The 72,089-nt window shown below is 39.5% G+C and overlaps 1 protein-coding gene across 4 annotated transcripts; it reads right to left on the reverse strand.

Annotated features, from left to right (window-relative positions):
• Positions 1-958: 958 nt before the first annotated feature.
• bcl11ba (BCL11 transcription factor B a) lies at positions 959-53,854 on the reverse strand. 4 transcript variants are annotated; one of them, XM_067368375.1, is made up of 5 exons: positions 53,763-53,804; positions 53,449-53,478; positions 40,478-40,530; positions 39,352-39,739; positions 959-7,725 (listed from the first exon to the last, which is right to left on the reverse strand). In XM_067368375.1, exons 4-5 carry the CDS (start codon positions 39,666-39,668, stop codon positions 5,733-5,735), a joined length of 2,310 nt encoding a protein of 769 aa, XP_067224476.1. In that variant the 5' UTR covers positions 39,669-39,739; positions 40,478-40,530; positions 53,449-53,478; positions 53,763-53,804; the 3' UTR covers positions 959-5,732. The 4 variants fall into 4 exon arrangements, with proteins under 4 accessions (XP_067224476.1, XP_067224475.1, XP_067224474.1 ...); XM_067368374.1 differs by lacking the exon at positions 40,478-40,530 and having other exon boundaries at positions 53,763-53,854; XM_067368373.1 differs by lacking the exons at positions 40,478-40,530; positions 53,449-53,478; positions 53,763-53,804 and adding an exon at positions 51,956-52,090 and having other exon boundaries at positions 959-3,847; positions 5,870-7,725.
• Positions 53,855-72,089: the final 18,235 nt, after the last annotated feature.

A 72,089-nucleotide genomic window follows, 5' to 3' on the forward strand; every position in this document is an offset into this window, starting at 1 on the left:
GAGTTTTGAAAAAGTCACAATTAAATCAAAACAAGAAGTATGTGGGCAGCACATCACACATCACCATGTAGGCTGCTTTATATAGTTCTGGAGGTCTTTGCCTGATTTATGTGAATTTTTGAGCTATTTCAGGGTATTGTTAGACTTTTAACATTAGTCATACGATAGTATTTGCAGTAAGCTAAATATCACCTAAGTACTAAGGGTCTGTGCATGCTATACAATCGCAAGTGTTTTATTTGGCCAGTCCAGAAAGTACTTCTATACTTTTTCCATGTTTTTAATCGTACATAGGCATAATCCAACCCTCAACCCGAGTGAAGTTTTAAACCCCTCCGGGATGTGCCAGGGAGGATTCGATGGCTGGCCGAGGGAGAGCATTACGTCGGGGTATTTAACACCGCGGAGAGTTGGATACGAGGGGGCTTAATGATGCCGTAGCAGTCGGGATGAGCGCTAATTCACCGCCCAGGGCCCGTGACGGATGGGGCACCTGCAGAGCCAGCCATCAGTCAGCTTACCCACCCTCGACACGTCCCAGGAGGGGCTCCGTATCCCTCCGACTCATGGAGCTCCGCCACTCTCCACAAAATGGCCTCATAATGACAGACGAGTGCGTGAGGTAATCAGCATCTTTGTTTTTTCGTTTCAATCTGACTAAATATATCTCGCTTGTTAGCTTCTGAAAATTGTTTGCAACTCAAAAACATAAGAATTTTATACAAATATGTTTATGCGCTCTAAAAAGTGCGTTCTTTTAAGAATTCCCACAGTATAAGAACAAGCCATGGAGCCATTTATGTTGAGAGTGCAGTAGTGTCTTGCTTCATTCGTTTATACGACATATGTTTATATGTTATGTAGCCGAATGTACTGTGACATCACAAAGCACCCTTCCCCCGTGGCCCCGCCCACTTGTGTTTTCCTTTTTCTTTTTTGCATATAAAAGGTTTAAAATCTTATCTCAATAACAAATATAAACATTATGATGAATCGTGAAGTGTGAAATAAAGAGTAAACAGTGGTAAAAAATCTTGTTTTTTTATTCAAGACCTGCATACCAAAGTTGCCTCAGTCCAAACAAGGGGCATCAGCTTCTAATGCTTGGAAGAAATACGGGAGGAAAAAAAAAAAAAAAGACTAAATTATACACAGAAGGGCAGCTTTCAAAAACAACTAGTATAACACAAGTGAACATAATTGTCAGTTTGAGATGAATGTACTGTATAAATGAGTGGACAAACAGTCATACAGAGCTCTCTGACCTCCACAAAGTGCCACATCTTTTTTTTTTTTTTTTTTTTTTTTAAGATGCAGATACCAGAGGTTTATACATTCAGGGAAAGGGTTCGAAAGTATACATGGTGGGTCAGGCTGATTGATTCGTGTCTGTATGAGTGTGGTCAGTTTTAGTAGCTCTTGATGAGTTTAATTGTAGCCTTTGGTTGGAGGCGAAAAGCTTTGATGTGAATTGCACACAATTGAAGAGAAGATCATATACAGCAAGGTTTGGCTCGGCTATCCTGTTACCTACATGTTTGAAAGTCCTGTGTCAATTATTTTAGACATATTATGAGCGAGCCTGTTTCCTGTGTGTGTGTGTGTGTGTGTGTGTGTGTGTGTGTGTGTGTGTGTGTGTGTGTGTGTGTGTGTGTGTGTGTGTGTGTGTATGTGTGTGTGCAGAGGGAGGGACACTGAGAGAGAGAGAGAGAAAGACCTTCCAAACTTTCCAGACCTTTTTCTTTACTTCCCGATCAGAAAATGATGACACAATAATGATTTGGACAAGTAAAACATTTTGTATTTGTGCTCTATTCTTCTCATGCTAAAAGACCTGAACTTTGCAGGTCCCAAAAATCAGGTATTACGCCCCTAAATCAGAGGACAGAAGGGGCTTTGTTTGAATAAAGACAGACTGCTGCCAGTGCTAGTCAGAACACACAAATTAAAATTGTTTTTTTTTTTTTTTTAAATCAAGAAAAGGGGGGAGGGGGGAGGGGAGGGAGATCAAGAAAGAGAGAGAAACCTAAACAAAGTCTGGGCAAGCATATAAAATTATTTACAACCAAGATAAGAGTGAACAAAACATTTACTGTTGTATATGTAGCTACAGTAAAAGGTCAGACAACCTCTTAAACTCATCTGTACATTTTTAATTTCAATTTTCACAATTGTATCCTGCCAAATGTGTGTACATATACAGTATATATATATATATACACACACACACATAAACACATCATAGTGCCTACACATGTATTTCATTCCAGCCATTAAGAAAATTCATTACTGAAGAAGAAACCAGAAAGATACACATGACAGGAACCTCAGTATCTTTCCATACGTAAATGTCGCTGGCCCTGTTGCAGTTTTCTTTCAATCAATTTAATCTTTGTTTTCTTACACCCAAGGCAGAAAAGTTACTAAAACTCAAGACTTTTACAGTTACAGTGACAAAACATTTTAAAGACCCACAATTTAAATTGGACTGTAAAATGAATCTTAAAAAAAAAAAAAAAAAAAAAAAAAAAAATGAAAAAGACGGAAAGAAATGATAATTTGGAAAAAAATATTTTTTTTCTTTTCTTTCCTTTTTTTTTTTTCTTTTTTTTTTTCTTCTTTTTTGTAAATTGCCCAGGCATTCTCCAATATTACAAATACTGGTATACTTTTACAGTAAACAAGAGAAATGTCATATATATTTTTTATATATATATATATTTTTATATATATATATATACTTAAAATCCCATCACCAAAAACCAATATACACACGCCACTATGGCATTCAGAGAAACTTTATAAGCAAACTTGGAAAAAAAAGGGAAAAAAAAGTTTGTTTAAAACACACATACACAGAAATATCATTTTACCCTTGTACTTGTTTCAATACTGTAAACGTATTTTAAGACAGAGTGCACTAAACGTTTTACTTTTTTCTTTTTTTTCTTTTTTCTTTTTTTTTTTTTTTTAAAGTTTCTGTAGTTCCTGATTTTTGTCCAGTCTCTTCTTTGACTATTCGTAGCAAAAGAATCATCCATTATTTTCAAGGGACGCAGTCCTGTCCTGAAGTGAAAAATTTTACATATATATATATTTGTCTATTGTGTGTGTTTTTGTGCAGTTATATGTACATATACATACATATATACACACATAGACACACATTAGTATTGTGCTGGCTACTTCTCATTTTAGTTCAACTTCTTTAAATGACCTATCTATCTGTTTTTATCATTATTCTTTTAGAAGCAGATTAAAACCACATGAACTTAATTTTTTTTTTCTTTTTCAATTCTTTGCATCACAAAAGTGTAGCATTTGTCTTATAAGACAATAAATAGGAAGATCAGTATTCAAGGCACACTCATGTCAAATTGAATGGCAGTACAAAAACTGTCCAAATAAATTAATTTCATTTTTATAGTGCCAGCATTGTGAAAGCCAAGCCTATCAACACTGGCACTTCAATCTCAGATGCTCCCTCTAGCAAGGCCTAATAAATCCGTTTTTTAACATAATTTCTTGCTCAGAAGCCGTTTTCGCCATTGTTTTCAAATATGCAAATCAAAATAATAAAGTGCGGGTCAACTGCGAAGAGCTGTGTATGTTTACTTTTCTTTCTCTCTCTCTTTCTATTTCATTAGTTTGCTTTGCTCTTTTTAAACCACAATATTCCCTCGCTTCAATCGTTTGCGCTGGTTAGGGCATCTTGTCGAAAGAAGGCTGTTTAACTGGCAATAAATCAGTTGGATAGAAGAGAAAAGAAAAGGGAAAATTCAGCTGTGCATTCTGTAAGCGTGTTGCTACTTCTGAGAATGCGTTCAACTACACATCACAGGAAGTCCTGAATGAGAGGAAAGAAAGAAAAAAATTGTCTTACTGTTTTAGCACACGCTCAACAGGTCATGACATACACTCTTTACTGTGCAATTGACTAATCTGCATACCTGCTGATGGCTTTGACACACGGGATACGACCAGATTAACCAGATAAGTCAATGTCATATACGTTTTTAACTATAATCAGATTTACTGTGCAGTATAAATTTGTTTCTCAAAATGATTGATAAATATATATATGTACAAAAATGCATAGGGCTGTTTCAAGTGATTTAAGAAACATTGTAATAGAATGGCAACATTGCTGAACGTATAATTGAATTAATTCTAATCTAATCTGGTTAAAGTGGTGACTCCCTCTAGGACCGCAGCCCCTAATATACCCAAAAATGAAACAACAGAACTGAACACAAAATAACAATGTTTAGATTTAAATGTCAGTCAATGGAAACAGAACAGTGGTGCTGCCTTGCATTTGACTAAATGTGCTTTTAGGTTTACTAACCCGAATTGGACTGTAAAGACCCTTCTCTCTCTTTCTCTTCCTGCGTATATATATATGTGTGTGTGTGTGTGTGTGTGTGTGTGTGTGTAAGTCACCCTCCTAGTGTATGAAAACTGCTTCATCCTCTGGCCTAAATGTCTGTCCCTTTAACTTAACAACAATGTAGTATGACAAGCCACTTTTATGTGAAAGATGGAGTTGATTCATGACATTAGGGGTGATCGGCAGTGTACTATGAAGTGTGGAGACGTAACGAGATGAGACGAGGGTTGTGAATGAGCTGAACCAGAGGACTGGACTGCTTTATCAGAGAAGACGGCTGAGATCAGATGGCAGACTTGGCAGAAGTAGCTATGCAGCTCACCCTGAGTTGTTTTAAAGCCGTCTTCCTTCTATCACTATTGTGCTGTTCAGCAAAATCAAACGGGTTTCATTAAGTGCAGTGTCTATGGAAAGGGTGCTGGCAATTAAAATTCACTATTGAGACCTATAACACAATCCATCCTATGACTAGCGTTGTCTGGGTCGGTACTAGGTACCGATAAGCAGCTGCCTTCGCTTTTGTCTGTTTTTATAGTCTTCTCTTCTTGATTTCGAGTAGACAGAGGTTTTCAGCCCCACAGTCCTCTTTAGATTTACTGTTAAAACTGATATTCAGTGCTACATTCCCAATTAGATTGACATGCTTAATCAGTTCGTGCTACAAGGTCTAAGGATTGTTGTCCGCTCATTTAGTATGAATAATAAACAAAGGAAAACAAAAAGAAAGACATAGCTTTCTCATTTCAGCTTTTGAAATTTGAAGATTGAATGCGGCTTCTCTTCAAGAAATTACAAGTGTAGCTTAAATAATCTACATCGTAAGCAGCGGCCTATGGATTTCTCAAACGATACTCTGTTTTGCTAAAAACAAACAAAAATCTCAGGATGTCTCTAGGTTTAAAAAAACAACAAAATCTCAGCATTTGAAATAAATCATAAGATAATGGAATAAAAAAAAATAAAAAAAAGATAAAATAAAAATGAACCTGCACATGCCAAAACATTTTTAAAAATCCAATAAATACAGAAATTATTGCACAGTTAAAGGCTCCATTAAAATATTGTCTAATGTATCCACTCATAGATAGGCGGCTTATACCGACTCCAAATTAAATTTCCCTCTTCTTTTTTTTTTTTTTTTTTTCATTTTCCTCTTCTTTAATGTCTTTATCATTCTCAGATGGCAGTTTATTAGGACAAACTAACTCAAACCATTAACTTGAAAAAAAAAATAAAAATAAAGCAAAAAAATAAAAAAAATAAACCCAGACTAAAAAAAAACAGAGTATCCAGCTACCCCTTTTATAATCAAGGAATTGTGAGGCAAAATAGGAAATCTGGCTTAGCTTCTCTCTGCTTGTTCAATTTTGACCTCATTTGTCATCAAATGTTCCCCATGCCACTTTTTCATGTGTTTCTCGAGCGTGCTGTAGACGCTGAAGGGCATTTGGCAAATGTCACAGCGGTACACTTCCTTACCGAGCTGGCCGTGTGTCTTCATGTGGCGGGTGAGCTTGCTGCTCTGGGCACAGGCGTAGTTGCAAAGCTCACACTTGTAGGGCCTCTCGCCTGTGTGGCTGCGTCTGTGCACTGTCAGATTGCTACAGTTCTTGAACACCTTCCCACAGAACTCACAGGTGTCACTCCTCCGGCTCTCTTTCGAGCTGGGCCGGCCCGGTCCCGGCCCCCCGCCCAAGTGCGGGGTGCTGCCTCCACTAGCGGTACCACTGCGGCCAGAGAGGCCCCCGTCCAGCAGGTCCCCTGGCGGCGTGGAGAATCGCAAGCTGCCGTTCTCGGAGGAGTGCTCCGAGGAGGTGGCGAATGGAGATTGTCTGGAATCGGTGAAGCCAAGAAAGGGATCTTTGATGAAGTGGCGGGATGCTGCATAGCCCACTAGCCACTGGGAGTAGACGTTTTCAGACGGGATTAGGGGGGCTGGGGGTATGTCCAAATCCTTTTCGATTTTGATCCTCTTGTTAGAGGAGTTGGAAAGGCTAGGACTGGTGATGGGAGTGGGCTTGCGGGGAAACAGGCCTGAGAAAGAGTCGCCTGAGCCACAGTTCCTTCCGTTCACAGTAGCCCGTTCCACTTGGTCCATTTCCCCCACTACTGAATCATCGTCACCCATGTCCCTCTGCCCCTCTGAGACTCTTTTGGAGAATGGAAGCCTTTTCCGATTGTCGACTATTAAGTTATTGTACTGCTGGATGGAGCTGAGCCCTACGTTTTCCACCATCTTCCCCAAGGAGAGGTTCTTCTCATCCGAGGGTGGCTTTGTGCCATTTTCCCTATTTCGACTGAACTCAGAGTCCATACTGAAGTTTGACTCAGGCCTGCTCTCATTTTCCAACTCCTCCTCTTCTTCCTCCTCCTCCTCCTCTTCATTGTCAGGGCCCATGCCCTCACCTCTGAAATCGCCATCCCTGTTCTTCATACCCTCCCCGGTGACGTCACTAGTGCCTGGCTCGGGTGAGCTGGTGGTGGACAGGCCATCGTCAGAGCGCCCCGTCATGGAGCCAGACTTGTGCATGTGGGTCTTCATGTGGCGTTTCAGTTTGCTAGCCTGAGAACAGGCATGGTCACACAATTGGCACTTGTAGGGTTTCTCGCCCGTGTGGCTTCGCCGGTGAACAACCAGATTACTCTGAAACTTGAAGGTCTTGCCGCAGAACTCACAGGATTTTGTCTTGCCCTGTGTCTGTGGTGGGGTGGTGCTGTTAGGAGGCATGGGAGGCAGTGGAGGGGTGCTCAGAAAGGGCGACTTCGGACTGGGCTGGAAGGGGTTGGGATTAAGAAGGCGATGCATAGGGTTGGCACGGCTCGGTGACAGCGGTGGAGTGGAGTTGTTGTTTCCAGCAAGCTCTCGAAGTCGGCGGGAGAAATCCATGGACTGGGACTCCATGGCCATGGGTGTCATGCGCATCACTCTCTCAAAGGCACTGGGATGCTGGGAGATTAAACCCATTTCCTCTGCGCTAAGGCGTTCCAGGCGATGGGGATCTAAGTGATGGCGTGGAGGGGGGCTGACAAAGGGAGGTGTATTGGGGAGGCGGTTTTCCACAAAGCCTGGTGGGGGCTCTCGGAGTAGGGGCCCAGTCATCCGTAGGATATGGAAGGGGTTGTTGTCCCCCAAAAAGTTGGTTAATGGAGACTGTGGTATGGATTCAGCACCAATAGGGGGAGGAATAGTGATCCGTGGAGTCAGGGAGGTATTCGAGGGATTTGTCTCCAAGTAAATGCGGATCCCATGCGTGTTCTGAGCGTGCTGCAGAAGGAACCAGGCGTTGGTAAAGGGCTGTTTGCACGTCGTGCATATGTAACTCGAAGGTTCATCTCTACCTGCAACCAAACAGAAAAGAACAAAGATCTTTATTTATGTCTCAGTTTAAAGACATAAATACATTGGTCACTTCCACAACACTTGTGTCATAGTGGTAGAAATTTAGTCCTGTTAAATAACCCACTAAAAGCACATTTGACTTGATGAAACATAAGACATAGGGTCAAGAGCGATTACATGTTATAAAGAACAAACTTGGAGGTATCTGACACCTCTCTAAATTTGCCTTCCACTTTGGGCAATGGCCATTGTTGTGTGCCCATCATGCTGTCACATGAACAGGGTAACTCATACTTAAAAGAGCTTTGACAAGTGCATTTTCATACTGTTCCATGAAGGGCTGGTGCTTTGGGAACATTGCATTCTGCATTTCAGCTTGTCTATAATCTTCGCTTTTACAAATGGCTGACTCATTTTTGAAGCATAATGCAAGGCAAGAACACTCTAAACTGGGAAACCCTCCAAGCACCAAGACTGTCCTAGGATGCCGGAGTAATATGCCACCAAATTGGAAAAGTACAATTTAAACTGTGATTTAGGGCACTCTCATCACTATAAAACAAATAAACTTAAGTTGTCTCCTCAAAGAAACGAAAAAAATGAGAGAGGATGGTCTGGGTTGGGGGAGGGGAAGCACACATCAAGATAAATGGTTTCAAATAAAGAGTGAAAACACTGCCTGTGATTTAAGAGGCTGTGGGGGAAAAAAGTGCACCGGTGTGAGCGTTAAAGTCTGTGGCATTTAAAACAGCTCAAGGGTATTATTTACTGTTCCATTAAGAATTTCTCAAGATTGTTTTTCTTACTTCCTCTCACGTTTTTATCTTATTCTATAGTTACACTTCCTGGAAAGCCCCCACCCCCTTAATGACATCATAGTGAATCACTGCTTCTCTGAGAGCAAGTTTGATTGCAAAGAAAAAAAAAAAAGGCTCACCAGTGAATTAATTGCACAATTTCTCTGATAACAATTTTATTCTGCATTCTACAATTATAATCATATAATAATTAAATACCAGCAAGTTAATGTGTGAAGTTTGCTTACACTCTGGGTTCAGGTAAAGTGTGAACAGTATCAGTTCTCGGATCAGAGGATGTGTTAAAAAGTGGCTCCTGTGCTTGGTGCGGCTCTGGAGCTTTAACTATACATGACTAATTGATGCTACAACTTCACTGTTACATCGGTTCTGCCATGCAAAGGGGACTCATTACCATGGCAGCACAAACAAGCCAAGTGTACTGAGTATACAGTGAAAAAGGATGCTAAACCATCTCTGCTGTACTCCTGGGGCACTGGTGTAAGAAAAAAAAAAAGTATCTACAAAGTCGAAATGGTAATTGTGCACTAGGAAATGAGTTTCATTTATTTATTAAATGAAAGCTTGCTGTTCTGACCTAATGCAGCAATTTAGAATACGCAGGAAAACATATGCTGCTGTAATTGTTCGGGTATTTGATTTCTGGCTGTGCTTTGTGTACCTTTATGAGTGTTTTCATGTATATGTATGTGTGAGAGAGTGAGCGACTGCGGAGAGAACAATGGGGCGGCAGTCACACACAGGGCTCGGAGAAGCTGGGACTAGGAAGCCCTCATGGGTGTCTATTTCAATCATGGCCATTGTGAAGGATCAAAAAGAGCAGAGAGAATGAATGGTTAGTATCTGTTCTAGCATTCCTTTACATGCTGCCGAAAAGCAATGCTAAACAGGGGAGTGTGTTTTCATCTGAAAGAGACAGAAACAAGGGATTATATACAGCAATAGCCTGAAGCTTCATCGTATTGGTATACTGAAATGCAGTATTTCATCAAGGAATTTGAATAGTAAGCACACAAAAATGTAAATTAGTAAAAGAGTAGTGCTGTGCTCATTTTAAAAATTTCAAAACTGCCACATTAACACAAAAAGAAAAAAAAAACACCTGTAAACCCTGAAATGTGATGTTTTCTTCTGCAGGTACTATAGCATCCTTCTGCACTTAGAGAAATGCCATCATCATTAGTTTAACCTTCATGTTCTGTTTGGGGTCCGAGACCCCAATGCCCTTTAATAATAATAATAATAATAATAAAAAAACATATTTAGCATTTAAATATCATATTGATTCTTAATGACGTTCCTAATCTCATTAAATCTCTGATTTTATTATAAAGAAGGTAATGATAATTACATGAAAAATCTAAAATTCTCAGTCTCTGATACCACAGGTATAAAACATGTTTAAATGAAATACATTTTCACATTCTAACATCAGTTTCAGATATAACAATACAAATACAATTTTGGTCAAATTAACAAACAAATTTACTATATTCTATATCATTCACAGTTCTGAAAAAATAGATAAGTTAAATCTGCAATAATATTTGCCTACTGGATTTAACTTACAATAACAGTAATAATTTAAAGATGGAAAAAGCTAAATTTCAAAACTATTAAGGTTCTTAAAATAACCATTTGAGACCTCAAACATAAATCATGAACAGTCACTCTCAGAACATGAGGGTTAAAACAAAAAGCTTCTGTCAGAATATATGCGTTAGCTGATATATATGACGCGTAAGAAAAAATGTTCAATCAATGCCCTTTATCAAAAACCTTTAATAAGCACTTAAATGCATTCCCCACTGGATGTTATCATGTGGCTGATGTGCATTCATAAGAACATCTGTTTACCTCTACCCTTGTCCTATAAAGCCTTTGACTTAATTACAGTGGACAGAGCGTTAGCTCCAGCACAATGGCCATCTTCCCCCAGCCTCTCAAAGGCCTACATGCATACACACATAACACACACACAAAAAATCCTCCAACCTCCTCTTGTTGTTTTATGGCAGATGCTTTCAAAGACTAATGCTCCATGTAAAGGAGGCCTAGAAAACAAGTAGCGTCTGTGTTTACCAGGCACTGTCCTTTTCCTCTGTGTGTGTGTGTATGCGTGTGAGAGAGAGAGAGAGAGAGAGAGAGAGAGAGAGAGAGCCTTTCTCTATGCTAACAACCGGGGCGTAAAACCTAGCCTACTGTACTAGCTGATCCTTTCGCAGACAAACAGAAGTCATCAGGGGGCCGAATGTTCATTTCTGCCCCACAATTAAGACGAATCAATGGCCGCTGCCTGAAATGGTATTTGTGGCCGTGCTGAAGGGACTCGGGCGTGAGTTTATTGAGAAGTGTTCAGCGCCTGCACTCCCGAGGGGATTGGAGTCCGACGCAGATGGCAAATAAAGTATGCAGCCCGAGGCGAGAGCACATTATGCTAATTCTAATGTCAGCTGTACTTTAATATACAGCTCTATTTAATCACCCTATTATTTCACATTTCCATATGAAAAAAGGAAGAGAGAGGCAGAGAGGGGGAGAGAAAACCTGCAGCACTTCTCTTGCTACTAACACTATGAGTGTGCTCAGGTTTAGGTGGATGTATCCTCGGATTTTGTGTCAGCATGGGGCGCTGTAGCTGTTTGCTATCGGGATCTTGTTTCAACAAACATTTGCACACACTTATACCTAAAATAAACCATAATGAATCATATACACTTAATGATCACAAAACACACATTTATACAGGTAATATTTTATAAAATGATACATAATTAATGTATCTAATACTAGCTAATGTAATAGTAATGCGTTATCTTTATACATATACATGCACATAAAAACACTCATGAATGCATAAAATGCATGAATATATTAATATATAACATAATGGTTATGTGCTTTCCAATGACACTGGAAAAATATGTGATTTGATTGGTTTCTAAGTCTAAGGCTTTGTTTGGCTATTATTTTGAATTAGATTAACTTAATTTTTAAAATATTTTTATTTTTAACATGGCCTCAATTAAATAAACGGAAAAGGTATCATATATATATATATATATATATATATATATATATATATATATATATATATATATATATATATATATATATATATATATATATATAAAACTTCTGAATAGCATGCACTACTAAATCTAAGATCATACTAATCATAGGAAAAAATGTATAAAAAAAAAAAAAAATGCAATCTGGATGTCTTTATTTAGTTATTTACATGCACCGATGTATACACATTAACCTTTACAAATACCAAACACAGAAAAAAGCACCACAAGTACACTAGACATGACTTATAATATAGACTTAGACTTTTAACAGAGACATTTACTGTTTTTTTTTTTTTTTTTGCATCGTTGCAATGAATTCTGACATCTCAGATTTCTCTGATTTTGAAATTAAAGGACTGGATAGCAGCCTGCCCATTCTCCTGATAAGTTTGGAGTGATTAGTTTCTCATGCTGAGCACTGGCTGATTCTATTTTCAATTAGATATTCCCAACGAGGCCCAGCTGCCGGGCGGGAGAGGAGAACGAGGACAGTATTGTGTGAAAGTGTGTGTCATCTGCAGTATCAGTCGTGCATGCAGACCCCAATTCAATTAAAGAGAAATTATCACTAATAACAATCGTGGCTCTCCGCACATATTGACTTAAACGGCATGCAAATGCCGGGCTTTAAGACACATTAACCGAAAAATAAAAAGATGACAGTTAATAGGTTTCAGCGTTGCACTGAGAGGTACAATGAGCCACTTTAGCTTTCATCCTGAAAATGAGGAAGAAAAAAATACAAGATGAATAAAAATTATTCTACATGCATTCTCTGCGATTCTCCCATTTTATTTTACAGTTAACAGTCAGTGTCACAAATTTACCATGACGATTATTTTGTGGTAGACGTTCAAAGCAACAAGGCCATCGTTTGATTGTAAATTACACCTGAAGACGTGGTTGGTGAACGGATTGTCCTTTGTTGTTTGCATCATTAACGAGATTAAAAATAAACCCTGAATCATTATCATTTAAAATGGATAAAAATAAAAAAGATATTTGCTTCATTTGCCATATATTGTCACATACATCCACCCTGCGGTTTCAAAGCAAAAAACATAAACTATATGTGTGTGTGTGTGTTAGTGAGCGAGACAACCAGATTGTCTTGTGAGGACAAAGGAGCAAAAATCTCCAGGAATTTGAGATTTTTGACACAATAAAGGCGGGTTATAAATTGATGGGGAGGGGGGAGAAAAGGGATATAGCATCTTTTAATGAGGTGCTCATTTGCTGACAGTGGTTTTCACTATAGGGACTTCATTTAGGCTGTCATTAAGTTATTATCTAGCGTAAAGAATTTTGCCGTCCTGTAAGTAGCGTGTTGGGTCTGGAAGCTTTTCTCTCTCTATTAGTGGAAGCGTGCCGCGCTGGCCTGGACCGCTGCCTGTGTTTTGTTTGGCTGTGGTTCACACACAGCTTTGGCAGGGGGCTTCTTGGATGGCTTACAGAGGAAAGAGGGAAAAGCGCGCGCAAGAAAGAAAGGGAGAGCGAGAAACTAGCTCACTCGTGCACGGTAGCTTTTCTGGGCCCACGAGGGAGTCCGGTGTCCCATTTTCGGCATTTACAGTTACGCCATCCAAATTTCCAACAGAAACTACTGTCATAGTACAGTAAAGACAGATCCAGAGAGAATCACACCGCTGACCGAGACGCCTTTGAGACATAAGTGCTTCATCATGGCGGTCTGGAAACGTTTTTCAGCTTGAAACAAAAATAAAATGAAGCTGCTGAAAAGTGAAAAATTACTGTAATTGTTAATATGAACAGGTTAAGGGTACATGTGTAGAAAAAGCATTTAAGAGCACCATGATGCACTAAATTTGGCAGCTTGGAATTATGGGTTATTTTTGTAGGAGTGTAACACTGAAATCACATCCAAGACTAAACATAACTGCTCCTTCATATTCCATACATTTCAAAAAAAAAAAAACTTCAGTATATCAGATGCACGCAATTCTGTGGATGCTCCAAAGCGAGACACCCTGGTCTTATTACGGTTGTTTAGAGTAAGGCGCCAGGCTTGCGAGGAGGCCCAGCCTCATGCGAATATCTTCTAAGACCTCTCAAATAAGCTCCACCTTCATCTCTATCTCGGCATGTTCTCCTAGATTTTTTTTTTTTTTTTTTTAATATTGATTAAGTGTAGTCTGGTCCTTAATGATAATTTAGAGGGACTAAACTCCACAGGCCCCGGGATGACTATTCCGTTGAACGATTATTAGTGTGGACACCCTGCTTGAAAATTAAGTTAGATTCTCCTCGGATAGATATGCAGAGCGACGCATGTCCCATTAATTAGGACTCAAGCTGCTGTTTTGCGGAGCAGAGACGGGTCTCGTGAAACATGGCGGCAACCTCATTCAACCGCGGTGTCTGGCTGCAAAGCACCGTGCAGCTGAGTGTAAAGAATCGCCACAGGTCTCTATTCAAGCAGATGAACGCATCAAACAGAGATGCAATTGTGAGGCAAAATAGTTGTCTATCTGAATCTAGAGAGGGAGAGCGAGGGGGGAAAAAAGAAGCAAATTGGAGTCCCTTGCGACAACAGGGAAATAATACATGGATACGTAAACGACACAGCACGTCACCTCACGCTAACTGCTATATGGTAACAAAGCAAGAGTCTAAAGAGTCTTAGAGATAAAAGAGCAAAATGAGACTGTAAACATTGGTAGAACTAAGATGATGTTATGGCTGCAGGATTTCGAAACTACGGCCAGCCTCCCTTTGAGGAAAGGCAGGGTGCGGGATAAGCCTGTAAATGAGGGCCGCGTGCATACAGTAACGCCAGTCTCTTGTATGATGAATGCCATTGTACTGTAAGGAAGAGGTGGGTGGTGCAGACAGAGAGGGGGGAGAGAGAGAAAGAGGGAATGAGAGAGCCGCACGGCATTGTGGGTCTCCCCTGCTGTTCCTCCCTGGAGTACTGTGATGTGTGCTCTTCAAAAGGGCTCCTGTCACTGTCACTGCTTCATTTAAAGTCAGACTCCCCTGAATTTGCATCTTGCAACGTCTTACAGGACGTGCCATATGCCGTCCAAAAAAGACAATGCTCACAAATAAATTGGCATCCACCCCCCCCCCCCCCTCCCTTCTCACCCCAGCTCAGAAAAACAACATCTGAGGATGCGAGAGGATGTTGTTTTAAAGATGGCACACAACAAAATCCAGCCACCGTCTGTAACAAACCAAACAACAAAACATCACCTCAGGTTCAGGGAGAAAATCATCTGTTTTTAAAAAAAATGTGGTTTTTATAATGACTGTCTTTATATCCGTATGTGGTGTGAGCGAGAGAAGCTGGTTAACACCGTTTCGCGGCTCAGATCTGAGAAGAAATATTCGGCAGTGTTAATTTAGCCGGGTTTCCGTGTACCGGAATCCTCTCAGGAGTGTGCGCCGGCCCCGAGCGGAGGCTTCATACCTCACAGCCCAGTCGGAAAGTGCAATAACGAATAAAAATGCTCATTACCGAATGATTTCAGTTTTCTCTATGATTCAATTTGCAGTAATTACTGTGGCCCGTGCTAATAAAAACTGCTACAAAACGCGAAGGTCAACTACCAGTTAGGCGTGTTCATTTTCATCTCAATGTATTCATCCTCGGCGCCTAATGGCCCAATTTTCTCCCCTCGCTCTTCAATAAATATTGCTGGAATTACAGGTTAAATAGCTAAATTAAATCATGGCTATTATGGAAGGCTGCACCATTCGGTGAGGGAAACCGGTTTACCTCTAGATCTACAATTGCTGGGGAAGTGCCAATCACTAGACAGTTTACGATTAATGTCAAATGTGTCAAGGCCATCAAATTACAGCGTTCATTCCCTGCTCGGCTCCCTGTGTGCTATGAAATAAGAGAAACGTATGCAAATTCCTTATTACGGCAAATGCAAAAGGTTATTTGTTATGCGCTGGAACAGATTAGGCTTTTAAACAAACTAGATGCAAGGTAACTTAGGCGAAAAGGGCCTAAGCAACTGATCTGGTTTTTGAGGAGGATTTGTGTTGAGGTCAAGCTTTTAAATACTTCACTCAAAGTTATTAGATTACTGGAAAAAAGACCAAGACGATGATGGTCGAGATGCGCAGTGAAAGGTTTAATTGCCAGCCACTGGGTCTTGGAGGTGTTTTTTAATTGCTTGGGATGAATTTTGTTCCATCTGATTACCCAGCATACTCTAATGACCAGGGCTACTTATGACAACTGCAAGAGGTGCAGGCGGATATTGAGGCTGGGAGGTAATTTGTGTAATGACTGCAGAGACCGAGAGTGAAGTGCAACTGATTTGGTACCTTCATTCATTCCGGGCTTCCTGACTAGAGCACTAGGCAGTCTGTTTGTGAAGAGTCCCCTCATTATCCGTCCTCTCGCCCCTTAACGTTTAATTAATATCTTAACCTTTGGAGTTATTTTTGGGAGACTCTGTCTTTTCATGCTGGAGATGAGCAAAGGGAAGAAGGAAAAAAAATTGGTCACATGGGACTGCAAATCCCACTTCAAAACTGGACATCCTGTTAACCAGGACTTACTCAGATAACCTTGGAATTTCCAGAGCGTTAGAAGTCTCCCTTTCTGAGCCAGAGTCATCTCTCTTTGAACTGCCTGGAGTTTTTCACACACTGGAGTTCTTAAATTATTAAGGTCAAGATTATATTCCTTGTATTTCATGGTACCTGCAGACTAGGCGGATTGAGTTCCTGCTAACAGACTAACTCTCTCCAGCGCTTTGCTGCATTAACATCTTCCTGCGAGAGGACTGAAAAAGAAGAAACAGAGACGGAAAACACGAAAACAAGTACTCTGTGCTGCAGATCGATAACTCAAAATGCCATGAAGTAGGCGGCGCAGGACGAGAGAGTCCGCCGCGTGAGCTAGAGTGGACCTGGGAGACTACGCCAGACCTGACAGCCCGCTTCTGGGCCTGGGGTGTCGGAGCGCTCCACATTTGATAGAGTCAATGTCACGACAAACTGATTTGCATTTAGAACAAAGATGACATGGGCCCTAGGCACGGGGTGCCTCCCTCCTGTCCGCCCAGCTTGTGGAAAGTTTCCTGACATTTCTTGCATTATTAAGCCAGGGGCTTCATTACCATGTGTGTGATCTGGGAGTCTCCCAGGCCTCTAATTCCTCACCTTGAATTGCTAATGTCTTGTTTATGACTATCATGGCAAATCGGAGGCAACAATTACATGCAAATCAGTCCCGGCACATTGTGCTGCTGCGAACAAAGCTGCGAAGAGCCAGTACTGCGCCTGCCCCCAGTTCCCCCTCGTTCAGAGGAACTCTTCACGCTTTTACACACGTGACGTACGCTTGCAGGAAAAGCTACACCTGCTCCAAAAGCCTCAGAAAGGAGAGATAACCGTAAACTAGTGCTGTAAAGAGCAGCAGCGCCCTTATCCGCAAAGTTACGCATCTCGGAGAGTGCTCAGAAGGGACAGTGCCGTCTGCCACAAAGACAGTGGGCAGATCTGAGGGGAAGAGATAGCATTCAGCAGGGGAGCAGGGAATCATGGGTGATTTACTAAGTGTAAATGAGGCGAAGGAATCTAGAAGCAGCTGTTTTTTACAGCCTGCTTGACATACTAGTGCAGACCTGGACTGGACAGCGCACTGCCATTTCCCACAGCTAACATCTGCTTTACATTCTCTGCCTCCGATCTGCCAAATCCCCAACTGGACAGGTTGAGTTCAAGAGGATAAACACACTTCAGCAGTTTGGACAACACTACTTCACTACTTTTCACCCACTTTTTCTCCCTATTTTTCCTTCTTTCTGTCGATTATATGTCACATCTTGTCTTTATTTTATTTTGCCATTATCGGCAATTTTATTTATAAGCAGATTTGAGAGACAGGACTGGAAATGATAGGGAGAAAGGGGGGCACACTGCAATAAATAAATAAATAATTATTTTATTCAGTAGTCATTGACTTGTTTTTAGATATTTTAACTGGAAAATATGTTAAGAATAGAATTTTGGCATCAATCTGGCATCTGCCTCATGAGCAACATGGCTAGTTTGTGCGCTATCTGCAAGGCTAGTAGACTTTTTTTTCTTTTTTTTTCCTCTTTAAACAAGCACCAGATCATCTGCCTCATGAGCAACATGGCTAGTTTGTGCGCTATCTGCAAGGCTAGTAGACTTTTTTTTTTTTTTTTTTTCCTCTTTAAACAAGCACCAGATCTACTTATCAGCAAAAGTTTGAGTTTGTAACTAAGAGAGTTCTCGAACACGTTCACCACAAGTGATTTGCTATTTCGCTTAAGGTGGAGCGTGGAGTCCTTACAAAATGCCAAAACCTCTACTCCCATAAACCAACACAAACGTCCATTATCCTGTCATAATTTCACGCAAAGGATGTTATTTATATTCATCTCTGACAGGAAAAGTGTGTGACCGTGAGAACTGACATTTATATGACTGTCTGTGTTAAAGCTTTTACCCTGACTGACAAAGACGTGCTCTCCTCTCCTTCTGCTGCGTGGAGCGAAATCCGGGTGCATGTGGCAGCGCCGTGGCCCATCTCCTCACGTGAGATTAGGGGAGGCAGGGATTAGGCAGGTTGGGAGGGGGTACGGAGCTGAAGGGTTACTGGCATTATTTCTTATGAATTTAAACGAACGCTGAGCAGCTTAGTAAAATCAGAATGAATTAAATTCATTAACTCACTCAGTGACAGCAAAGTGGCAAGGCGGAGAGAAGAATTAACAATTTCTCTCCAATGAGGTCATGTCATTCTAAAACAGGCCAGCGGTAGATAGGCGGGGAGCGCGCACGGGTGTGGGTCAGAACTTTGAACATCGTGTCAGGAAACCGTGGCTCTCTGGGTCACTGTCAAGCAGAGGGAGCTAGAGGAGAACAGAAGGTCTCATCTCCCTTCATCCTCTCTGCGGACGGGGGAAAGGTGGATGTCAAACTGTCATTACCAGTCCACTGGATTTACTCCCTCTGGAGAACATCAGCTTTTAAATAAGGCTTTAAAATTACCATAAGTGTGCCCGTGTGGAAGTGCGGCCGTGTGTGTGCGACAGTGTGGAAAAAAGGTAGATGCTTTCAGTAGTTTCTGGATGAGGAACCAAGCTAATGCGGAAGGCCTATGTCAGCAGCTCTGTGTATGAAAGCCTGTGTCATGTTAACAAATTAAAAGGATTAAAGGTGAATGGGACAGACATGGCTTAACACCGGCATCAGGCTGGTCAGCACTGGGAAGAAGGGGGGAGGGAGGAAGTGGGCAGCTTTTAGATGAGATTGGGGGATGGGGGGGGGGGGGCAATCTAAACCCCCCTAATCCTGCTACACAGGTCTTAAGTAGCACCAGCCTCACCTGCTTGTACCTGCCTCAAAAAGCAAGAGAGAACTTCTCAGAATTCCAAATGTTGTGAGTTTAAACATAAGAATAGAATCACTAGAAATACGTAATATCTCAAAGCAAATTAATGCAGAGCAGATGTAAAAACAGGGTTCAGAATTAAAGAATTTCAATTAATGAAATCATCCATCCATCTATCTATCTATCTATCTATCTATCTATCTATCTATCTATCTATCTATCTATCTATCTATCTATCTATCTATCTATCTATCTATCTATCTATCTATCTATCTATCTATCTATCTGTCTGTCTGTCTGTCTGTCTGTCTGTCATCTGTCTGTCTGTCTGTCTGTCTGTCTTTCTGCCTGCCTGCCTGCCTGCCTGTCTGTCTGTCTGTCTGTCTGTATCAAATTTTAAATTTAAAAGGTTCTTAAAAATGTTTTTAAGCTCAATCAAGGCTTTGTCAAGCCAGCAATCAAACAATGTCTTGACTAAATTGTATTTTTCTAGTGTAAAAAAAAATTCTTACATTTTGATATAATTTTAATTCATCTTTCTTACATTTAAATTGCAATTCCGCTTTCTGCTTTCCTCTATTCAAATTCCGCAAAATTAAATACCATTCTCAATTCAATTCTGAAAGCTGCACAACCCTGGGCACTAAATCAAACAAAAACATCACAAGTGACTGGCAAGGTAATTATGGATAATCTCATCCATTTAGTGAGTATTAACAATTTTAATAATTGTTAAATCATGGTCTAAATGTTTAATGTGAGGATGTTTGTTATGTTGCCACTCATGATGACATGTTTTTGTCTATCTGGGCACGTACCATGTTTTTCTGCATCAGTGCCATGACTGGTGCTTCCACTGTGAACGCAGCATAAGCCTGATTTGCACGGGACTACAAACCAACAGATTTTTGGACAGCCTCTTTGGTCTGCCCCATGCCAGAGTGAGAGGGTCCAAAGTGTACAGGCCCAAGAGGGAGCATCCCCACATGATATGCCTCTCTTATTGGCTGAACTCTCTGTATGATGTAACAAATCTCCAGTCTTTTGGAGCCCATGCACTGCCATTACATCTTCACAGTAACCTGTGAAAATGCATTGATATATGTTCATAAATAAATAAAATAATCAATTAATTAATTAATTAATAAAAGCAATTAATGCTTTTATCAGGTACCCTGCATGCCCATTCACCAAACTAACTAAAATCAGAAAATGCAATGAACTCAAACATTTCTCATAAAATTCTTTCAAGACCAAATAATCAGATTTATAGCTACTCTTTATCAAGAATTGCTAATTATCTTATTCTATTTTTATTTCTCCTAAAATATTTTTTTGGGGAAATATCTGAGAAAACAAATTATGCATAACTGCAAGAGCTACAGTATAAAAAAACCCTCTGAACTATAAAAGGTTGTTCCTAAGAAGTAAAAAAAAAAAAAAAAAAAAAAAAAAATATATATATATATATATATATATATATATATATATATATATATATATATATATAGGCAGAGATTCATAGAAAAATCCAGCTCCCAGCATCCAGAGTTACTTTCTGACTGACTCTTGCAATTGTCAGACTAATGTATGAGGAGGGTGACTCAAACATCTACCTCACTGATCAGTCTGTCTAAAAATGTTTACACTTGGCCTCAGTAGTGGGTGTCTCCCACAGAAAAGCAAAAATTAGGTTTTGGCTTGTGGTTGAGCACCTTTATTTACCCATCAGTTAGGTGCAGAGATGCCAGCTTGGGGGAAATTCGAGAGAGGTTTGAGAGTCATTTTGTGGCATGCATGAAGCCAGGTGATGATGCATCCAAAAAATAAGCAAGATATCTTGTGAGGCATAGTCATACTGTAACAGAACTCCGTTAGAGTATGAATATAAAAAAAAAACCCTTACTACCTTCTAAAAATACTAAGCATTTGCCCCACTACTGTTAATGTACTTACTCAAAATGTTATATATGTCTTACTGTAAAAAAAAAAGAGAGGGTACTCATTAGTTAAAAAAAAATTAATACATGGATTAAATAATATCTTTGAGCTCAAAAGAAGTTTTAGAACACAAGCTTGAGTTAGGGTCAGTCTGGAGTATCTTACTAATTACAATAAGATGTCAGAGATGTATTTATTTATTTATTTCTAAATGGCACATAGAAAATGTCTCTCTTATCTGACAGAAACATCTGATAGTCAAATTTTATATTCAACCAGACAACTTTGAGGAACTTTCTGTCTGTCAATCATAAGTGTCTAATTCACACATGCTGATTTTGCCTATTTAGACGCATTCCTAGGTCAACATATCTTGGAAGAACATTCTTGTCCAAAACTTTTATCCTAACCATATCCCTACAAAAACCTAACCCTACCCATAAGTTATCATGAAAATCAGAGGGAAATGGTAGGTGAATAACACTGATGTTGAAGCACCTAACCCTGGTTGTAAGCCTACACTTGACATAAATGGTAAACTTGTCCCTCAAATCTTATTGGTTGATTGGAATGTTATTCCAGGATCAACAGAGATGCTGATCCAGGAACATGTTGCACGTGGTGAAATCAGGTTCTGCGTTTAAGTGGTATAAGTTCCAGAACAAATAACATAACTTACAGCACCTTTAAATCCTTTAGCAGTCAACGGGACGCGCTCATAAATATATGCGAACAAATCCGTGAATGTGTTTATGTGGTTTAGAAGGCAGCGTCCGTGCGCTCTGGCCAAGGTCTCTGTGTTTACACTGCTCTTCCAGGACACAGTGCACAGGTTCTCCCTGTCTTAGCAGATTCAGACCAGACATGGGTTAGAGTGGGAATCCAGGGGCTGGAGAAAGGGGGAGGATGTGCGTCCTCTATCATAAACGGCCCTTATAAGGGCCTGATCACATGCAAGCTGCACCTGATGGACTGCACTGAGACAGGGGGCAACCGAGGCTGTTGGACCTCAGGAGCGGTGAAAACGCACGCACACACAGACACACAAATGCCCGAACACAAACACACGACCTGTGCGAGAGGTGCTTCCTATCATCAGGCAGTCGGGAGTGTGAAAGGCTCGCTTTAACAAGCACCTGTAAAATGTAATCAGGCGTACCAAATGCACCCAATAATCGCGCCAGCCATTGTGTCTCGGCCCACTCTGTGCTTCAGACCAGGGAGGAATGGCTTGCAATAATGTACTAATTGCACAAGCACTTGATTTCCGTGGCACTCGGCCGCACTGCAACTGAATGTAAATGTTATTTTAGAGCAACACACACACACATACACACAAAAAAAGATTGTAACTAAAGCCTTTCTGCAAACTGCATGAAATATTTAAATCACTGAGCCAGACCAAACACGGAGGATGATGTAGCTGCAATTAGCAAACAAAACACAGAGGTTTGTGTACTGACAGACCGGGAGTTTTTAAAACGCATGCTCGAAGGGGGGCAGTTCTGCCTTATCCAGGCAATGTTTGGTATCCCTGTCTGGAGAGCATTCAGCTAGACAAAATAATAAGAGAAAGTGGGTGCTCCAGTCAGCATAAACAAAGTACCCCTCCCTGTCAGCACAAAGAAAACATTTTCTCACAGGATGATTATAACTGTGAGTCGAAGTTGTAAAATGGCTCCAATGTCAAAGTGATGATGATAATCACATGACTCTCAGTGGCATGAACCCTGGCTTGCCCAGCGTGTCAAACCACACACTTGAAAATGCTCATTGTGAGTGTGATTTTAACTCTTTGCGACCAATTTTTTCCCTGACAACAAAAATAAATGTCACAAAATGGAAAGCGTGATCACAGGAGTCGTGAGCTGCTCTCCTTCTGTTTAATTCCCAAGCGAAAAAGGGGACTGGAAAAAAAAAATGCTTAAAAAACTCAAGAAAAGAGCACAGCCGAAAGTAATGCTGGAAAAAACATGTCAGAGACTGTAAATGGAGGAAAGGGTGGTGGTAGTGGGGGGTATGGCATTCACACAGTACGCCTGTCTCCAGTATAACTGAAACCAGGCCCGCTCCCATAACCAGTCCAATCTGTTTTCATTTGCCAGAAACAGGGCTCCTTGAACGCCCCCTTCTCTCCTCCCAAAACCCGGTCCTCAATGAAGGAAGGACTTTAAATATCAACCCCTCGCTTCTCACTGGTTGATAATTGACACTCTAGCACATTATAATTATTGGAATTATTTGTTTGAGTACTATTAGTGCATTTATCAGGTATATCCAGAAACCCTAAGATATCTAGTTAATTTGGTAAATCTTAAATGGACAGTTCACCAAAAAATTAAAATTGTCATCATTCACTCACCCTCATGTCATTCCTGTATGACTTTCTTCTGTGGAACACAAAAGATGACATTTGAAAAATGTAGTATTAGACCCCCTTGACTTTCATTAAATAGACAAAACAACTAAAACACTCAAAAAGTCCTCTTTTATGTTCCACAGAAGAAAGAAAATCATACAGGTCACTCTCATGTTTGGATGAACTACCCCATTAATGATTAGCAAGACAACAATCTGTGCTGTAAAATCTAGCTTAAGCTGGCAGACGTGTTTTGGACTTAGACTTAGACTACCAATAAAACAGCTGGTCTTAACATTTTACAATGGTCTTGTTTTTGTTTTGTTTTTTGGAAAATGTTTGTTGGTCAACCAGCTAATGTACTAGAAATTAGATAGCATATTGTAAAACATTGTTATCAGCCTAAGGATGACACGTGTTATAGCTTTAACCAATACCCCTCACTTTGTATGCAAGTCAAATTAGTAGATAAAAAGTACAGTGTAGATTTAGCAAATGAGTAGGTAAACCCGCTGAAACATTTAACTAGGTTGCCCCAGTCCATGCCATCAAGGAGAGCTGGAACAGAAGCAGTCTGACACTAGAAAACTGGAAAATGCTCACTGTCAAAGAGAGCAATGGTTCCTGGCACTGCCTCAGCAGAGAGGAAAAAATGGACTTCAAAAAACTGCATTAGCTGAGCTATTCATTTCATTTGAGAGAATTTACATCACTGCCTGGGAACAATGTCACAATAAGAGCCAAAATGGACCTTCTTCCCTTGATTTTGGTTGAGCGTGGCCCTGAAATAATGTCAAAGTGTCTCAAACACCCAAAGAGGACTGTAAGAAAAGAAATAGAGGAAAAAAGGGCATTGTGCAAACTGGAAGGATAATGATTCATTCTCGTTTAGTCCACATCAACCGGAAATTACTAAAAGCCAAGCGATTTCTGCCAGTGCAACCCTTGGATTTTAGAGGGGAATCCACATGCATGTTATTGCTCTGGTGGGTTATTGATCGTGAGCAGAGACTTGTGCGGTCCGCCGAGGAGTCCTTCAGAGGTGCAGAAAGAGCACAGAACGGAGGCCAGGCGGGTCTTGGGAGCCAAAGCAGCAAGGGAAGATGGGGGCCTGTGTGAGCGAATTAATTACACGTGCATTTTTGGATGGCGTATACCATAATGAGCCCCAGCTGGTCCAGGCATCCAACTCCCTTTAAATGTAACTATAAAAAGCTGGGCATTCAACAATCCTTTCACAAAGAGAGCAGGGCATTATAAAAGGTCCCTGTGATGTGTGTGCAGAAATGTGCAGGGGGCAGGCAGGGAGTGGTGCCAACTGGGATGGCCAGGCACACATTTTAGACGTCGTAGGTTGTAATTGTATGGATAACACCGGCTTGACAAGGGCACTTAAGATCATGGGTCAGGTGACGCGGGTTAAGGTGATGATGATCTGTGAATCAACACTAAAAACTGATTAACAAGGAAATGTATTGTAATGTCCAGGCAGAAAAAATAAAGCAGAACATTAAATAAACGAGCTGCTTAGCTTTACTGACCGACTTCACACCACTCATTTCGCACCTCAGGTTTAAACAAGGTTGATTGATATCACTACCATCTGAGGATGAGGCCGATTACCTTCCGCTTTATTTCAGCTTTGCTGATTAACTTTAATGATGCTCATTTAGCCTTGCGATTCTTATCTGATTTCTGGGCCCAACTGAGCAGAGAGAGAGAGAGAGTGAGAGAGAGAGAGAGAAGATCGGCTAGTGCCGTTGAGGGAAGCAATGTTTGGAATAACGAAGAGAGAGAAAGTTGACTCTCCAGCCCCAATTAAACTGAGCTGATGCACTGGCCTTCGTTTAATTTAATTTCACATGCTACCTCTCACTTTCAAATTAGGCAGATGGCCAAAGTTCCGCCAGAGGCGAAATTCCACATGGCATCCTCTTCCAACAACAGGGGCCACAGACTGTGGACGGAGCGATGCTCCCAGCCGGGGGTCTACAGATCTCTCCCGACCAAGACGTGGCCACCTGGGACACAAGACAATTCTGCACATAAAGACACGACATAAAGACTTGGAGGTAAGTGAACAGGGTGGCCTAACACAACAACAACTGCCTATCTGCCCATGTGCAAATAATGCTTTTCTAAGAAAACTCTGGCCTAATTAAGAGGCTAGAGAGGGTAACTAAACAAAAGTGGCTCAATTACCTGAAAGATATGCCTTTCATCTTCAATTTTTCCTTCAAGTCATGCCAGGTGCATTAACACCTTTCTATACAGACAACAGGGGTGCCATCTTAAAATAACAAGACTCTCTTCTCTACTCCATTCAACCGCCACAAGCAATTTCGCTGGATTAACCGGCGGGTTTCTCTGGTGGCTTTGAGTGCTGAAGAAAGTGATTTGTTTTCCTGCTTCTAATCAGAAGGACGTGTATTAAAGCACAATAAGTGACTGCCGTTGGCTGAGGTCCAGCATTGTTTACAGCTAAAAGGTCCTTGAGCTAGCAAATGAATTAGCCTGCCAATGGGTGGTTTTGGCCTTCCAACAGGTTGTAACAACAGCGGCTTTTGTCAAAGATATGAAATTATCAGAAGGGCCCAGCTATTTGCCGATTTTTTTGTTGTTCAAGAGTTCAAAAAGTAATCCAATTGATTGTAAGCGAGGCAAACGCTACCATAGGCAGCCATATTGTTTTAATGGATTAAAGGGGCCGCTATTTTCATGCCATTTTGAAGGGAATAATTTGATGTGTTTTATTGAGCTCATTGTGTTTTGATAAAGACAGAGGTTGGATTAAATGCACAAGCCTGAGCCTCTGATGAGTAATCGGGGGGAATGCAGTGCTTTGTGAAAGCAGACACTTGCTCTAGTTTCACCACGCTGCCACCCAGACAGTCTTAAGTGTAGAGTAAATAGAAAAGTAACACTAGAATTCACCCGCAGAGGAACAAAATAAACTCTACAAAGCGACATGTGCCAAACCTTAACAGGACGGAAAGTTTGGAAACCGTTGCAGACTCACCGAACGCCAATTGGTTCGTCATGGTGAAAGGCGAGGGAAAGGGTTAACCTGAGAGCATCTCATGGGACGATCGAACGATGCCAGCGCGTGATCCCCTACTCCAGCCAGCACTTTGATAGAGCGCTTTCTCTAAACTCCACAGACGAGAGCAATTACTGTAAGAGAAGCATGATTATAGGTCTGCCATATCCACACAGGCCTGGCATTTTGCTGCTTTACATGCCGGGGGTTTCAAAAGAAGAAAGACAGAGGACAGTATAAAGCAAAGGGGAAGAAAGGCAGCAGGGAAAAGAGAGAGACCCTGGGGAACAAATATCAATATTGTAGGATGCATTTCAGCTTAAAGCAGCTAGAGCCATCACTCTGGCAGGGTGGAATGTCTAGGGCCTGCTCTGCGACCGTTAGCATGTGAAATTGGGTAGACTTAAAACCCCCTAAACAAGGGGATCAACACGCATTCGTCAAGCTGTGCCACCCGCCTGCGCACACCAGCGCACGCAATCTCCATAGAGCGCTCCGGTCCTTCCGAACGCACTCCGCCACGCTTCCTACCTTCAATAGCAACAAACAACCCCTCCATAGACTGTCACCGGGCTTTAATTTCACTCTTAAAAGCTTCTCCCCCACCTCTCCGCATGATCCACAAACTTTGTATTATTCAACCGCTGGCCCCTAATCCTCCCGAGCTAACAGAGGGAAAAATTAGCTTTTGTTAAGTGGTGATTTCTCCTACTAAATGGCAACACCCTTCTGTGGGAAATATTCCAGGCTTGAGAGGCTTCATTAGACGGTTCGGATTTAAACCGGCGAGATGGACTAATTCCCTCAGACGCGCCATGTCAAAAAGCCTGAACGGCCCAGGAGAATGTGCAAACGCTGGGAGGAACCTGTGCTAACCTGGTAATCCCATCCTGTCCACTGCTTTCTACACCCGCCCCATTGTTTGCGGCGCCAATCCACTTTTGCCAAAGCGGCTTTAGAGGGAGGTATACAGGGACTGCCATCTAGGCCTGCTTAGACCCAGCCTGAGGGGCTTACAATGCGCTCTCGTCCCCGGCATCTCCCCCGCTTTACAAATTTAAATCTTCATGGAGACTAGTTCACAAAACAAACACTGTCAGTCTGATGGAGCCTCTGTAACGATATGCAAAAGGCGAGCCGGGAAGGTGCTCAGTTTTCCTGAATAGCGCTGCAGATTTCAAACCTGCAGGACAGGGCTAAACAAATGAAGATAAATACGAAATACCACCATATACATATTTGGTTTTGAGAAGTGGCTTCAACTCTAAAATCTTAAGAGGATTTAAAAGCTGTTGGTTACCTTGAATAATTCCGCACGAGCAATGCAGGAGAAATCTGTGTGGAGTGTACATCTCTGCTGACAATAAAAGAAACAGAAAAATAAATAAAACAAAGGACAGCATGAGGGCGAAAGCCACCAGCGTGTGCACAGAGCTTTGCCAGCTCTCACAGTCCAAATTAGTGACAAGTTTATTCCCTGCCTGTGGTCGGGAGAGACTAAAATCCCGCCATACGACAGCCACAAAGTGGCACAGGGACTGTTTGATGTCTTCATGTGGGACATAGTAACCTCTTAAAGCTTGTACACAGTCCAGAGCACACAAGATTACACTCTCGCAATTACAGTAGGAGGGTATTGTTTACTTCTTTACAGATCGCTGGGAATTCTTTCAGTCCCTCGCTTTTGTCAAAAAACGGTAAACTGCAAAAGATAAAATTAACTGAAATTCATATAACTCTAAATTCTAGAAAATGGTTAGTCAAAAGTTTAGTTAGGGTTAGTCAAAGTCTTGATTACACCTATTGAAATTTGTATTTAGTTAATATGCATCATTATATTTAATAAATTAACATTTGTGTACATATATTTTCCAAAATATGAGCTGAATTACAATCCAGTCAATTTCTCTTCCTGTCATCCTCCAATTCAGTTCAAAATCCAACTGTTAAATCGAAAGGGAGCCAAAAAATCAAAATTTGGCCCAACTTTGCTTTCCTAAATTAATAATTTATTTCGACTTATTTTAACAATATATCTTCTTTCTCAAGAAATCACTTGCTATGACGTTTAAAGTATCAATTGATGCATGTAACATGAGCAGGATGATTGACTGGCTATGATTACGCTGCCCTTGAGGGTTTAGCTTCGTTGTAGGTTTTTCTCGGCCATTATCACAACACTGATGGCACACATGGCAGCATTTAGAAAGCGCCAGGCTTCAGGTATGCCAGAGCCGTCACACACTCTGTGCATTGCAGCATAGCACTCATATGCTGAGCGTCTGTTGGCTCAAAAACACATCTCTTTGTTTTGGATCCAGCCCCAGAATCCTCATGCTGGTAAAAGTTGTGTTTAATTCTGTCGCTATATCAAAATGACAAGGAGACCACCAGATTCTGAAAAAGAAAAGGAGAAAAAGAAACACACACATGCACACTTGCTAGCAAAGGGCATTCACTCAAACACACACACACACACACAACCGGACACACACACAAGCACACGGTGTCGTGTGATGCCTTTGCCAAACCACAAGCGAGGGGCCAAAATTCCATAGGCAAATGCTTGAACCCAGCAGGGCTCTGACAAAGGGAAAAGAAAAATCAGTGGAAAGGTAACGTTAGTGAAAAGTGTACAAATTGATGTGCTTAAATTAAGGCAAATCCCTAAGGACTGAATAAATGGAGCTCATTTCAAAGGTAAAATACTGAGTTATTAAAAAACACACACCAGCAAGGAAAAAGACTCCGCATTTAGAAACATTTTATCAGGATTGCAAGGAGGAAAAGATCACAGAAGCCGACGCTAAGTAAACTGAGAAAAGAAAGCGAATCGTAAACATGTTACTTAATTGCATCCTGGCAATAAGACGGATTAAACCAATCAGGTGTGAGAATAAAAAAGGGAGGAGGAAGAAAAGAGGTAGATTTGAAACAAAATTAAAAATTAAGAAGGTAAACGGTCACATTTTTGTTTCTATTCTCACAACGTCCTCCATTCAGATGGTAAAGACACCAAAGCCCTCTATTGCAGAGAACAGTCGTCTTGTTTAGAAATAAATAGGCCAAACAATAGATTTGAAATGCCTGTCTGCTGTTGAAGGGCTGTTTTCTTCTGCTTGCTTTATGACGTTTCATTACATAGAAAGCCGTTTAAATGACTGCTCTTTTTCTTAGACCAATTACAGGAGATATCTGAGACAACAGCAAGTGAGCTATGCAATAAAGAGGCCCGCACAAACACACAAATGTGCCATATCCTCTTTCTCTCCGGTACATCCGACGCCATCTCCTTCTGAACCACCCCCCAAAACACAAATACGCAAACACACACTCACTCATACATACACACACACACACACACACACAAATCCCCACATCCACAAGCGCCACCGCCACCAATCACAGCCCTGACGCCAGGACATCAATTCTCGCAAGTCGCAGAAAATTACCATGCATGAATGCAAAAAAGCCTGATCAGGAGTAATTAACACGGCTTCATATGCAAATTTTATTAATGCAGAACTACAAAGTCATTATGCAAATGCAACTTTCGTCAAGCCTCTTGACAAATATTCAGAGCTCCAGCCAAAGAACAGGTTTTTCTCTCTCTCTCTCTCTCTCTTTCGGTCTCTCTCTCTCTCTCTCTCTCTCCAACTCTGTACTTTTTTCCAAGGCATAGAGAATGTATAACAAGTATGTTAAGTTATTTCGAACTTGGGAAATCTTTTTTTTATATTCTTATGGAAGTTTAAATCTTAGCAGTAAGGCGATGATGGCCAGGCATCCGCAATTAAAAAGCTGGCTCTTGGTAATGACTGTTTGGCTTTGGAGCGAGGTAATGAACCTGTAATTCTGGGGGAAGCGTGGGGGGGGGGATGCGGATATGAATATGCATGAGGCTCACTGCCTTTGATGATTAAAGAAAATTTTAATATTTAAATGAGTGCATGCAAAGTGATTAACTGAAAAAAGCAACGAGGCAAAAATCTGAAAAGGATTTCAAGATGCTGAGAAGAACATGGATGCAGCTTTCCTTTTTTATGGTCTATTAATGACTAAAACTGTTTTCTCTCGTTCTTTCACTCTCTCTCTTTCTCTCTCGTTTTCGGCTTCTCACTCCTCCTGGCTTTTCCTGTTCTTGCTGCTGCTGGACACAACCCAAATGCGAGGATTTGGAAGGCATTTCAAAAGCCAAGTAAAGGTAGCACTTTCCTGAATTTTGAAGTAGTGGATTAAACACACAGGAGGGAAGAAATTAAAGTCTGGTTCACCAAAGGGGATGGCTTTGGCAGCATGTAAGGCCATGTTATAACTACGGAGGATGGTTCGACATGCACCGCAGAGGGACACGTAATCAACCGCAGATTAACAGAGATGTTGCTAAAACCAGACACTCTACTTTACATGATGGCCACAAAACTAATGGCTTTAAATATATCATTGAATATATTTTTCAAGCTTGATTTCATGTCGCTCTAAATGATATTTAAAATGTAAAGGCTTAGAATGCTGTTTAAGTCAGTAAACAAACTATTAATGCATATTTCAACGTGGATAATTTTAAATCCAAATCTTAATCCAGAGGAGAACTGCACTGTAAAATTGAACAGTGAAATTAATTTAATGAAACTAGTTCATTGTACTTAATAGAAAAAAGTTGTGTGAACTCAATTTCATTGTAGAAAGCTGAACTTAATATGATTGAGTTGCAGCACATTTCTAATCCCCATGATGTTTTGCGTCAGACTGTATAAGTAAATAAATTAAATTAAGTGTTATTTTGTGTGTTTTTGCACAAGATTAACATAGGGAGACATGAATTAGTATTTTGTGTAGTGTTATGTTGGGATTTACAGGGGGTTCTGTTATGTTCGTTTTGTAGGGTTACCATTGTGGTGAAGAGTTGAGTCAGTGGTTAGGTTGAGGATGGGCTGCAAAATCTTTAAGGACATATATAGGCTACTGTGAGTGGTTTGATTGTATACATGCAAGTATATTTGATAATTATAATAGCATGTGTTATCTGCTATCTAACATTTAACCAAGATCTGAATGTGACATTTGTGTAAATGAACTGTGTTTAATAGATGAGTGGGGCAAGGCTGAGAACTGTTGGAACGAAGGGATGCAGGTGACGTGATTGTTCATGAGAGACACCTGTGCACCACACTGGCCTTGCTCCGCTTCCACAGCTCTCGGCCCCGCCCCACTTGTCACAAAAGCTCTACGAACTTAAAAAAATGAGTTACTTTCATCAAATGTTTTGAGTATCCTGAACTTATTGTGTTTTACAGTGTGGCCCCCCTGACTTTCTCTATTCTGTCACTTGATGGAGTTTGGGTTCCTTGCCACTGTCGCCTCTGGCTTGCTTAGTTAGGGACACCTACTATTCAACAATATTATATATATATGATTATATATAGATGAAATGCACTAAATTAATAACTGATGATTTTTCAAGCTATACAATGACACTATTTTTCTTCTAGAGCTGCTGTACAGCTGAAACCAACTTTGTTGCATAATGTTCCTGTTATCACTGTAAAGCTGCTTTGAAATAATCTTTATTGTAAAGAGTGCTATATAAATAAAGATGACTTGACATGACTTAAGTGTTAATAAGTTTAAAAGGTGCAATGGTAAATCTAGTCTAGGAAAAAATTACAAAAAAAAAATCCCTGTATGCTTGGTTGGACATCCCAAAAACCTCAATGACACATTCAAAGTATCATTAACATGCATCCAGACTGCAAATTTGAAATGCATGCATGAGGGAAATATAAAGAAAAATGCTGCATTGCAAGCATGAACTTAGCCAGTGACTAGTGTGGCTAATGCAGACATTAAAAAAAAAGAGAGATGGGTGAGAAAAAAAAACAAAAAAAAAAAACATGGAGAAACTAGACAAAAGTGGGCAATTATCACTTCAAAACGGCCACTTGGTATGGCACTTCAGGCTTTATTGAATCAACTAAAAGGGAATAAAACAAGAAGACCAGCAAAAGAACTGTGTCTAAAGCAACATATTAAATCTAACACATCTCTCTGTGCACATTGATTCAGACATAGCCCCTGCACCAGGGCAGGCCGTCCTCCTGCCAAGCCTTTGTGAATCTTAATTGAAAAAATGGCATGTGCATCATATTATGGAAGCATGTTTTCGATATCTCTGCGCCTGTTGTGTCATTATTTATTGAAGAGCCCTCCCAGTGTATATGTTGATTCTGAGAGAGGGACATGTACTCTCAATTGAGATGTTCTACGTAGTGAGGGAGGATCCAAATATCTGTTTATTCTGGACTGTGCATGTTCATCTCTGCTGGGCAGAAAATAAGAAAAATATATCATCTTCTGATGTACTCAAAATTCAGTCTGCTTCAAAACAATGTTAAACATCTAATGGGCAGCGCATGTTCTCTCAATTCCGCTCTGTAAATATTGAATTTAGACATTACATCAGAGAAAATGTGAACTGTACATGCAAAATAGACTAAACCATGCTAGCTGATGAAACCTGAATGAAGCCAACACCCTACATAGTTACCCTAATACCTAATATAACAAACAAAGATGAAATCTAAATAAATGCTAACATTCAAAACAAAGCACATCATGCACAGTTTACAAGGCTGGCAAACCATGCTGGCACCACACCACTGCAAGTGAAACTCCGAAACAAATCTTTCTGGGCAAAACCTCAAAAATAGGTAGGAAGTGAGGGCACGTAACAGGAACCGTCTGGCCAGGCTCAGTATCACTGAAGCCAGGGCTGGATCGTTCTCCAGAGCATTAAAAGCTCTGAGAAGAGAGATACACCACAATATCACTATTGAGATAACAACCACATTTTATCACTAAAATAAAACTGAAAGTACAATGAAAATATGTTACAGTGCACTCTGTGCTAAATTGAAAGAAAAAATGTTCAGTTACAAAAGCAGAACCTTTTGCTGTGAGCAAAGTTGTCCAATAAAATAATCTGAAAATGTGATTCCTATTCAACTGGTCACGTGATCTCAACATGGCGGCTACCGTTAGGTGAACTGCTCTGTGTTAAATAATACTTATTTTATACTACTGATAAGACTGGGGTCTGTTTCACACACATTATCAAGTACTGTTCATTCCTGTAGATGTTAAAAGTTTTAATGAAGAAATAACTGTGTGCACATTTAATTACCATTCACAATGAATCTGTGACCATCAAATATGCTGATACTGAGCGTGTCAGGCCCCGAACATCAAGCGCTTTTGGCTCCTGATGAATCGATTTGCATAACACCTACAAACGGTTCTGGCACTAGACTCGAGACGGCATTAATGGCAGGTGTGGGCTCCGAAACGACAGGGGCCCAGCAGTGTGATCACTCTCAAGGAGAGGCAGGGTGAGAGAGGAAAGTGTTTGAGGTAAATTTCTTTATAAATATAGCATGTCTCATGAAATATTCACTGCGACGATCTGGCAAGCCAAGGGTCAGAAATAACTCCCCCTGTCGCAGCACTTGTTAGACGTGTAAAGCTGTGTGAGTGTGCTTGGATGGTGTGAGTGGAAAGAGATCGAGAGAGGGAGAGAGAGTGAAACGCTGACAGAAACAGGGGCCCATCTCGGCAAAAGACATGTCCACCATCTCACCACATGGTCCGCTGGCGTTCCTATAGTGATAGAATGCGAGCTAACTGATGCAGCCTGCTGTGAGGTTTTAACTGAGCACTAATGCAATTTTCAGTCACTTACAAACATCTATTTACAGTACTTGCAGTATTGATATTCCTTCCTCAATACTGACATTTTTCAAGTATTAAACTTAGTATTACAGTATTAGTATTATATTGTAAACCCTAACAATCAAAATAATGAATTGGTTTGAGTAGGGCAAACTCAAATTAAATAAATTAGTTAAATTAAATTAAACTTTAATGAGTATTTAGAACTTTCTTTTTCTTTTGAGTTCACGAAACGGACACATTTTAAGTAATCTGAATTGTTTCATTGTTTTGAGTTTTGTTTCCTTTAATTTAGACAAACTTAAATTTCCCAGCATGCTTTGCCATGACACTCAAAATAGAGAATAATGATAAAATTAAGTGTTATATATATATATATAATATGGGAGAATTAGTAGTATTTTCGGGCGGTTTACCATCATGGCTGTTGTTTTGTTAAGTGGGTTTTTTGGGGGTTACCATCATGGCTGTTGTTTTGTTGAGTGGGTTTTGGGGGGGGGGGGGGGAGGGGGGTTACCATCAACTTGCTGTTGTTATAATATGCAATAGGCATAATATAAATGTTCTATATTGCCATACTCTTTCAACAATTGCTATGTTAATGTTATCAAAGCATTGTTATCAATTAGCTAGCTAAATTTCCACTATTAAAAATATGTGTAGATTACATGATCATTTTAAGTTTAATGTATGATTTACTCAAAAATGTAAAAATAAGAGCAATTAAAATGTATAAGTACGAAACTGAAATCTGCCAGTTCTGCTTACTTAAATTTTGAATTTCTTAGCTAAAAAAAAAGTATGTAACATTGTATTAAACTTAATTTAATTTAGCCCAAACTGCTTTATAATATACTTTTAAACTTTGTTTTATTAAATAATCTTAATTATCAAATTAATCAAATGATCTAAAATCTCTGTTCAGAATCTAACAGCAAATTCGCATGAATTCCGATTAGTCTTCTTTCGTACACCTATTTGCATACTTGTGTTTAGCTTAAACATACCCAACTATACATAACTAAAAAAAATATATCCATCTTGAATGGCAGTCAATATAATGAATAAATAACTAAACAAACAAACAAACCAAAAACTGCTGCTGTTCTTTTCTAATGCTCTAAACTATCACATTAACACAACCATTACTGCAACCAAATATATCTGGACAACTAGGATCATTTTTCTATTTGTCACTCTTATTTGCATGCTGATATTTAAGCTAACCTCAAATGCAATGTAGGTTTTGAATGGTACATGGCTTGATCACCACACATTCAAACCAACAAGAGCTTGATTACAACCAACACCAAATACTTTGCGAAATAAGCCTTTATTTACACCCCATTTGAATCAGTTATCTTGAAACCCTAAAGCACTACCATCCCCTTTGACTACTGCACAAGCAACACAAACAGAGCTTGACAGAATCATCTTTACTTTTACCATCACACTTTATGCATATTTAAAATGTACAAACTTCACATCTGATCACTTGTAAGTCAGTGACTAAGGGTTCAAAAGCTTATTTAGAGAATTAAACATCAGCAGAGACAAATAGGAAACTAACATTTCCTAAAGAGTTTACAGTAGATGATTAGATGTTATTCAGACGTGCTAATGTGACCACTTTAGTCTACCTTAACCAAAAATACACATTCTAGGAATTTATGCATAATATTATCTCATTATCATATTATCCTTTTGTTTCAGGTTCATGAGATCACATTATATTATAGCTCTTTAATTAAGGCGTCCTCACAGCGAACAGTTTCAGCACAATGCACCGTGGTTCATAGCACCTCTATCGGAGATCTATAATTAAATAACAAGTACCATTAAATGCCTGGCCAGCTTCAGCAGGCTAAGCCATCTAGATGCATTAAGGGGTGGTAAATGTCTTATTTATTTGTTTATTTATGTACATATTTCACATTTGGACTGCTTAATGGTGCACAGTGGCAACAGCTAGCTATGTCGGCCATCTCAGGGCCCTATTTTTCAGTGCCACTGAACTGTTTTAACCTCGCTGTGCTACACGAGAGGGGCTCTAGCGGCTCTTGCACGCAAACCAAGCCCTCCCTTTGCCCCTAGCAGCAGTTCCTATTGCCTGAGGGTATGCAGAATGTCATATTTTATTTAATTAGGGCTATTAAATATAATTAAATTCCGCTGAAACTTAAGAAGGCTAAGTGGCAATACAATACGGTGCAGAGCGAGCCTGTGTCCTGCTGATATTTATGCGAGAAATATTGAATTCAACCCTCAAGTGGTTCCTCTTCAATGGCTGTCCCGTATTGTCATAGATAACGTTGACTTTTTCATACACACTAATAAAGAAAAAGCCACTGGGAGAATTATCACTAAAAGCTATTTCAGTAATCAGAATACTTTATCACGGGGTCTTTTTCGACTGATTATAGGGTTTCCGGAGCAAAGCACACAATGTTTAGTTATCATTACGGCGTCTCTAGAGAACGGTTACGTATGTGACTTAATGAAGTTGCCGTTCAGTACCTTCACTCAACCAAAAATAAAGAATCACTTGGATGATTTTCTTCCTAAATGCCTGTAATATTACCGCAAGATATGAGGCGTGATACTGGGAATGTTAACTTAAAGGCCTGAAATTATGCTCTTCCCGTTGGACTATAGGTGAATCACATGTGAGAGACAGAGAAGAGAGGGCTGATGTGATGGAGGCTGACATGTAGGAATGAAGCGGTGGAGTTTAAGACCTGTCACAACAGTGCTTGTGTGTCAAGGTTACATGGACGGTTTAATGAAAAGATTCACTCTGGCTGAAAAGAAAAGGGTCTGGAAGTGCGGGAAACTCTTGTGAAGATAATGTTGGTCTGATCAGAGTTGGCTTTTGGAATCTTATTGATGGATCCAGAAGTGGTCTTCTTCATCTACATCTCTCTCTCTCTCCCGCATTCTCATGCTCTCTCTCAGTCATTTCTCCACTTGAAGTAAGCAGATGGATATATTATAGGAGAAAAAAAACAAATTCATGAAAAATGATCCGTGCTTTGCCGAGCAAGAGTACCACTGCTATTTTCAAGGCGGATTGGCTGAGTGTTTTTTTTTTTTTTTTGCGTGTCATTTTCTGTTTCACGTCGAGAACAAATGGAACGGGAAAGGTTTAGCATAAAAGAATACTTTAACCTGCTGGGAGGCAATTATGAATACAAGGCAGCCTGTGAGTGTTTAGCCGCATGCTCAAGCTGACATTCAAGCGTCTTAATCACTTTCAGAGGATGTTTCATCTGCCGTTATATTCTTCTCTGGGAACTGCCTCCCTCTCCAGCCCTGAATTAATGAAAGGTGTAAAATTTACTCTTGCTAACTGCAATATGATTTACAAAGGCAAATGTTCACCTTTCATTTTAATATCCCATTTTTCAAATTCTAAAGTTTAAATGAGATTAAAACTACTTTTCAATGCAGAAAGGTGGGTCAAAATGAAGAAAGATTTAGTCATTTTGTATGGCATTGATTGAAATAACATGAATTGGGTAATTACAATGTTTTTAAATTCGCACTATAAGATAAATAGTTTTTTTTATCCTTAAAAAAACAAGCTAATATTTTGTTCAACATTTCCAAAATGAGATTTTTTTAAGAACAAAAATTCTGTATACTCAGGAATAAGTAATTTAAAGGTTTACATCATACACTGCAAACATAGTCCACTGCAAACTCCGGCCAAGAGTCAATTGCAAGTGAAATTATAATAATAACCTATAATGAAATGTAACTTTTACTGATGTAAGCAATGTATAGTGACTGTCACTTCAAATGTAAATTTAGGGTGCTTGCATATCTTTTCCTCTAGAACTTCACAACACATATCTGTGAAGGATATTAAGTCATCAAAAATGTTTCTTAAGAGAAAGGGGGGAAGTGTTATCTTCACCTGATATATTTGTCACTAATATGCAAAAAGAAAAAACAGTAACACTTTATTTTAGGGTGTTTTAAGTAGTTGCTTATTAGCATGCATACTACTAGAACATTGGCTATTTATTAATACGTAGTAAGCACATATTAATGCCTTATTCTGCATGACCTTATTCTACCTAAACTTAACAACTACCTTACTAACTGTTAATAAGCAGTAAATTAAGCGTTTGTGTGAAAAGTCAATATGAAGAATATAAAAGGTCAATTTGACTACTTGCTGGTGCACTAAAACTTTCATTTTTGGACCCTGACCTAACCTCTTAATTTAGCAAATTGTGTGGTTAGCAAAGCACACGTTTACCTTTCAGTCTTTAAAGAAAAAAAAAAAAACCTTAACTGACGAACTGTAGTGGAACAGTTTGCACGTAACTGTGTGAACGCTTGCATCATATTTCACAACTGACGCCAACACTCTCTCTGTGCGAGCAGCCAGCCAGCCAGTCAGCCAGTCAGTCGGTCTGCGAGTGAAGTCTGCCTGCATCATGTGAGGTACTGAGTAATTTAGCAGCGGCCTCATTATTACAGACATTTAAATACACGAGGCATTGTGGTGGCACGGAATAAATTGTCTCCGATGCCGCGGGTAACTTTCGCAAATAAGGATTGCGAGGCATTAAAAAACGACGTTATTAAAAACCGAGGCAGTGTCATAAGCCGCTCCCCTGCGTTTCCTCCGGTAACTTTGTCCAACCTAGAATATTATTTTATGAGACCCATTTCCCAAGATCCCTCCGGCTTCTTTGTGAAGGACTTGACTGCGCTGTTTTGTAAGATAACTGGGAGAGTTCTCTCCCTACAGCTGGACTAAACTAAACTGCCTCTTTACCCCTATTCAATAGGAAACTCACTCTTTTAATCCTACTCTATTTCTTTCCTTCTCTCCTTTTTTTTTTTCTTTTTTTTTTTTTGAGCATTTGAATTTTAATGAGCTTTTCACCTTTTAAGCAGATGGCTCAGGCTGGATTTCTCCATGAAAGTAGGGTGAGTTCTCTGTCACGTCTTGCACAATTTGTTTCAACTACCAGAGTCCTTCAGGGGGTTTTAGGGCTTTGAGTCAGTAATGTGATGTTTCACTTTGCACGGCGTAGGCTCCCCTAATGAAATCAGCTGAAGGAAAAACAATCTCTCTTGAGGCTCGCAGATGAGCGGTATCACAATCACTACAGGACGCCCAGAGTCCTACCGAGGTAAATGAGTGCGTGTCTCCCTTTGTCTGCAACTCTGCAGGCTGTAAGTGTACGTTTGCGCACATCAGTATTAGAAAACACGCTGGCGCGAGAGAACGTGTGAGTTCATTAGCGTCAGCCTCTTATGCCTGCTCGAAAATTTTTCTGGAGAGAGTTTGACCTACCTGCCAGGCCACTTTCTTGCTTGGGGCAAATTCCTTTTGGGGGCGTCAACAGTCTATCGTCCTCCTCTTCGGGTGTCACCTGGATTCCGATTTCGACCGGTTCCACCACTTTTCTCAGCTCGGCGTGGGGCGGCGAGGGGCTATTGCGGTCCGCCATCTTGTCGTAGCAGCCGTGGCCGGTCGTCAGACCCTGGCATTGCTTTTTCTTGTGCTCGATGAAGAGCAGAATGTCCCCCAGTGGGAAGGTTAGTTGGCACTGGCCACAGGTGAGGAGGTCGTGGTCGCCCAAGCCCGGAGGCAGAGGCCCAGGCATGCTGGGATCCAGCAGCGAGTGAGAGTGGAGATCAGCCACGGCCAGTCCCGCATCCACATGCTCAGCTTCCGCTACAAGGAAGACCAAAAGGAAGAAGAGTTTTGAGACAACATGAAATCTAAATAAAATAATCTCCATCTGTGCAGTGGTCTAAACAAATAAAAATGATTTCATGTAAATAACTTAGTCAACTTCTGAAATAACTTTAATTTCTGCTGATGTAACTGAGGTCATGTGGATGGGGGAAAAATATTCCAATAATATCATGGAATGACACGTTTAATCCAATTTCACGATCCAATCAGATCCTGATAATCAAGTCCCGCCCTAGATTATTTCCCACATAATATTCTGTTTCACATCCCTTCATACAAATTAAACGCATTTTTAAACGGATGTCATCTTTAGCTCATAATTTTCCTTTTCCAGATTAATTCATGGAAAAATAACCCTAATTTACATTAGTATGGGAATTCAAAATAAAATACTGGCCACTTGGATGAGTAAAATTATTAACCAGTAATACTAAAACTACATTTTTTGATAACATTTTATTTTACAGTGTCCTTGTTACACGTTACATGTAGTTACTATAGTAATAACTAAAAATTATGCATAATTACATGCAACTAACCCTAAACCAAACTCAATCTTAATCCTAACTCTATAGTAAGTACAAGTAGATGAATAATATTACGCAGTACATAAATGTATGATTACACTGTAACAAGGACACCTTAAAATAAAATCTAACCCATTTTTCTTTTCTTACTTAATATTCTGTTTCACACACCTTCATTCATATTTACCTCAGTTGCCACTGTATCTATCCATGGATTTTTCCACTTCCAGATTCTTTAGCCTGCCGTCTTACACAAATGAATGCGTGGAGAAAACTAATATATATATATATATATATATATATATATATATATATATATATATATATATATATATATATATATATATATATATATATATATATATATATATATCAGTATGGGAAATTGAAATAAAATATTGGCCACTTGGGTGACAAAAATTATTAACAAAAAATATAATCATAATACGCCCTCACAATCCAATCAAATAAAATCAAGTCTCACTCTAAATTATTTCCCGTTTAATATTCTGTTTCACTCAGAAATACACTAGTCACTTTATGCAAATTAAGTGCAAATGCTGATTCATCTTTAACTCGACATTTCCCCCTGTATCCCTAAACTGCATCCCTAGCCACCTTCATACACTACTTCATGAAACAAAAACCTGATTAGAACACATCAGTGCAGGAAATTGAAATAAAATACAAATGATGTGGAACTTGAGACGCAATCACACATTTTCGGAGAGTTCAGGGTCAGTTCATTTAGCATTTCGTTATTTGGCAGCTTGTTAAAATAAAGGAAATGAATGTTGGGGCCCGTTTAAGCGTTCACCTATGTCCCCTGACAGTCCCACTAAACTTTGAGAGCAGAAAATAAAGGCAAACTTCAATTTAATCATCCCAGCGGCCACACACGAGGCACCTCGCTCTCGTTCAGCGTGTCCTGTCCTGTAACCAGCCAACTCTTGATAAACATCCATATGTGAGGCCGAGACCCAAGAGCAAGGAACTGTTATTAATATACAATACAGTACTTGTGAGGTTGAGAATGAGACCGCCAGACCTGAAACAGAAAGAGAGTGAGTCTGAAGGGAGAAGAGAGAGAGAAAAAAAAGCAAGGAGGAGGGAGGGAGGGCTCTGTTTTTGGCTGTGAGAGATATTTGCACAGCCATGAGAGCAAGAGGCCCTGCAGATCTTCTGGTTGATTCTGTCACCTAGATAAACAGCGCGGAGCGACGGGCGCTGAAACCACAGAGTACGCCGGACAACCTCAGTCCCTCTGCCTCCATTTTGAAATTTCAGCCTCACCTTTCAGTACGCGGCCACAATCGGCCCTTTGTAGCCCAACACCGAGTGCAAGAGCAGTTTTATCAAAGACAGTAGAGGCCCTTGACAAAGCCCCCTCGGGACCTCCTGACAGACAGCTCTGTTGATGTTACATTTGACAGCTTATCCTTGCGCCATACTAATCATAAGATCTAGACAAACACTTCTCTGACTGCCACTTTACACTCTTCAGCTTCCTGTCACTGCTTTCATGCTCTCTCTACTCAACACGCTGCATGATTTGGGTGAAAGCAGGAAAAAAAGAAGAAAAACACTACCATAGCAACACTTACAGCCACACAGCGAGCAGGTGTGGTTTTTTGAAGTGCACATAAATCTGGGAGGAAAATGAAGGGAGGAATTCACAAATTGTCAGAGCCTAAATGACAAATGTGAGAAGAAGAAGAACAACAACAACAACCCTGTGGTCTTAGGATTCTAATTTGTTATATTGTTTTAATTTTTAAATTTGGCTTGTGCACGTTATGCGCTTTTCGCCAGTACGAGGCCTAAAAGCCTCTCTGAGTGAAACCGTGCCGCTCACTGGAACGCCATGAGAAGAGACAGACGCCGAGCGAGACAAAGATGGAGGAACGGACCACTCTGCTCACACAACACAGGTAGCCCTGTTTACATCTCCCAGAGGAACCGCCTAACCACTAATTTTCGATGATGAATTACGAGCAGCCTGCGCATCCATCTGCAATTTGTCCACGGTCCAAATTATGAATGCGGACAGATTTGTAATGTCAAGCTCGAAATGCACTTTGAAAACGAAACCACTAAACCTTCTCTTATCTCTATTTCAGACGATACGTACTACATTAGAGAGACTTTAGATCTGCATCCTGTTAAACAACAGCATCTGAACACTTTGCAATCAGATTACGGAAGCATTTAGCACAAAGCATTCAAAATATGTCTTATTTTATTTCCGCACACATAGTGTCTGGGTTCACATTTTGCACCATAATGAAGGAAATAACTGAAGATGACTAAGGTACTTCAACCCCCCCTTCAAATCCAGCCCCCCCACCCGACTCAGACATATAGGAGTGGAGCACAGACCCCCTCTGGGCAATATCAGACCATCTGTGCATTAGATTAGTCTGCATGTAAATAAAGAGAAAGGAGTGCACAGAGACTCATCAACCTATGTAAAACATTGCACTCACTGAAATTATGACTGTGATTACACTGCAGTGACTTATTTCAAATAAGCAATTTTATTTTACATTTTAATATATATATATATATATATATATATATATATATATATATATATATATATATATATAATTTTAAATAAATAAATATATATATATATATATATATATATATATATATATATATATATATATATATATATATACACACACACACACACACCTAATTATACCCATTGCATATATGAATGATTAAGATTTTTTTTATAATTAATTATATTGCTAATTGCTAATTAGTGTGATAATAGAAATTTTCAGTCATAATATAAAGTCTGAGACCAGTAGTAAAGAGGTTTCTATTTTGTATTCTTTTCTAATTATCTAATCTATTTTTACTCAAAACTTATTTGTTACCACAAATTTGAAGATAACACTTTTTTCTATGTAATGCATAAAAAAAACGCTGTATGAACACCACAAGTTTGTATAATTTCATTGTGGGGACACTGTAAATATATTTCTCCATCACTGGAGAAACTGTTTTACATATATCTGTAACTGTATTTGCACCTGTGAGCACATGCACAAAAAAGCATATGCATTTGAACCAATAAATGAAGATTGCTTGCAGGCATGTACATGAGCAATATGCGTGCATGTGTGCCTGTTTGTGTGTCACGCATTTGTGCATCCTGGGAAGCTGCACCAGCAGAGATGCACACACACACGCTGGAACGACTAACCCTATCATACACACCACTACAGGAAGAGGTCATTTTATATGATTTACTTCATGAACCACAGTGCATATTTTTGACATTTGTAATAAACTCAATTAAACAGCTATAATTGGCCAAACAGGTAATAAGTTGTACAATAAAATAAAAAGTAATAAGCAAAGTTAAGTAACAGAAGGTGGGAGTGAGATTGCAGCCTCTCTGTACTGTGGGAGAGAATTTAAGGTGTGCTAGTGGAAAGCGTTAGTTTAATGTGTCATAGGTCTAGCACAGACCTGAATCAAAGTGACAGCTGGAGAAAAAAACCCAGAGTGGTACAGAACGAGCGCAGCTGAAATTTTCTCTCTCCCTCTGTCCCCTTCTTTTGCTCTGTCTGTGCCAACCACAGGAAACACGCTGCTTGCAAGCAACGCCGCTAGTACGCACTTCAAAAGAAGGGACCCCCGTACACACAAACACACACACACACCAGGTGTTGTAATCATGTAAACATACGGTACAGTCTTGGACTATAGAGTCTGAACCAATCCATAAGTGTGTAAATCACCATAAATATATCACTAATTCACCCTCATGTTATTCAAAACCTGCATGATATTTTTTTTCATCTAGAATGTTCAAAAGCAGCTCTTCTTTAATACAATGAAAGACTGTATTGTAAAGAGAATTTTCAATAAATATCAACTTGAATTCAGTCGAAGACTCAGAGTATAGTGTATGAACAACTATCATAGTGCTTTTATGGAAAAGAGCAGCTCAGACATTCCTCCAAATATCTCCTTTTGCATTCCACAGAAAAAAAAGAGATAGAGAGAGAAATAGTCATACAGGTTTGGAAAGACAAGCGGTTAAATAAATGACAGAATATTCATTTTAGGAGATATTTTCTTTTATATAACTCCCTTGAAGGTACGAGACCAAACTATGCAGGCCCGATCCGACGGTTTGCATTTCCTGCTCTAGGCAAACAGGTGAGAGTCTGCAATTCCTCACAGTCACACACACACTCATCCACCAGCGATAACAATGCTGTCACCAAGGTAACATTACAGCTCATGATTTTCTCTGATCCCTCAACAAATACTCCATATAATTCTATCAGGGCCACCGAAATGTCAAATGTTATTTGTCTTTATCAAGCACTCTCTGGCAGCCGGAGAGAAAGACAGTGAGGGACAGTGGAAGAAAGACAGTCTGAATAATATTTATAGGTGGCTTAAAAAAAGAATGATATGAAATGAAATCTCAACTGTGGATAAAATACACTCAATTTCATTTTTGAATGAAAAAAGCACAATAAATACAGCCGGCAATATTTTAGATGCACATACATCCTGCAATTAAACCATTAATGTTAAAAATAATCCTCAGAAATCGACATTTATATGAGTCAGAATGCTCACTAATGACATTTCTAGAAAACATCAAACTAAAAAAAGACATGGCTTCCAAAAACGAACACATCAACAAAGCACAGTTCTGGATTTATCCTTTTCCATTCTGGATTTATGCACCATTGTTCATGGGCCCTCTGACTCATACTTACGAAGATTTTTTGTTTGTGAGGAACCAAATTGCTGTTGACAGGTATTTGGCTGATCATGGTACAGTCTGGCTTTCCCTCCAAAACACACAAAGGTCTGCGTGTTACGTAACAGCGCTTTAGCAGCCCAGCGTTAGCGTACCTTTCATCCTCGGACTGTCACCCTGCAAACGTCACCATTAACGTTCAGTGCTATCTGGCTCACGGTTGAGCTGTTGAGATTTTCCGTAGCGATATCAGAATAAAAAGTCACAGACAAACAGGTTTTCAGAGAGGTTTTTTAGAAATTGCAACTGTTAGGGCCTAATTAGACAACACACACCATTTAACGGATTTCATATTGTTTTTTACTGGGTCCATAAATTTTCGTATTTAAATCTTGAAAGACTTTCTAATGCTGTCCAGATATCAAGATTTACCCCGTGCCAATTAAAGCCATTCACAGAACTGTGCGCAGAGGGCGGAGCGTGCTGAAAATGAAAGCCAGGGAACGGGCCTAATCAAACAATAAAAGCTCCGCTTTACTGTTTGTGCGTTATTTTCTTATGTTTCCCATCAGCCTAAACTGCACAAGAGCAGAAGCAGTGGGTGGGGGCTTCGGTATTTGCGCTGCTACGTACACAAACCTCACCACACCAGCCCACAAAGTAAAATTCTGAAATACCCACTCTGAGCCGCCCGCTACCCGAGCACATAACAGAGACGCAGGCTAGCTGAGTAGGACAGGCTGGATTTGGGTTGAGCCTTCCACTCAGATGGCACGCAAACAAACAAAACAGATCCACAAAGAGGTAGCGAGTCAACGGCAGCCGTCTCTCTAGTCATTTCACGTTCGCTGTGCGTCCAAAAGGCCTGTGTAACACATGCACATGTATCAGCAGCCCTTACAGGAATTTATCAGGAATTAATTAGTCTGTCATTAATCTGTAACCTACAGTCAAGCGCACCAACGCTCAAACCGCAAACCTCCGCCTTGCGCTAGGCCTCTAGTTTTTCCTGTTTTCTCTTGCTTGAAAACTTCTCTGTGACCTGTTTGTTTAGCTAAATTTGTGTCAAAATGCATTACACAAAACAAGTGACACCATCATGTTTGGCTGTTTTAGGAGACTGTTAGCCTGAAGGCCTTCGCAAATCCTATAAAATAAAAAACAAAGAGCCGCACTTGTTCAGGATATTTAGCTTGCAGAGCGCTCCTGTGCAGATGCAAAGCGCCTCTGCGAGGTTTTAAAGCACTAGTAAATGCGTGCGCGGCGGTGGCATGCGTGTGTGAGCGCAAAGCATGGTGCATGTGCAAATGAAGCTGTTAACAAGAAGAGAACAGGGATCATCGTGGCACACGGCGGCGGTGGAATTTTAAAAGCGTGATCCTCGGCCGCTGCGGCGGCACTAGTCCATTGTTTAATTAAAAAAGGGGGGGAAAAAAGAAAATGGGTCGTCTTGCAGGTAAAAAGAGATTAACATGATGATGTCCACTGGGAGCCCGTCTAAGCATCGCTAACCCTTTATCGGCAAATCTCATCAGGGAGATATTACCTAATATTTTCACAAGGAATTATGAGTAGCTGGAACGACTAAATCTCACCTGAAGCTTAGCATCTCTCTCTTTTTTTCCCCTGCAAAGCTTTTGTTTCTAATGAAATAACACTAAAAGGCACGTATATGTCACAGTTGCAGAACTAGTAACACATTCCCACACAACACGCTCATGTGATGCTCAGGAAGCGGAGCGTTTCCATGCTCAGAGCTGGTCAGAACTCATCCAGCTGTGGGACGTCAAACACTCAAGCCACTATTACGAGTGTCTGCGTCTCATAAATCAAGCCATGGAAAACTATGCCCACTTTTGATGCCGTCCAAAGGATTCAGTCGCCTTGATGCATTTATACTGACAGACTGTACTTTTCATCAGAGAGGGATTTCTGTTGCTCTCTCACTCTCCCGCTCGTGGCGCAAACAAAAGGCACCTGAAACTGAAAGGAAGAGAGAATATGCAAGCATATTAATCAAACGTGCCAGGCAGACATTTTGCCCATTGTTATGTGGAGAGTGTAAGCTCTGTAGAGGCTACCATTTTTTATATCACAGACTCAAATTTATTTATTTAGATGGCAAGAACAATAGGTCCTCAGTCAGAGGGGCCCACAAGTTCCAGAGCCACTTCATCATTCACTTTTAAGCATGCTTGGAAAAAGAACGAGGTGACGTTCAAGCTAAATTTGTTTGTTTTGGTGTCACGCTTGATGTCCTATCTATATTTAAAGCTACACCTATCAAATACTTATTACACATCTAAATGAGCACTGAGAAGCGATCCAACTCTCACTGTAAATTATTAAATATGTGCTTGAGCGCTAAAGACAAAAAAAAAAAAAAAAAAGGAATGACAGAGCCATCATGTTTTAAGACCAGCTGCTGCTGTGAGGCGTTGACAGTTTGCATCTGAGCATGTGTGTTAATGGCAGTATCGTTTGAAACATCTATGCAGAGTCGTCGGAAGCCGCAGCCCCCTATTTCACTCGACTTAACCATTTAAGTACATTTAGGAAATATGTTTTTACACTTTTTCAAAACTGCCTTCCACCCCCTCTGGCAGACTTAGAGCTCCCCCTAGCAGGTCATGGCCAGCAAACTCTGCACTGCAAATGCAAGGTGGCCCAATTCAGCACACAGACAAAATTGAATAAAAACAAGGACATTTAAGTCCCTGAATTATAAAAGAAATTAATAAAATGAGCATTTAAAAAGGAACATATTTTCAGACCTGTTTAGTTTAATTTGAAATATGCCATTTTTAAAAAAAATAAATACATAAAAAAAATAAAACCCTGCCTATTTCATACATACTTTTGCAAATTACAAATAAATAAGCAAACATTTTCTAAATAAATAAAAAAATAATAATAATTTTTAAGGATTTCTGCAGCTGAACACCTCTTGTATTAACGCCTGTGCCTGCATCCAAATATCTGGCCTTTTTTTTTTTTTTTAATTACTATAATCAAATACGTTAATGTTTATATCCAAACAGCTAAGAATATGTTTTGAATCGATCCATTATCATAAATTAAATCGTCTCAGACGTGATGACATAAAGTCATGGCTTCAAATTTATGTCCTAAACACATTCAAAGCAAAGTTCCGATAAAGACAGTTTCCTGTGCTGGCAGGTCTAATGTGAAACATGCATCTCAAGCAAGAGCTGAAAATTTATGTTACAACTTCATAATTCCGCAGCTCACCGGAGAAAAAAAGCCTTCTCGTTGTCATCTGATTTCCTTCATTTGAAGATGACATCTGTTAACTCGCTTTTAGATTTATTTTTAAAGCTCTACAGAATAAAAGGCACTACGCTGACATGACGAATGAAACAGTTGTCAAAATCAAATTTAAATTCAGCCAATTCAGTGATGACAAGCTCACATAAATACACTCACTGAATGCAAACATGTATCTAAAAATTATAGTACATTAGTGAACATTGAGGGTTTGGAATCAATGTGATTTTTATAATTCATTTTTATTAGAAAGCTACAAAACTCTGCATTTTAGTATATGTAAAGAAAATACGCTAAACACTGCAACCGGTCGCATTTCACGCAGAACTAATAAACCACTGGGTTTATAGAATATGCGTTTGAGTGGCGTAATGTAGCACACAACCACAGGCTGATAAACCATTAAAACTACTGATGTACAGCACTGCAAAGTTTGCAGATCGCTCACGCCGAGAACACATAAATTACCATGTGGACGTAAACTACACACACACACTCTCTCTCTCTGTCTCTCTCTCTCTCCTGAACACTTGAGCAGACAAAAATTGCCTCTCACTAACTCGAGGCTAATCCAGCTAAGACACCGTGGTTAACAAAACTAAATACCACAGAAGACATGCTGACGAGCAGACATGCACACACACACACCCTTGTTTACAGCTCCAAATATGTCCTCAAAATGAAACTTTGAGGTGGGGACCACTCGGTTTTTGACCTTGACATTTAAAGCAAAATTTGACTATTACAAAGAAAAAAACAGATAGGCTATATTCAACTGTCATCCACATTTTCATGCTAATTTAGCTGCTCTACAAGAAGCTATTTCCCATATCAAACAGAATGAAAGTGAACAAGCTGGCACTGGGTCTTTGAGCTTGCACATTTGCACACATGCTAGCGTGCACGAAAAATTCATACAGTGCCTGGTACAAACAAAAACTCGTTACATCAAAATCATAGCCACAAACTCGTACACATCAGCATGTGACAAGAATTCTGAACTACGAGGAACGAACGTACCCCTGAGCTCAGATGACTATCTGTTAGCACCTGGCCTACATGCCCTCTGCATTAAAAACCACTAAGGCATGATACGTTTGAGGAACCTCTCTGAAGCTTATATATTCATTCACTGGTGATGCAATGAACACCTTTCAATCTCTAGTTTCTAAGAAGGAGAAAGTCAACCACCTTCCTTTCTCTCTCTCTCTCTCTCTCACTGTGTGCATGTTTAAAAAAATACACAAAAGCTTGATGTCTAAACTGGCGTCTGCTTTACTCTGTGCACGTCTGCATTTGTGTCCGTTTGTGAGTGTGTGTGTGTGTGTGTGTGTGTGAGAGAGGGAGAGAAAGCACTCAGGGAAAGTTCCTTGGTGTAACTGGAGCATTCTGAAATTTAAAGCCCAAATTAATAACCACAGCCATTGTACATGCAATGACTGATGGGACATGTGATAACTATAGCGACAGAAATTCAAAAAGGGTCATTTTCGACTAATCCAGAATGATTGTTTTACATGCATATTGAACGGATGCCATTTATGCCATAAACACAATCGGTTTGCATACATGCACATGCTGGTGCACATGAGAAAAATATATATAAATGATAATCATAATAACCGCATAAGCGGACGACACACACAAAAAGGGCAGCGCATGCCCTTTGGCAAACCTAGCTACATGCAATGCAAGCAAGATCATGTGCATTAAGCTTTAAATAACATCTCCATTGTCATTCGGACATAAGTCATAGTCATATTCGTAAGACTCAGTCATATTTGTAAACTCAACAGCAAATTCAAACACACAAAGCACAGGCATGCTACATGTTTACAGTGCAACCGCGTACATGTGTGTACGTACAGTAACAGATTAAGCCATTAGCGAAAGAATGGTGTGTGTTAGTGCATACATGGCCCTAACCCTGCAACACAAAACAGATTTGGGTGGCATTACATCACTAAGTTCTGCTATGAATTATCTATGCTCTGTAGACTACAGTTAAGCATGAATATGAAACTAAATCAGGACAGATTTCATTGTCTTTTAAGTTATTTGATATTTTTTTTTACTGCAACAGTTGCATTTTAGGAAGAGTACATATGTTTTAAAATTAGTTTCTGGATGTGTGAATAAATATATTTGTTTCCAAATGATGTAAAAGTCTCTAAAAAGGAAATTATCAAGCAATAAAATATAACTGCTGTCTTTGTTTGGAACTTTGTCACGAAAAGTCTCTCTATTTCAGTATCTGCCTCACAGTACCTACGCTTTACAGTCACAACCTTGACTCGGGGGCAAAGCTAAGTGTGAGAAACATTATTAGCCCTGTGCCTCCTTTGTTTCTTTGTACGCTCATATTGATTTTGCAAACTTCTGTTTTCTCCACGAAAGTAAAGGCTTTACATAAAAAAAGTGAGTTGTGTAAGAAGCCAATTCAAAAATGTATTTTCTTATTTAGTATAACTAGCTAAAGTAATAGTAAACATACGTGACATTTGTATCACCTATACTTTGACATCAAGTTATATTTCATTTAAATAATTTAACTTGCTCTGACACCTCTTTTCATTCGAGTGCACATCTAAGACACAAATGTTGCACAATTACAATCAATTTAAAGTAGTTTAAAAAAAAAACACAACACCACCACAAGCTCTCTGCAATCGTGCAGTGTGTGCACTGCAAAAATAAACCCTTAAACCGTTCCTGTGCTCGGTGGTTACAGGTAGCTTCTCACCTTGAGAACTACTACAAATATCTAAAAAAAAATAGCAAAGACTTTGGTTTAAAACGAAACATGATACGTAAAGTTACAATGCATTAGGTTTTGAGAAGACAGGCCTGCAACTCAAGCAAGCCATTTTAGCAGGCAAAATAAAATAATGGCCTAAAAATGTATTTTATCCTGCAATAAATTATTTTAATGACCATTTATATAGACTAATAAAATGTACAATTCATATATATATATGGATTAAACTAGAGAAAATAAAAATACACCATGCTCACTCTAAATTAGCATAATTTATGAAATTATGCTTAAATATTACAATAACATACACCTACACTTCACTTTCACCTAACTAAACTTAACTTTACATAAACTTACATACACATTCATACAATAATCAATGCAATTTTAAGTTTTTAATCGGATCTCATGGCCTGTTAACAATTCTTACATTAATCCAAACTAATCTGATAGCCTATTATTAAAAATAGCCAATAGAACTAATAAAAAACACACTAAATAAAAGATCTATATTTTAAGGTAGTCCAGAAAATAGTTCAATTTAATCCTTTAAAAAGCTTCAGTTTCAAGCAAAAGACTTTTTAATTCTTTTAAGTAACACTAAACCTATAAACCTGACTGTTTGCTTCAAACTGAACTCATAAATATCTTAACAATTAATTGAATTAATTTAATTCTGTTCGTGTAGATTATAATGATTTAATGCGTTTTAATATAATCAGTTCATCACTAACACCCCAAACTCTCTCACACACACACACACACACACACACACACACACAGACAGATGGTTACTTTCATTACTTGACAGATAAAAAAAAAAAAAAAAAAATCGCTAAACAACCACAAATAAGTCAAACAAAAGATTGACTTACGTTTTATAATTTCTCTTTGCGACAAATGCTGAGGGTTTCCCTGCTTGCGACGGGACATTGCCCTGGCATTTACACTGGCATCGCCCAGAGACCCGCACAAGGAATAGTCGGCTCGCGTCTTCTGTCCTCCGTGTCCGTGGCGTGGGCTTGTTTCCCCCTCCTCGGTAACAAACTTTTCCTGGGACTTCCAAAGAACTGCCACAGCTCCGAGCCGCGGATAGTGAGATAGGGGTCCCGTGAATGTGAGAGAAGCGAAAGTGTCTTTGCGCTCCGGCTCTCCAGATGACCAGAGACGCGCAGACGCTCACTACCTCAGCGACACACACATGCACTTCAGCTGTGTGCCGCGCGCGATCTGTCCGAGGGCGAAAATATCCTTGACGAGTGACAGTTGTGAAGAAACCACTGGAAATGTCTCAGAATGTGATACCCGGTGCGTTTGGATAGGTTGGACCCTGTGGTGGCTCTCTCTTCGTCCGGTCTGCGCCTTGTGGATTTGTCAAAGGCAATTCGAATTTTTTTTTTCTCTCTCTCTCTCTTTCTCTGAGTCCAAATAATTCTAAAAAAGAGAAATGGTCATTACTTATTAGATTGGATAAAACGAATCCAATTGAGTTGGCACTTGAGTGTGCCAAGCACTGGACAGTTCTTCTTCTCTCCTGGGCTCTTAGAGCATGCGATGCCCGGTTACTTTGCACTCTCTCCAACTCTTTGCACTTGCTCCCCTATTCGGCTTTGCGCACTGGAGACCAGGGACATGGACTTGCCACCTCCTTTCCAAATGAATGAAGCTTTTTTTTCTCCCTTTTCTGCCTCTATGAAGATGGCGGAGTCCTGCTTCTCCGGGAGCTCTCTGTGTCTCTGTGGCGAGGGCTGCCTCCGTACAATGGGATAAAATTCAAGTTCAAGTGCGGACGTGACGTTAAGTCTACAGTGGGAAAGAAAATTGGAGACTGCAAGAGCACTGGGGGCGACTAGTGGTGGCTTTTCACAACTATCGGATCACCAGAACAGTGGTGGAGAGCGTGGACATCGCGAGCCGCTGTCTTACACACACACACACACACGCACGCACACACACACACATACACGCGCACAAACACACAGCACCTGACAGACCGGCGCACTGCTTGTCTGTATCCGCTTTAGTGCAAATAAAACAATGCAATATTGCATGACTACAACGTTTGCGATGAATTTAAAGGGGAAAAGGCTACAAATAGCTTTATAAAATAAAAAAAATAATAAAAAATTGTATTTAAATACATAATGCACGTGCTTATGTTAATGTGTACATCTTTTATGCATGCACACAATCTGTGATATTGATAGTCATGCATTAACAGTATATATTTAAATCAGAAAATCTCAAATCATTTGATAGATTAAAGCATGAACGGATGCAAAAGAATACACTTCAGTGAGACATAAGTGTGCTGTTTACCTCACAAGCAATAAATTACATGAGACAAGACAGGCGTTGATATACTCACATCACATTTCTCCTTTATGTGTTTTATGTCCTACAGAAATGACATTATTAAATTAAACCCACATTTGGAGAAGGAAAAAAATCAGAAGGAAGAAAAAATATTATGAACAAGTGTTCAATGGACATTTCTTAATCTTTTTTGGTAGGCAATGTAATATATGTTTTTTATCATTTAAATCCACATATTACAAAATTTGATCACATCTACAGTATTTGAACAAATGAACACTAGACTAAAACTGTTGCATGTGTGTAAACGCAAGACTGAATACTAGAGGAAATGAAAATAGGGAGGTGTGTTCTGCAAATACTTGCATGATTTGAGTTTACTGGGTGAAATGCAAGCGGCGTTCCTTTGCTTCTGTTTTACGCTCAGCGTGCATCAGTAATATGAAAGCTGGTCATGTGGCTCAGATTTTTTGGATCATTTCTCGATGAAATTTGAAAACTGTAAAGAAAAAATAAAGGTTCTTCTGTGGGTTTGTTTAGCAAAAACTTAACTGTCTTCTAAAAATGACATTTTGACTGTTTATGGTTTTTTTTCGGAGCAGGTTCTTCAAATCAGTGTATTGGTTTCTGGGTTCTTTAACAAAAAACTTGAGTGAAAAAAGTAATTTATCAAGCTCTAAACCTTTTTTTCTAATTAGAACCAACCTGTATTTAAAAAAAAGTCAAATCAACTGACAAATGTTTCACTGTGATATCACTATTGATTAAAAATAAATTCCCATGATTCATTACATTCATTTCATTTTCAAATGCACCCTTGTTTTAAAGTTCAAGTTTTAAACTGAGGTGTCACTATATGCTAGTTGTTCAAAATGACACTTCAATTAAAAAATTAGAGGTCACACTTTAGTGTTCATACATGTGTTAACACTGAGGAAAACTAATGAACTACAAGCACTAAATATGTAATTATTTTCTAGAACTGCGCGTAATTAGGCATTCTTTTTGTTATTGCTATAGCACTTAATTATAGTAACATGTAATATGTGAACATGTTTAGTGTAAATTGAAACCAATTAGATAGACATTTCAAAACACGCTGTGGAAAAGTAAGCTAATAGTATGGGATTGTGGGGAACAGGACAAGTAATTACCATTTTAATTTTTATGGAGACTTTACCTTCAACAGTTTATTAACTTGGTGTGCAAAGAAGAGTCATGGCGCTATAGCAGCACAGAGGGTCTGGCTTGTGCCAGTTCAGTGGCAGGTAGTGCCCAAATGAGAGCGTGTCTGCGTCGATCCATCTGCTCATTATCCATCATGGGATGTGACGCTGGGTGGCACAGCCTCGCCATCAATGCCATATATCCTGCCGCTGTCTCTGATATGTCCTCCGCCCCTGAACTCTGTTAAACGACACCACAACTTTCACGTTAATTCTTTGAGACAGACAGACAGATAGACAGACAGACAGACAGAATTCTTGTCACATATCAAGGAAACTGAGTCTGAGTTACTGAATTCCATATAAAATTCCAGGTGTTGCCAAAAAATGACATTTTTATGATTTACAAGAAGGATATCATCTTCCTGGAAATCAAGATTGGAGGAGGTTGTAGCTGATACGAGCTCTGCTACTGGATTATTCTGCCTATATAAAAAACATGAAATGTTCTCTGAAAAGCAGTGGTTGCCCACAGCTGAAAATCCTCATTTATTGCATGAATTCATTGGACATATTCTGTACTTTGCTCAGTTTTGCATTGAGTTTTCCCCCATATGCCAATCCATTTGTCTCTATAATGATAGTTTTGACTCAGATAAAAAATAAAAAAAACTCTGAGAAACAACTTTCTCCTCTATACATTACCAGTGAGAGTGTATGAATAGTGTCTTTCATTTAGACTGAGAATAGATTAAGAGAATCTAAAATGATTATTTAAAAAATGATATGAAACACTTCTGAAATCAATACACATTATTGCTGTTGATTGCACACATTTTTGTTTTAATGTTAATAAAGTTACCTGTATTTTGGGCTGCATTTTCTCAGGTGCTTATAGGGAATTTGGACACACATTGTTCCATAAAAGACTTCTATACATGCGCCTATGGAAGAAAACAATGGCAAAATGATATAAATCTCATCTCAATAAAGTCCTAAATGTGGTTCTTTAAAAAAAAATAAATAAATAAATATATATATATATATATATATATATATATATATATATATATATATATATATATATATATATATATATATATACAGACAACATTGTTTTTATCATCACAAACTGCCTTGCTGAGGTGAATCACAAATCAAATATTGGAAGCACAAACTCTAAATTTAGTTTAGCCTACTTTTCCAGAATTTATAAACAGAGCCTCATATTTTATATTGCAGTGCTCATGCAATAAATATCTTTATATGCGATGTCAAACCGAGGACATTAAATTCTTAAAATTTGTGTTCAGTTTTAAGGACTAAGTGTGTCCACCACACTTGACAAGATATATTTATTTGCAATCTAGCTCTCCTATGTGCTGAACTTGCAATGCAACAGTACCCTCTATTGGCCAGTTACTGCCACAAAAATTCACAAGCTTGGACCTCAAACACTCATTTCCTTCAATTTCACACTTCATAATTATTTTTTTATTATTCATTTATTTATTTTTAAATTCATGGCAAAATGAAACAACCAACCTATGTTGAATGGCTAATATGTATTGTGTTGGAATTTTGAATTATCTACATATGCTTTTCTGAAAATACAAAATGACCCCATTTTGTACAGAGTTCTTGTTTTACCTTCATCTAACGTTGTATTTAAATGAAGAGACTGAAGACGTTTCTTTAATTACAAATGAGTTTAATTATAATTTAAAAAAATATATATCTTATCTCTTCAACATTTTATAATAAAGAATTGAAAAGACCTTTCATATGTTGAAGGATTCAGTCTAGTTTGAACGCTATTTTCAGAGCTAGATCGTTTGAGAGATGTTTAATTAGCATTTAGCCACTTTCTTGGATTTACTTCACTTTTTGACATCTCTCAAACACTAAACTTCTCACAATACAAAAGCCAATCACAAACATCTTAGATGTGTGTTTGCTTGCAGAAAGTAAAGTTACTAAAACAAATGTGCTGACAGAAGAAACTGAGAGGGACAAAATCTCCCAACATTTCAAATCAATTTCTGGAATTCAGGAACAAAACCTAAAATCAACTAAAAACCACAATGGATATGAATACACATCCAGCATATCCTCATCATAGAGCTCATTAGGATCAGTCTATGAAGATTCATCTTATTTCATCTGTCCCCAACTCTCTCTCACCCCTGCTATGTCACCATCAAGAGAAAAACATTAATCTAGTGAATCTGAAGGAATGTCAGCCTTAATTGCTGTTCATTGGGGAAAAAAAGAGATAAAATGGAAAGACATGGCTTTGTCAAGCAATAAAAGATGTGAGCGATAAGACTGTCTGATAAATCACATCTCAGCCTCCTGTCATCGCTCAGCTCAAGGCCTGGTGGCCATCTTGTGGGCGGCTCTCACCTCAGGCTTGCAAATGAAACCAAACAGCTTTCAGGACGTCTCCTATCACCGATCCCTATTGGGACGGCACATCCCCTGCACTTTCCAGGACCCGGCGAGTGGGTCCAGGGGGTAAAACATGACTGTTTGAAAAGAAAAATGGCAACAGAGTGTGACTAAATCGGTTTGCTTGGCAGCCGGACAAAGGCTTGATTCCACCGCTCCCGAGAGAAAACGCGGGGCCCGAGAAACCTGGCATCAGATCGGAAAGTTGAATGTTGCCAAAGGCGCACATTCACAACAATTAGCTACCTTTTCAGTCCCAGCCCCATGGTTATCCATCCCCTAGGTGGTTATCTAATCGCTTGCTTTTGTTTAGAGGAACAGCTCTCTTTCACTCTGGGCTGACATCATTTACGGCTGCCGGCTGGCGCTTTTCTAAATCTGCAGAGGAGCGCGGGAGTGGCGGCCCATCAAGGAGTCTAAGTAGATAAACAGGGACGTACCCAACCTCTTAATGCAACTTCATAAGCCTCTAGTGCTCAAAGAGCACCACAAATGGGGCGATCGTCTAGTTTCCAGCACGCATGCAAGGCGAGCTTTGCGGAGAAACTTTCAGAAGAGGTGTAAGAGTGCCGGCCTGTCGACTTAAAACCACCATGGGGAGGGAGAGCTGGCGTTTGAGGAGACCACAGGGATTAAACCGAAGAAATGTGAAGAAGATCTCGTCTTTATCCTTCAGCTTCTTGGCTGATGTCAGGCTGACTACAGAGTTTTGCTCAGCTGTCCCTTTTCAGTTTTCCCCTGGCAGCACATTTCATCACTGTGGTTTTTGTAGCATAAAGCTGTCCATCATTAAATCTGCTGTATTCTAATGGCCCATATCCTCTCCGTACTCAGTGTCGGTCAGATGACCGAGGTGTGTGCTGAGGTTACCGCGAGGTGTGCGTCTTTACAGTGATGAATAGTATGGTCGCCATCTCCTGCCGTCCTTACACAGAAGTCACTCCCGGTTCACACCGATAACGCCGTTCCAGCCGTAAATACGGGGCTCATTTACATCAAGAGATGACAAATGCGTGTGTGTGGGATTGCGTGCGCGCGTGTCCTCCCACCGAGAGCTCGCGGGATGGTTCGGGGCTTAACCATATCAAAAGGCCTGACACGCTTTAAACAAGAAGACCAGGCGCAACTGCTGCAAAATACAAAAATGATGACACAAATTAGTTCTTATTGTTTTCTTGTGGGCATGTTGCAATGATGCAATCATGAGCAATGCTCACACTGCCATTTTTGAAGTGTCAGGGTACAAGAGAACGTTGGCAATCCAGTTACCTTGCTATCATCCCTTCAGGAACGACTGAGAAACAGCTTTGCAAAATGAATTAATAAAGCAGTAAGCGACAAGAGGTCATGCGTTGCAATGATTTTACCAAAGTTAAGCACAACTTAAAGCTTAACTGTGCAATTTCTTTTATATAACAACAATATGAATAAAGATCCCAATGTTCAACGAATAATTTCTGCATCACTGACATCAAACTGATTTGCAAAAAATAATGACCATCACTGTATTGAAGTCAAAACAAATTATTAAAATATTATCCGGAGAATATTTACTTTGAATGTTGACAGGGCATCTTTTTTTCCACCCACTAATCAGGTAATATGAAATGCCTAAATACATGTGGAAAACAAGGAATTATTATGAATTTATACATAATTTCCAGATAAAAAAAAAAACAATACAATTTGAAAAGAAAGAAAGAAAGACAGAAAGGTTTTTCACACTGCGCTTAACCCCAAGTCTTCATTCTAAACACCGTTTTTTACCCCAGGTAAAGGAACGTTTTTTAGCACTGCTCCAGAGCAGGGTTAGCACCGGTTTTTGGTGTTAACTCTTTACTGCGGTACCAAACTTGTACAGTGTGAAACGATGCGGTGTTAGGCCTAGTCCACATGTACACAAGAGTTTCCTCCTTCATTAAAAAAAAAAAATCATGTACACATGAAAACGCAAAAACACGCAATAAAGCACTATCTACTAAAGCATGCCAAACCAACAAGTGGCGATATAACCCTAACCATAAAGCCATGTTGGCCAATCAGAGGCCTGGAAAAAAGGTCCTGGTTCCGACGTCACAAGCCAAAATCTCCAGTTTCACCATCTACATGACAACACTGCAATCAGAGTTTCTAAAAATCTTCAGCCTGGCAGGAATTTTCAAAGAAGTTCAGTTTCAGTGACTGGATACTGCGTTTGCATGTGGACGAACGGCCAAACCGCAAAAAAAAGCTGCAGTTTTGAAAATACCCATGTTCATGTGGAAAGGGCCTAAGAATGTTATAGCACATATCTCATATTCATATCCTTTGGACAGTCACGGAAACACAGTTCTCGCATTGTACTGTATATAAACACAAAATTCAGTGTTTGAGAGAAAAAATGTCAAATGCTGAGAGAAAACGCAACAATTTGAGTGAAGAGGAGAGCGTTTCATTCCAAAATGTCCATTCAGTACAAACCCAGGATTCCTTTTACCGGGTTTAGAATAACAAAGGGGTTATCTATTTAAATTGCGAAAAGCCCTAAAGAAAGAAAGAAAGAAAGGGCTCTTCACAGTGAGCTTAACCCCGGTTATCTTCATTCTAAACACCGTTTTTAACCCCGCAAAAAGAACGTTTCGTGCTTGTAATTTAGAAGTGGGGTTAGCACCGCTTTTTACTTATGAAAGTAAAAAGCACTGGTTTTGCGGTGTTATCCCCGCATTGTGGTGCCAAACTTGTGCAGTGTGAAACTATGCAGTGTTAGAATTTTACAGCTAGACGCTTAGCAACAGACAACCAATCGCGCGCCTCATATTAGCGTGCTTTAGATAGTCACGGAAACACCTATAGGCCTATAAACAGTAAATTCAGTGTTTCAGAGGAAAAATGTAAAATCCTGATAGAAAACGTGACAATCTGAGTGAAGAAGAAACTGTTTCATTCTTACCTTCTCAGTCCGAAATGTCCATTTAGTATAAACTTGATAGTACAGTCGGTAGTACGAGGATGCATGCTAGAGCTTTAATGTAAACAGGTCGCATGCTGTGTTCATTCAATCAATGACACTGACACTGCAAATATGCAAATAACAACGTTAACCCAAGGTTTAGGAAAGTACAGTGTGAAATGTCATTTTCAAATATCCAGGATTAATTTTTAACCCCAGATCAAATTTGGCAAATAACATAGAATTCAATTAATCTGTGGACACAGGTGTGCGTACATCAGACAGCTTTGAATGTGGCTCATCCAATCAGGTTGCAACTTAAAATTTTATAGCATAAATCATGTTTTTGGCTATATCATAATGTTCAGACTGCCATTTGAGCAGTGATGCAGATTCTTTCACACCAGACTGTAAGCGGTGGACAGAGTTAATCAACATGTCACACACACACACACACAGTGACCCCACAGGCTGAACCTGCTGTATTTGTTTGTTGCCGTGACTTGTTATCAGGAATCAGCGTTTCGAGGGACACCATACATACTTTACACAAATAGGTCTTTGCGCACACACTATCTCTTAGACGCACACACAGGCGTACAATCTTCGCGGGCCCTGCACTCTGATGGTGAATAATGGCGTCCTTTTTTGAAAGCGGCAGTTCCAGTCGTAGTCTTCTCCATCCAGCACCATCAGCACTTTAGAAGATTAAGTCTTACCTTCTCTTATCACGCTACGCTCCCTCCTGCAGGCTCGACACGGGGTCCTCGCAGACTGCCCATGTCCCCCTCTGCCAGCCCCGCATCGCCATCTCGACAGGGCCTTAATTTTGGCCTCTCCGCCGACTATCTTCTTGTTTCACATTTCTTTTCTCCGTGCTCCAAGCTCATCTCTCTCCGGTCGTGTGATTCATCACCCCAGGATCAGCAGCAAACGGCCTCTCCGTCATTGAGCGTTATCTACCATCTCAATGTCAGCCCCTTCAGCCAGACTGTGCCACATTGTACTGGGAGGAACGAGAATAAGAGAACAGACATAGAGGCTTGATTAGGAACTTTTAGGCTAGATCTAGAATAAAAGTGGATATTTATGGTTCTGGATGCTGATTGGTCAATACAATGTTACAGCCATGCAGCTAAGTAAGCCATGCAGCTAAAAACGTGAGCATCTATCTCAAAACACAGAAAAACACAGTGTTACAGTAAAAGATCTTCTTTCACGAATGGATAAATCAACCTTTTTAGCCTAATAATGTTTGATAGAGACCACAGAGCGTGCGTCTCGTCTGATGCGTTCGTTAGAGGAAATGTACTGCCTTGTATCCGAGTACGCTTTAATCCCTTATCAATACAGTGCTTGCCCTTAATTATGCAGAGGTGACTGATAAATTAGTTTAGACAGAATTGTGATTATCAGTTCAATCTGCCTCTATCTGGAATTAAAATCGATGGCTCATCAGCACACTACATGCTACACTAGCCCAAAAGGTGGAATACACAATACAGTGCACAGCGCTCGCAGGAACCGTGTGATATCTGTTCACACTCCAGTTCGCACACTCTTTTTCTAAATAGATTTTCCTTGTGATTATTTATGTAATCGGTTAAATGGATGTCACTTTGTTTTAAAAAGTAGTGAGGAGTAATAAAATAATGACTTGTTGGTCTAGAGGTAAGCGCTCTGCTTTGAGCACGAGGAGACCCGGGGACGGTTGCATAAACATAGCCACTAATTTCAGGAGGTGTCTTAAAGGGTCATTAATTACTCACCCTCATGTCATTCCAAACCTGTAAGAACTTTGTTCATCTTCGGAACACAAATTACGATATTTTTGATGAAATTCGAGAGCTCTTGGACTTCTGTCTAGACAGCAATTTAACCACCACTGTTAAAGGAACACTCCACTTTAAAAAAAAAAAAAAAAAAAAGACTCATTTTCCAACTCCCCTAGCGTTAATCAGTTGAGTTTTACCGTTTTCAATCCATTCAGCCGATCTCCGGGTCTGGCGGTACCACTTTTAGCATAGCTTAGCATAGTTCATTGAATCTGTTTAGACCGTTAGCATCTCACTCAAAAATGATCAAAGAGTTTCAATATTTTTCCTATTTAAAACTTGACTCTTCTGTAGTTACATCGTGTACTAAGACCGACGGAAATGTTGTGAAAAGTTGCCATTTTCTTGGCCAATATGGTTAGGAACTATACTCTCATTCTGGCGTAATAATCAAGGAACTTTGCTGTCGTTCCATGGCTGCAGCAGTGCAATGATATTACGCAGCGTCTGTGACCCCCTTCTTGCACACAGAGCGTGCCTTGCAACCATGGAGACGTTTGTGAGAGACACTGCTTAATCAATGCGCCTGCTGCAGCCATGATACGGCAGCAAAGTTCCTTGATTATTACGCCTGAATGAGAGTATAGTTCCTAGCCATATCAGCCTAGAAAATCACTTTCCATTTTCCGTCGGTCTTAGTACACAATGTAACTACAGAAGAGTCAAGTTTTAAATAGGAAAAATATCTAAACTCTTTGGTCATTTTTGAGCGTGATGCTAACGGTCTAATCAGATTCAATTAACTATGCTAAGCTATGCTAAAAGTGGTACCGCCAGAACCGGAGATCGGCTGAATGGATTTGAAAATGGTAAAACTCAACTGTTTAACTCAAAGGGGAGTTGGAAAATGGGTCTATTTTCAAAAAAAAGTGGAGTGTTCCTTTAAGCTCCAGAAAGGTACTAAACACATTGTTAAAATAGTCCATGTGACTACAAGTGGTTCAACCGTAATGTTATGAAGCAACAAGAATACTTTTTGTATGCAAAATCAAAACAAAAATAACAACTTTATTCTACAATCTCTTCTCCTCCATTTTGGTCTCCTACACAGTTGATGCAGTCCAGCGCTTCCAGGTTCTGGAGGAGTCAGAGAGCTCTTGGATTTCATCAAAAATATCTTAATTTGTGTTCTGAAGATGAATGAAGGGCTTACAGGTTTGGAATAACATGAGGGTGAATAATTAATGACAGAATTTTCATTTTCTCGGTGATCTAATACTTTAAGAACTAGTCTGACCCATGAGCAATCAGTTAGAGCTAATAAGTCTTACTTTTTGTATGTAACTGTATTACCCGTCTTGTAGAAAAAAAAATTGACGACTAAATTGTAAGACTAGTCTAAGCAGTTTACACAACTGGCCACAGGCCCGGAGCAGGAGCGAGACAGTGTCAGGCCATTTGACGAAACTGCCACTTGCACTTTCAACGATCTGCAAACATTCTCTTGCAAATTTTGCTGATGTAAATATGCTATCAAGTTAACATCATCTAGCAGAACCTGATTTTGCCATGTACAACATGTTCCTGGATCATCAACTTTGTTGATCCTGGAACAACATTCAAATCAACCAATCAGATTTGAAGGACAAGTTTACAGTTTATGTCAAGTTTAGGCTTAAAACCAGGGGTTTGGTGCTTCTACATCAGTGTTATGTCTTTTTGATTTTAGGGATAACTTGTGGTTAGGGGTAGGGATAGGACTAAATTATCAGACAGGAATGTTGTTCCAGGATCAACAAAATATGATGAACTGGGAACGCATTTAGCTCTGCAAAATCAGGATGTATCATCATCTATGTTAAGACACATGAGGAACTGTTACAATTGCAAGAGTGATTTGCCTTGGAAAGATCAATTAGAAAAAGGGTTAAACAAATCAGTAATATTTTGCACATACCATAATTTTCTAGCTAAATAAATATTTTTAATCAGAAAAGTTTTTTTATAATTTATTATGTATCATTCATTTATTTAATATGAATGAATTTGTGTGTATATATATATATATATATATATATATATATATATATTATATATATACACACACACACTCCTGGGCAATTAAATAAATAAATAAAATCAGGCCAAGCCCAAAATAGCTAAACACTAAGCTTGTAATTGTCTTAACCACAAATTATTGGTCAGGAAATTGGCAAAATTTAAGCAAATGCTCTACTTAAAAGGCCATTGCTGTCTCAGAAAAACATCAAAGACAGAATGAAGTTATTGGCAGAATATGAGAAGTTGTGTGTGGAGTGATGAATCACAATAAAACACGAGATGCATGATGATGCTCCAGAGTGGCGTCTTTGAAAATCTGGTGAGAAATATAATAATAAATGCATCTCTACCACAGTGAAGCATGTAGGAAGATGTGTCATTGTGTGGTAAGCTTTTTTAGCTGCTGGTATTGGTGAACTACTAGTCATTTAATGCTCCTGCAAGACAATGTTCCTGCCCAAATTGCAAACACAACCAAGAAGTGGCTTGAGTTGAATTTTTGGTGGCCCAAAAAGAAAGATTTGCAAAACAGTTGGTAGGTGCTTTGAATTTTCCCATCTTCAAAATGCATGCATTATTTATTTCAACTTTTTCAGCGTTTGAATCAGAATTGAGCTAGACACCTTAATTACAGGATTTGACTCATTAACTACCCACTACTGCCCTCCTCTGGTTGAATGCTTCATAGTGGTGAAAACGACAAGCTCTACTGACTGTTTGAGAAATAAGAAAGAAGTCGAAGAGGAATAATCATCTTTTAACTCAAACACGCACTCCCGTATTGTATAATTTAGGTATTATAGAGCGATTTGCAAAGGCAACAAGCAATCAGTCCTGTACAGAGCCTTAACAAGCCCATTGTATGATTGCTCCAGCCCATCTAATGCCAGTTGTGTTCATAACTCCTGCTGGCGTGTGTGCTTAGCACCACTCACTTTAATTAACAACAGTCGAGGTAGCACAGTCACATTTAAAAGGTTGCCATTCCACCAATATGAAAGCACAATTAAATATTAATTGCCTACTGAATAATAGATGAAGAGTATCTGTGTACAGTTCAGGAGCCTAATTCCTGTTAAAGTACAAGTCTTTAATCAAGCAGTAATGAGCACTGCTATGTCAACAGGCGTTGTGCCCTATCAGCAAAGAATAGAGAGAATTACCATTGAAGGCTCATGCTGCCGAGAGCCTGTATCAATTTTAATGTAATTATGCTTTACTAATAACAATTCAACTCATTATAACAAGCGCTCGCAGAAATTGATTCTGTAAACAGCAGACACGCACAATTCTATTGTGATTATTCTCTAGAGGTTTGTTCCTGCTGTGTGGTACAGTACTTCGCGGTGAGGACTATATGCAAGTTCAGACACAACACAAACTGGCAGTCTCCAAGTCTTCAGTTTTTCTGAGCTATAATTTACCTGTCGGCTATCATTTTACCCATTATTATAATTGCATGTGGAATAGTTTACCCAAAGAAAGTAGCCATTAAACCAGTTCCATTAAAGTAGTCCATATGACTTGAGTGCGCTTCCAATCTGGAGGAGAGAGGGAGTCTCATTCAGACAGAAAAGTGATGTCTCTTTATATAAAAAGTAGCAATGTAACACAATTTGTGATATTTTTAATAAGTAACACATCTTTTTTAATATATTTTGTATGTTTAAAGGGATAGTTCACCCAAAAATTAAAATTATTCCATGATTTACTCACCCTCAAGCCATCCTAGGTCTTCTTTCAGACAAACACAATCGGAGATATATTTAAAAATGTCCTTAGTCCTCCAAGGTCTGTAATGGTTGTGAATGGTAGGCCAAATTCTGAAGACAGAAAAAATGCATCCATTCATAATAAAAAAATGAATCCATACGACTCCCGAGGGTTAATTAAGGCCTTTTGAAGCAAAGGGATGCGTTTTTGTAAAAAAAATATACATATTTAAAACTTTATATGATCAAACAACTAGCTTCCGGCGAAAGACTGCACGCAGAATGCGCAAGTCGACTTGCGCCAAATGAGTAATCCTCTGACGCGATGTATGACGCAGGATGTAGGAGTATCGTAAGCTTAGACACCTCTCACGGTCCAAACAAATATGGATTAAATATGGATATTTTTCTTACAAAAATGCATCCCTTCACTTCAAAAGGCCTTTATTAACCCTCCTGAGTCGTATGGATTCATTTTTTTATGGATGGATGCATTTTTTCTGTCTTCAGAATTTGGCCTACCATTCACAATTGTTATAAACCTTGGAGGACTAAGGATATTTTTAAATATATCTCTGATTGTGTTCGTCTGAAAGAAGATAGTCATATACACCTAGGATGGCTTGAGGGTGAGTAAATCATGGGATAATTTTCATTTTTGGGTGAACTATCCCTTTAATATATTTTATAAATTAATGTTATCTCTTCCTGTTATGGCAAAAGCATACATCATTTACTAATACTAATTTGGTTCTCAAGAAACATTTATTAAACAGTTGAAAACAGTTGTTCTTAATATTTTTGTGGAAACTGAATTTTTTTTCAGGATTAGCTGATGAATGAACAGTTTTAAAGAATTTATAAATGTCTTTAATGTCACTTTTGATCAAATTAATAAATCCCTTTTTGATTTTTTTTATCAGTGTCAGCAGTATTGTATATTTAATTGTCCATGTTCATATCCCCAATTTTTACATTTCACTCACAATTATTTTTTGCTAATAAAAACTAATCATTTAATAGCATTAAATGTAATCTTCCGAAAATCCATTTTTTATACTATGCATTATGATGTTGTGATGCCTAAATTCACTCGTACACTGTAAAAAAAAAAAAAAAAAAAAAAAATCCTAAAAAGTTGAAAAAAAAGTTTAAAACTTAAGTATATATTTTTTAAAAGAATAATCAGTCATTTCAAATTAAAGTATATTACACTGACTTTTGAATCTTGTATAACTTAAAAAGAAGTTGAAGTTACTTAAATTATAATGAGTTAAAGTAATGTAAAAACATATGTTGTCTTGACTTAATATTAATATTTTACAAGGTTTTAGCATTTAAAATGATTGATTTTCAGAGCCCCTAAAGGGACATGGTGATGAAAAAATACGAGAAAAAAATCAATGCATTCAATGCATTGTTTGCATTCTCTTGCAAAAGTTTCTCAAAGAACTTAAAATGCAAAGTTTCATGTGGGAATGCAAAAATTATTTCTTATTTGTCCCTTTAGGAGATCCATAGATTTTTAGTTTTCAGGTTTTTATTTTTAATTCATTAAGACACAACAGTATAGACATGTATTATTGCCAATTTATCAGTTATCAGCTATAACATAAAAATAATTATTGGTTTATCGCTATATCGGCCAAAATTTTAATATAGTTGCATCCCGACTTTATATGTTATGTCTTTTTGGGAGGCTCAACAGAGTAACTCACCATCCACTTTTGTTGTATGGACAGGAGAAGCCTGGACATTCTGCAAAACATCTCCTTTTATGTTCCCAAGAAGAAATTAAGGCAAATGACACAAGTAAATGGAATTTAAAATTTGGGGTGAACTATACTTTTTTGACATAAAATGAAAATAATGTAAATTACTGAGAGCTTTTGTGATGCGTGACTCTCTGCTGCCCGGTCAGTCTTTGGTCTTCCCGTGAAAATCCATTGAGAAAGATCTTGTGTCCTGCCGCACTTCTCCTTGAGCTAGAAAAGGAGATAGAGACAGAGAGGAAGAGAGACGAGGTGATGCCACATCCACCTTTGATCAACTATGATTTTTCACACCGCACCGGTGAACTGCACTTTTCACAGTCCACTGATGGAAAACAGGAGATGCCTTAGTGTCCAACCATATATGCATCACATCCACTTTCCCGCCACCCTGACCTAGAAACGGAGGACCCGGTGAGTTGGATGACCGGTGAAGGGGGCGAGGGGCCCCGGCTGACAGGAGCTGGCCGCTCAGGTGGAGGCACCAAGGAGAGGAAGACGAGATGGCTTGTGGCACGCTGGCTTTCCAGCTGGCCAACTCGTCCCACTGTCAGGACCAATGTCTGTGGAGGAGGAATGCAGAGAAAGAGAGAGGGGAGAGAGTTCATCGTAAAGATAGACCCGATGAAGAGAGGCCAGTGGAGCTGAAGTCACACCTCAGGGACTGGTGCTCCTCAGCAGGGTCAGAGTGTTCGACTACAAGGGGGTCAGGAAAAGGTGAAGGAGAGTCTGATGCTGCAGCTGTAGCCTTGTGTAGCCAGACTTTTGACCATCAGCATAAAGCCTGGAACACATTAAAAGAGCCAAAAACTGTCCAATTAGCCAGGAAACATTTAGGGCCCTATTTTAACAAGCGCATGGTCTAAAGTGCACAGCGCAAGTGCACTTAGGGCGTGTCCAAATCCACTTTTGCTAGTTTAACGACGGGGAAAATGGTCGACACATGGTCTAAAATGGTTGTTCCTAGTCTCTTAATGAGTCATGGGTGTGTTTTAGGCGTAACGTGCAATAAACCAATCAGAGTCTCATTTCCCATTCAATTTAAAAGCCAGTTGCGCTCATGTCATGTCGGATTAGTTATTTACATGGAGGAATTTGAAAGCGGAAAAACTGAATGCTTGTCTAGCAAGGAAATGGATCTGCTTGTGTGACTTTATGCACACAATAATAATCTTTTACATTATTATCCTTTTATTTTTAATATCTGGCATGTTTGTATGCTGCTGCACATCTCTGTGTGTGTAATGAGCAGAGTGTATGTGCGTTGTGCTCCCGCATATAGGCGCACATTACTAATGCTCTTTAAATAACAACAACAAAAAATATATACTGTATATATTGCGCCAATGACTTTGGACCAGGTTTCAGTTGGTCAAAGGTGCAGTCTAATTCAGTTGCCTCAAAATAGCAACGCGCCAACAACGCACCTGAACACACCTCGTTTTCAGAACAGCACGCCCATGGGCGCACAAATGGACGGAAATGCATTTGCTATTTAAACAATGTGGCGAATGTGATAATGATAACTGCGTCGTGCTGAAACTAGCAAAAAACACTTGCATCACGCCCGGCACCGCATTGCGCCGGGTGTATGATAGGGCCCGTAAGTGAACAATCACAGTTTCTTTTTATAGAAGTCTAGGGGTAGTTCAATCTAAAATTGGATTAAAAAAAAAAAAAAAAAAAAACACTGTTTCAGCTCTGATTGTTCTTATTGGATGAGCCTTGTTCAAACCTGATGTAAAATGAGAAATGCATGTTTTATTGTTTAAAAGGATTATTATGAAAAAGGAGTATTATTATTAAAAAGGATTATTATTAATTTAATATAATCTAATACATGATCTAATCTAATAATATTAATAATAATAATATGATGACTTATCCTCATCTTTTATCATATCATTGCTGTTATTGTTAACTAAAACTATTAAAATTGTTTTAATGTTAATCTTAATGTTAGAGAGTCAGACTGGTAACCCAAAGGTTGCGGGTTTGATTCTCAATAACGGCAGGAAATGACTGAGGTGCCCTTAAGCAAGGCACCTAACCCCCAATCACTCCAATCCACAGCAAAAAATTACTGCCACCTGCTGTGTGTGTCCACAGTGTGTGAGTGTGTGTGTGTTCACTACTCACTACACCTAATGTGTGTGCAATAAGAGGATAAATTCAAGTATGGGTTACCATACTTGGCCTTCACATGTCACTTTCACTTTAATTGACGACGAACTTTCACTGGACTGAAAAACACGAAGAGAATAAATAGAAGTGGACATAAGGAAGTTAATGAGGGAGAGAAGGTGAACCAATAATCAGGTAAAAAGACAATAGACAGGAGGGCACATGGCACATAGAAACAAACATGACAATGCCATGTGCTCACACCAAACATGACAAAAACAAGAGCACAAGCCATGTGCTCAAACAAAACATCACGCAACCAATGAGAGCTTTCACTGACTGCGTGTCTACAAAAACATGACGACACGAAAGCACATGGCTGATGAAAACACAAGCCGCGTGCTACCCAGAACAAAACAACAGAAGTCAAAGGCTGTGTCCGAAATCGCATACACTCGAGTAGGTACTTATTTTGAAAAATAAAATACTCTGCGACGGCTAAAAATGTATGTTCTAGAATGAATGTGTGTAGTTAGGGCTGGGCGATATATCGCATGCGATTGTCACGCGCATTTCGTCAGTAAAGCCGGTTCCCTGATTACCGCTAAATCGCCATCACCTGCTTTCAAATGGAGCGGCATTTAATAGACAGAGCCGTAGATCACTGACAAGCTACGCAATATCACGTTCATATCGCAGATGAATCGCCTTCGATAATGAACGCGATATTGCGTAGCTTGTCAGTGAACTACGGTTCTGTTAAATGCAGCTCCATTTGAAAGCAGGTGATGGCGATTTAGCGGTAATCAGGGAACCGGCTTTACTGACGAAATGCGCGTGACAATCGCATGCGATATATCGCCCAGCCCTATGTGTAGTATGAATGTAATCTGGACATGCTACATTTGCCATGTTGTCGTTATCATATGACCTACCAGCGTTACGTTGTTTCACTGCCATCCACAAATCCTTTTCCGTGGCCTCATGGGATAGTAAAGTGTCCACCATATGCAGACTTCAGAATCTCACCAGGAGTAGTAGGTCATCCATGTACTTTTGGCCTACTCTTTTATGAGTACTGTGAATTTGGACATACTTCTGTCACATACTGTTTTTCGCCTACTATATAGTATGGAAGTATGCGATATCAGATACAGCCAAACCCATGAAGCATGAATGTCTGAACCTCGACAATGAACTGAAACCAAACTAGACCAAAGTGCCACGATCCGAAAACCACACTCCGCACACAAATTAACTTGCATGGACAGAAGAGTGTGTCCAAGCAAACTCGAAACCGCATGCTCACAATGAAAGACAATAGGAGTGTCAGAGCTCTGTCACCAAACCAAGAATAAACAAACCGAAGTGACAGAACCCTGACATAAGACACACACACACACACACATACATTATATATATATATATATATATATATATATATATATATATATATATATATATATATATATATATATATATATATATATGGTCATAATAATTAATATTGGGCATGTAATGAGTAACTGCCATCTTTGAGCCGACTTCAAATTACATTTCTTACTGATGTTAGGGTTGATTTATACAACAAGTGTGTATACAACAATATTTTTGTAAAAAAATTGCAATGCCATGAGCCATGAGTGTAGCCTTATATGACCTTTGAACCTGAAATTGTGTGCAGATCAGATCAGACCGACAGCGTTTTATCTGACACTGAAACTACCCCAGCAGTCTCTACAAAGCTCCTTACACTACTCTCTTTGCATCAGACATATTCTACACCCATTTTGTCATATGATACATTCTTTTGGGTCAAGTACTTGAATAAACAGCTGAAGAAAAGCGTGAAAGTGAGAAACGCTGATGTCAGGACCATTTTACAAAATGTGAATGGTGTAACAACATCTCACCTGTCTTGTCTGTACAGTTCCCGCAGAGGCCCTGTGATTGGCATTGGTGACACTGGTCTCTTGAGCAGTTCTTTCACCAGGTTGCATTTGTTAGATCGCAGAGGGCATGCTGGTCTAGCGGTCATAGTATCCACCTAAAAGAGAGCATGACTTTTAATGTGTAAGTTCTCTCCAGAGAAAGAACACGAGTTTGAAGACAAGCCAAGGTCCTCAAAGCCACATACCGGAACTAAGACATCCATTTTCTCTTTCTCTTCTCTTTATGTTTCTTCATGCAGTCATATATTGATCTCACAAAAGACAAAATTCGTTTTCCCCAGCACAGAAATGTTATTCTTTTATTACAGAAATGTGTGCAGTGAAAACAACACAACATACTCTCTATCACTTTCGGTGTGACATGAGCCAGAATTCTATTATGGGAGAGCTGCACCAGATACAATGAAGTATTTTCAAGGGATCTTGAGGCAACAAAGTATATAAAATGCCATAAATAAATTATGGCAGACAATTTTAAGAGCATTAAAAGTTTGATCTCCTTCAGGGGAGGCCGCAAGGGACTTTTTGAAGCAGTAATTATTCATAAAAATGAAATGTCATATTAGTTTGTCCCAGTCTAATTTGATTTCACGTTGATAAATTTTTGCGCTTCGACAGGATTCGGTGGGACAAATGTGGTGCTCTCCTCACATCATTTTCTCTAATAAAGACACATTTGTTTGAATATACAGATGAGGAGTTCCGAACAATGGCGGTAATTAAAACTGTGGAGCCAATCGCTGATGTTTAA

This window comes from Chanodichthys erythropterus, chromosome 18 (genome assembly GCF_024489055.1).
Source record: "Chanodichthys erythropterus isolate Z2021 chromosome 18, ASM2448905v1, whole genome shotgun sequence".
Taxonomy (NCBI): domain Eukaryota; kingdom Metazoa; phylum Chordata; class Actinopteri; order Cypriniformes; family Xenocyprididae; genus Chanodichthys; species Chanodichthys erythropterus.

Coding starts and splice junctions, on each gene's coding strand:
- bcl11ba (XM_067368372.1), bottom strand. CDS start 52,013: ATGTCCCGTCGCAAGCAGGGAAACCCTCAGCATTTGTCGCAAAGAGAA. Junction 39,740..51,955: donor GCAAAGAGAAATTATAAAAC/GTAAGTCAATCT, acceptor TCTTCCTTGTAG/CGGAAGCTGAGCATGTGGAT. Junction 7,726..39,351: donor GAAAGTGGCCTGGCAGGTAG/GTCAAACTCTCT, acceptor GGTTGCAGGTAG/AGATGAACCTTCGAGTTACA.